Source organism: Equus caballus, chromosome 22 (assembly GCF_041296265.1).
Source record: "Equus caballus isolate H_3958 breed thoroughbred chromosome 22, TB-T2T, whole genome shotgun sequence".
Classification (NCBI taxonomy): domain Eukaryota; kingdom Metazoa; phylum Chordata; class Mammalia; order Perissodactyla; family Equidae; genus Equus; species Equus caballus.
This window is the reverse complement of record NC_091705.1, coordinates 3,410,257-3,482,345: the sequence shown is the minus strand read 5'-3', so window position 1 is coordinate 3,482,345 and position 72,089 is coordinate 3,410,257. Positions and strand designations below refer to the sequence as shown.

General features: G+C 45.1%; 3 long non-coding RNA genes across 3 annotated transcripts; 2 read left to right on the top strand and 1 right to left on the bottom strand.

The window, feature by feature from the left end:
• Window positions 1-18,184: 18,184 nt before the first annotated feature.
• On the bottom strand, window positions 18,185-23,111 carry LOC138919995 (uncharacterized). The gene is made up of 2 exons (XR_011430580.1): window positions 22,743-23,111; window positions 18,185-20,755 (listed from the first exon to the last, which is right to left on the bottom strand). It is a non-coding gene; the product is annotated as an uncharacterized lncRNA (long non-coding RNA).
• Window positions 23,112-27,280: 4,169 nt separating this feature from the next.
• Window positions 27,281-30,182, top strand: LOC111769891 (uncharacterized). The gene is made up of 3 exons (XR_002802723.2): window positions 27,281-27,707; window positions 28,449-28,623; window positions 29,926-30,182. It is a non-coding gene; the product is annotated as an uncharacterized lncRNA (long non-coding RNA).
• Window positions 30,183-32,966: 2,784 nt separating this feature from the next.
• Window positions 32,967-50,910, top strand: LOC138919994 (uncharacterized). The gene is made up of 3 exons (XR_011430579.1): window positions 32,967-33,028; window positions 34,057-35,419; window positions 48,016-50,910. It is a non-coding gene; the product is annotated as an uncharacterized lncRNA (long non-coding RNA).
• The last annotated feature ends 21,179 nt before the right edge of the window (window positions 50,911-72,089 follow it).

Genomic DNA, 72,089 nt, shown 5'->3' with positions numbered 1-72,089 from the left:
CCCTGGAATCCTTGCCTGGAAGCTTGGGGTCCTGCCTGCACGTGTGCCTTGGACGTCCTCCATACTTGGGATGGCTGGATCCGGTCAGACCCACCTTCCTCCTCACCCACATTGGTGCTGAGACAAGCGCTGTGAAAATACTAATGTGGGCAAGAGAAAAGATGACGGCGACATACACGCCCCCAGAAGGAGGAGAGGTCCACGGCAGCCTAGCAAGAAAGTGACTCACATTTTGAGCAAAGTTCATTGGGTTTTCCCCCAGATTTATTGACGTATAATTGACAAATAAAATTGTATATATTTAAAATGTACAACGTGGTGGTTTGAAATACATACACATTGTGAAGTGATTACCACAATCGGGTTAATTAACACATTCATCGTCTCACATACTTACCCTTTTTTTTTTGTAGTGGGGATGCTAAAGACCTACTCGCTTAGCAGCTTTCAACTATACAATACAGTGTTGTTAACTATAATCACTATGCTGTACACTAGACCTCAGAACTTATTCATCTCATAACTGAAAGGTGGTGCCCTTGGATCAAATCTCCCCATTTCCCCACCCCCGCCCCTAGCAACCATTGTTTACTGTCTGTTTCTATGAGATCAGCTTTTTAAAAAACTTGATTCCACGTATCAGTGAGATCACATGGTATTTGTCTTACTCTGTCTGGCTTATTTCACTCGGCATAATGCCTCCAGGGTCATCCATGTTGTTGCAAATGGCAGAATTTCCTTCTTTTTATGGCCAAATAATATTCCACTGTGTACACTGCATCTTCTTTACCCATTTATCTGTCAGTGGACACTTAAATTGTTTCTATATCTTGGCTATTGTGAGTAATGTCTTCATTGTTTCGTTTCTGAGGCTGCCTCGGCCATTGGCTCCGATCTCCAGTGCTCCTAATGACCTGTGGAGCCCTCAAGGGTCATAGGGCCCTGGTTCCTTGCAGACACCTCAACTAACCCAAGCAGTTTCCTTCTTTGTCCGGACTTTGTGTTTTTATCCATGCCATCACCACTTTCTGCAATTTGTCCAGCCTTCCTCTCTGCCTGGAAGGAGGGCCTGCCTGGTCCCCACCTCTAGACACTGTTACAGTAGCTGAGCTGCCATCTTGATGCTGTCCTCTTCTTCCCGGCCCTCCCCGGGCAGTGAGGACACGCTGTGCCCAGGCTGCCAGACGGGATGCCAGAAGCTTGATGGCTCAGGATCAAGTTGGTCCTGCCACTGGTCTTGGTGACCAAGAAGTAGCTTGTACCCCTGTGTCCTGTGGTTGGATGTCTTGTCCTACACCCCAACTTCCCCATAACCCTGTTCTTGCCTGGGTACCAACGTGCACTGGTTCCATTCTGCCCAGGTCACGTGTCTTCATGCCTTGATCCAGAATGTACTTCTCATTATTCAATGAACATTGTTTCATTTACAGAGCTAAAGTGGGTGCCAACTGTGAGGATGAGGGCAGCTTCTACTTCCTGGGGAACTCAAAGCTTTCCTCAGGCCACGGTCTACTTAACAGGGGTCAGATTTGGGGGTGGGTCACAGATCTAGAGAGAAGGATGCCCAGAGCCCTAAGGAGGAGGCTGGGAATTCTAGCCCAGTGACCCCCACCAGTCTAAGCTCAGAGGAGTGAGGCTCCATGCTGAATGCCTATCTGGCAGCAATGATCGTCTATCCTTTCTTTGCAAAATAATTCGGAATTCCTCTCTGGGCCACCCTATCTTCCATCATTCAAGCAAGTTGAGTTAAACTGTTCAGTTTAACTTTACATCTTTGATCCCCTCGTGCCACCATGTTTTCACAAGGCTTTTGGCCAAAAGCTATCCTGAGACGTTCCGTCGTAGGTTCTACGTCATCATAAAGTCCTCAGTGCAGCTTGAGGGTTGTCTCAGCTCAAGGTAAATCCAGGACTGCCTAATGCTCAGCCCCTCCTAAACAGTGTGAGGGTATCCGTGCTGGTTCAACAGTGCACCGGAAATATGCAGAAATTGACATGCTTAAAGACGTGAAGCCCAAGAAATGCTCCATTAAAAATGGCGCATTCTAAGACAGCTCAAACTCAAAACAAATGAAAAGTTCAGGCTGGGATAATCCACCAACATATTAAGAAGAGGGCTATTTCTGGATTGGCCACACCTGACTACCCGCTTCGTTTCTTGCTGCTGCCGGGACCAGAGAGGCAGAGTGAGGAAAGGGGGCAACCTGTTGGCGGCTAAGTCCAAGTCCTTTGCCCACATGGTTCCCAAAGCAAGTCCCCTCAATTGCTGCTGCCTTTCTGTCCCCCTCCAGGTCTCTGCCCCTTGTTTTAGGCCAGCGCGATTTGACAGACTTGCTGCCATTGTAGAAATATTGCATATCTGCATTGTGCGATGTGGGAGCCATCTGCCACACGTGGCTATTGAGCACTTGGAATGTAGCTACTGCAACTGAGAAAGTGCACAAAGTAATTACCATTTGCTTAATGGTCATTGATTTAAGTTTAGAAATCAAAATGGAAATAGCCATGCAGGGCTAATAATGTCATAATGGCTAGTGTTATTTCAGATGATTAACAATCCTTGTTCACTGTCATTCGCTCAGGTGTTACATCTGTTTTAATTCTTGATAGTTTCAATGTGCTCACACATGGTCCTTTCTGCAATCTGACCTTTCAGTTCTTTTTTCCCCAGATTTGTTGAGATATAATAGACATATAACATCATGTAAGTTAAGGTGTACAGCATGTTGATTTGATGTTCTTAAATATCGCAAAATGATTCCCACCATAGCATTGACTGACACTTCCCTCATGTCACATAGCTACCATTTCTTTTTCGTGGTGTGAACATTTAAGATCTACTCTCTTAGCAACTTTCAAGTATATAATACGATTTTATCAGCTATAATCACCCTCCTGTACATTAGGTCCCAGAACTTATTTATCTTGTAACTGGACATTTGTACATTTTGACCAACATCTCACCATTTCCTCTACCCACCAGCCCCTGGTAACCACCACTCTACTCTCTGTTTTATGAGTTTGGCTTTTTTAGATTCCACAGGTAAGTGATATCATACAGTGCTTGTCTTTCTCTGACATTTCACTTCACATAATGCCCTCAAGTTTCATCCAAGTTGTCACAAATGGCAGGATTTCCTTATTTCTCATGACTGAATAATATTCCACTGTGTGTGTGTGTGTGTGTGTGTGTGTGTGTGTGTGTGTGTATCTCACATCTTCTTTATCCATTCATCCATTGATGGATACTTGTTTTCATATCTTGGCTATTGTGTATAATGCTGCAATGAACATGGGAGTGTAGGTATTTCTACGAGGTCCTGATTTAATTTTCTCTGAATATATATACGAAGCAGTGGAATTGATGGATCACATGGCATTTCTACTTTGAATTCGTTGAGGAGTCTCCCTACTGTTTTCCACAGTAGCTGCCCCAGTTCACACTCCCACCCGCAGTGCTCAGGGCTCCCTTCTCCACACTCTTGCTGGCCTTTGTTACCTCCTGTCTTTTTTTGATAGCGTTGGCCTTTCATTTCATGAAGTCCTCTCCTCTCTGGTCTTGTCCGCTCTTCTGTCATAGTTTTACTCAAGACATTGTTGTCATTAGCAATAACTACAGCTCTGCTGCCATCTCATTTTCAAACACCCCACCTTCTGACTGCCACATGCTATATTGCTAGCCTACTCTGTCTAGAATTCCAAGCCAAACAATCCTTCAAGCCCACTGGGATATCCATTCCATTGATCCTATGACATTTTACCTTGTTGGTGCTGAATATTCTTGTATTATTTTACTATCCTTTTTTTTTTTTTGAGGAAGATTAGCCCAAATCGTTAAATTGTTAGCCACCAATCCTCCTCTTTTTTGCTGAGGAAGAGTGGACCTGAGGTAACATCCGTGCCCATCTTCCTCTATTTTATGTGGGACACCTGCCACAACATGGCTTGACAAGCAATGCATAGGTCTGTACCCGGGATCCAAGTCAGCGGACCCCGGGCGACGGAAGCAGAATGTGTGAACTTAACTGCTGCACCCCCAGGCCAACCCAGCCTTATTTTACTATTCTTGAGCTTTGTTCTGGGATAGAATTGAGGAGCCAGCCTGATCCTTTAGGGTCTTGCTTTCTTAGATGAGGCCGGAGCAGCCTATTTTGCCCCACTACTGAGGCAATTCTCTTCTGAGCCCTCGAGGGAGGCCCTCTGTATTGTGAGGTTCCCAGTCTGGCTGTGGGTCATAGCTCCTCTTGGCCGTGTGTGAGCACCCTGAGTTGTTCCCTCTCCTCCTTCTGATGGTTCTTCCTCAGGCTGGGGCACTTTCCTCATATTCAAGTACACTCAGCTGAACTCTTAAGGGACCCTCTGCAGCTCTCTGTAGCTCTCTAGAGTCTTGTCTCTGCTCAGCAATCCTCTCTGGAACTCTGCTGCTGTGGTCTCCCCAAACTCTCGGCTCTGTCTCCAGCTCAGGGAGGTAGCTGCATTCTGCCTGGGGCCTCCCTTCCTGCCCTGCAGCCTGCCAGTAAGCTAGGTGATCATTGACTTAATTGGTTTTTCATCTCTCAGAGATTCCTGCCAGTGCTCCCTGCTTTCCAATCTCTAAACACCATTGCTTGAGAATATATGTGTGTGTGTATATATATATGTGTGTGTGTGTGTAATTTCTTTTTGGTGGGGGGAGTCCAGTTTTTTAGTGGTCAAGATGGGAGGACAAATCTGGTCCCTTTACTCCACCTTGGTGAGAAGCAGAAAACCTCAGTTTTACTCTTCTTCACTCCCCTCCTTACTTAGCTCAAATCTCATGGTCAGTCACTACAAGCATTACCTTTGTCGGTGAAAATAATCCACAACCAGTCTATTAATGAAAATTTGGGTGAGTTTATTCAGAGCTGAAATCAGAGGACCATGACCCGGGGCCTTTCTTCCCGAAGGAAGAAAAGGCACCAAAGAAGTGGGGTGCACAGAGTGGTTATATACCCCCAGAGAGGATGTTTCACATAGGATTGAAATGTCCCTTTTACAATAGTCACGAGGCTGCTCTGTCGGCACAGCAATTGATGAAACAGCAGGTAGGTCTTCTGTCTCAGTGAATGCAGCAGGGTGGCAGTCTGTTGTCTCCAGCTGGGTGGTCACAGGTGAGCTGGGTGGTCAAAGGTGAGTGCAGCAATCAGTTCCTAGCCTAAGGAAAGATGCTTATCCCTAAGGAAATGCCAATGTGGGGGGAAGTCGCACCTTTATCTCAAGGGCCTTTGTTCTGGCCATAGGAAATGTCTAAGCAGATATACAATGCGTGCTCAATAGCCACAGTCAGGCCCTTTTGGAAAAACAAAGTCAGGCCGAATTAGGTTTATACCAAATGGCTTCCTCATACACTCCAATATATCCTATTGCTTGCCATTTTTATTTGTCACCTTCTTCTAGCTTGGCAATCCCGAACCCTGGCTAAATCCAGCTCTCTGCCTATCCCTTGCCTGCCTCTGTGCAGGTGAACATGCCTGCTGGGAAAGGTCTGTCTTTAAATTCATGGCCGTGAGCCCCTGTGGGCCATTCACGCTGCCTGGAAATCATATTATAGTTCTCTCGCCCCGTCTCTCTCACGCTCTTTTAAATGGCCATGTCTTGCCATCTTCTGTCTCTTCAAACCCCAATAGCTCCAGCCCCATCCTCTCTCTTAGCTTTCAATTTCACTGGAAAAGTTTAAGCAACCAGAGAAGTTCCCCAGTCAGTCCCTGCCATCTTTACTGATCCACCTGCCCTGCACTCTCGCCTCCACCGTGCTGCCTCCTGCAGAGGTGAACACCACGCTCCTGTCTAACGCCTTTCTGTTCATCTGCGCACGAGGTCTCAGGCTTCTCATTTAGAAGGACTTTGCCCTACTGATTCTACCTTCACTCCCCTACATAGTCAAATGTTTGGTTTTCATTGGATCATTCCCATCACTCAACAAGTGTGTTATTGTTTGTCTCATCTTAAAACAGCTCACGACGCTGCTTCCTCCTCCAGCTTCTGCACCATTTCGTTGCTCCCCATTTAAAGCAAGACTCTTTGAAAGACTTCACTCACTGTCACTGATTGGTCCCTTCCCACTTTCTCCTGATCCCACTCTAATCAGGCTTCAGCCCCCAATACCTACCTAAAACTGCTCTTGTCAGGGTCACTGTGGCCTCGATGTTGTTAAAGCCAAAGGTCAATCTCAGTTCTCATCCTACTTAACCCATCAGCAGCATTTCTCTTACTTGAGTACTCCCTTCTTGAAACATTTTCTGCACTTGTTTTCTGGGCCATCACATGGTACTTGGCTTTCCTTCTCAGTCATCTTGCTCCTGTTGGACATGAGGAGTGCCTCAGACTCAGTCCTTCATTCTCCTCTTTATCAACACCCTCTCCTTTGAGGATCCCATCCTGTCTCTGGCTTTAAACACCATCCATATGCTGTGACAGCCCCCCAGTCCATTTATATTTTTAACCCCAAAACTCCAGACTCATGAACTGAACTACCTACTCAACATTTCCTCTTGGGTGTCTAATGGACATCTCCAGTTCACCATGGTTGAAGCAGAACTCTTCTGGAGATGTTAGCTCAGGGACAATCTTCCTCACACACAGACACATACACACACACTCAAACACACACATACACAAAATTGTCATGCCAAAGAAGCTGAGTTTAAGACCATTGATGACAAGGTCCCATTTTCCCTGAACCAAGATGTCACTAATGTCACCTCCCATTAGGTTGGCAAGAGTTTGTGCTGCTCTTTCCATAAAGGTGATCAGTGTGCGCTGACTGTCCACCTCTCTCTCCTCCCTCTGGACAATAGACTGGGTTTGGTCAGTCTGTTCCCCAGTTATGACTCAGAGACAGTCACATCAATTGAACCCCAATTTTGATTTATTAGCTTGGTCTCCAACTTCTCTGCTCAGCTTCCACTTGATAGTTAATCGAAAGAAATTATGTTTATGGTCTGGCCACAGATTATGCTTTGAAGGTTTCCCATCTTTGTTCACTCAGTGCAGGTGGAGCATTAAATGTCTCAGCTCTGTGGCTTGCAGGTGAGACCTGTACAGCCAAAGGCCTCACCTCGTTTGCCTCACCCCAGTGCCCACTGATGCAGCTGTGTGCATGTGTACCTGCTCCATGAGGCTGTGAGCAACCTTGAAATAAGATTCTTTGAGGCAGGTTTGTAGCAGCTAGACCCAGCCCGTACCTGGTCCAGCACAAGTGAGAAACTATCACATAATGAAATGGGGGTGGCCAATTTAGCAGCTACAGTGCCATCGATGGTTTAATGTAAAGTATACGCGATATGAAAACAATGCCGTACAATTGTGCTAACATCTTCACACAACAACCTCTCTGTTCTCCTGGATGGATTTCTCTCTTTCCACCATATGAGTTAGGGGCTTCAGTCTCTTCTCCCCTTTCCAGAAGGAATTCAGAGCCCATACAAACTTAAATAGCCATTAATTACTCATGGACATGTTGTCTGCCAGAGGCTTGAAGGTCAATGGTATTTTAAACATTTTCTCTCTGTCATGAAGACTGGACCCCAAAGTGTCTGGACAGGACAGAGAGGGAGCAGCTGCAGGAAGATGCACCCCGTCACTGTGCAGGGTACAGTGGGAAAGTGAGACCCCTGGTCCACACAGGCACTTGTGATGAGCACATTAGTGCCTGTGTGTGCATGCATATTTGTACGTGCATGCATGTGTGTGAGCGCATGTGTGTGAGTGTGCATGCATGTGTGTGGGTTCAGCTGTTTGAAAAGAACAAAGGGGTAATTACACCTGAGGAGCTGGGCAGGGGCCCCTTGCTTCTCAGGAGAGACTGCCACTTGAGACTGAGTGTGGCGGAGTAGGGGTTGGGAGCCCTGGCACTAACAGCTGCTTTTGATAATACTGCTCACCTCTGCTGATTAATATACTTGTGAAAATAAAAGGGAAATGGACATGACCCCGCAGCTCAGTGAGTGGAACAGGATTGGCAAGCTGTCTAGCCCCACGTTAATTGCTGGTGCTCTCATCTCCCTCGGGCTCCAGACAGAATAGAGTGATCACAGAGGAGAAATGCATGCAGACCTGTCTGTCTTGCTGGGCCCAGAGCCAGGCACACTCTGCTGGTGTTCATTTCCCCAGGGGCTTGGAGCCTGGCTTCTTTCCCAGAGAACACCCTCCACAAGTAGTTTGCAGCTCTGCCAGCTCCATCAAGAAGGGCACCAGAGACCAAAGCAAATAGTTTCCCACCTTAAAACAAAGGTAACTGGAAACCTCAGAGAGAGTTGGGTTTGCTATACCTAGAAGAAAGGTAACTGAGTTGAAGACCCCAGACAAGAGCTTGCCAGCAGCCCAGAGGATGGACAGGGCCCCCAGGGCAGATTGAAATGGTTAGGATGCTGTGGTCTGCACAGATGAGTGTTGAATTGCACTAAATTGTACATAATATGGAGAATGGAAATAGTTACTCTCATTGCACCCGAGAACAACAGAACTGGGACTTATCCCAGGAAGTTCCAAAGGAACTCTTCTTTCAGTTCAAAAGACAGCTTTTGAGTTTTGGGGCAGATGCAAAGCCATGCAATGTTTTCACCAAAAATGCCTCATTTTCCCCCTAAGTATACAGAGAGATGATGATTCCACCTTCCCTGTGGTTGAGGGCACATGACCAATGGGATGTGGGTGCAAAGCAATGTAGCTTGGTCTTCAAACCTCCTGTGAGGCCTCCATGCTCTCTCTCCCATCACTGGTCAAACAGCTGCAGATGATCTTGTGAAGGCCCTAAGTAAGATGGAAGGAACCTGGGTCCCTAAATGACTGTGGAGCAGAGCTCCTCCCACCCCCAGCCACTCCACTGACCCAGACTGAGTGGCAAACAAGGCAGCGTCCTAGTGGGCCGAGCCTCCAGATTAGTTTCCTAGGGCAGCCATAGCAAAGTACCACAAACTAGCTGGCTTGAAACAACAGAAGTTTATTGTCTGACATTTCTGGAAGCTGCTCTGGGCCATGGTGTCCGTGAAGGCTCTAGGCGAAGATGCCTCTTTGCCTCTTCCTAGCTTCTGGTGGTTGCTGGCAGCCCTTGGAGTTCCTTGGCCTGGAGATGCCTCACTCTAATCTCTGCTCTGTTCCGTATGGTGGTCTCCTTATGTGTCTATGTATATGTCCAAATTTCCGTCTTTTTATAAAGACACCAGTCATGGATTATGGCTCACCTTAATCCAGTGTGACTTCATCTTAACTTGATTATGTCTGCAAAGACCCGATTCCAAAGTAAGGTTACATTCACAGGTACCAGGAGTTAGGACTTGGATATACATTTTGGGGAAACTCAACTCAACCCATTATAGTCTCCAAAATCTGGAGCTTGTTTGTTACAGCAGCTGTGTTACTTGCTCTGACTAACAAAGTCCGGCATGGGTCCCAGCAGAAGGATAACTTCATCCAGGAAGCCCTTCCTAACCTCCTACCCGCAAACCTGGAACGCATGCTACTTTGGTATCACACTGTCTGTATTGGCCTGAACTTCCCTTACTACAGCACTTATGCTGTGCCGTGATCTGTTTACTGAAATAAGTAATCCACTCGCCTCCTCCTCTGCTGTACTGTTGGTGTCCTAGAGGCAAGAATCCTACCTTTCCTGTTCTCAATGTATCTCTTGTGCCTGGTGCAGAACAAATTCCTTAATAAATACCCTTCAAATAAATGGATAGACGATGCAAGCAGGACTTGGATGCTCCTGCACAGGCAGCATCAGGCTACTCTCTGCCTTCAGGAATGTGGCAGTGGCTGATGGCGCCCTTGTTGCCAAATCCTCTGCTTCTTCTCCTTCTCACCTTCCTGTCTTCCCTGCTTCACGTGCTGCAGTTGATGTCCTCGAACATACCCATGTATTAATGCCATTTTAAGACTCTGGCTCCTCTGGGTTGTTGCTTCAAATCTCTAGCTCTTGGCTGAGCGTCAGTTCCATCGTGAAAACTGCCTGTTTCTCGTTTCTATCTGAACTCCTTCCTTATCATCTCAAACCCCACCCTCTAGCAGAAAGCATTTCACTCACTCCATGGATGGAAGTGGTTGGTTGAATTAAGTTGAATTCCTCCAAACTCCAGTTCCCAGCCCAGGACCTGCTTCATAGAGGCCACTCGTTGTAACTGTGTCTCTCCACCCAGGCTTGAAACTTGGTTGCCCCTCTCCCTTATTTCCCAGGATTGCCACACCTCAGACTGTTAGAAGGTGTTCCCATAGAGCCATCAGGAGCCTTTAGGGATGGCAGGGCCCTAAAGGTCACCTTGTCCCCTAAGAATTGCCAATTTTTGAAAAACAAAAAAGATAGACTTTATTTTTTAGAGCAGTTTCAGTTCACATCAAAATTGAGCTGAAATTACAGACATCTCCCATATACCCTCTGCCCCCACACACGTACAGCTTCCCCGACTGTTATAGACTGAATGCTGTGTCCCCCTGAATTCTTAGGTTGAAACCCTATTCCCCAATGTGATAGTATTAGAAGGTGGGGCCTTCGGAGGTAATTAGGATTCTATGAACCCTCAAGATTAGTGCCGTTATAAGAGTCCCTAGAGAGCTTGTTTCCTTTCTCTGCTCTCTGCCATGTGAGGATGTAACAAGAAGTCAGCAGCGTGCAACCTGGGAGAGGGCCCTCACCAAACTCAACCATCTTAGCACCCTGATCTCAGACTGCAGCCTCTAGAAATGTAAGAAATAAGTTTCTGTTGTTTATAAGACACCCAGCCTATGGTATTTTTGTTATAGCAGCCTGAACAGATTAAGGCATCCACTATCAATACCCCTACTAAGGGTGGTTCATTTCTTACAATCAATGAAACTACATCGACACACCATTATTCCCAAACTCCATAGTTTACATTAGAGTTCACTCTTGATGTACATTCTGTGGGTTGTGACTCATGCATAATGACATTTGTCCACCAACATAGTCTCATACAGAATAGCTTCACTGCCGTAAAAACCCTCTGTGCTCTGCTTATCCTTCCCTCTCTCCCCCTTAACCCCTGGCAACCACTGATCTTTTTCACTCTCTCCGTAGTATTGTCTTTTCCAGAATGTCACATAGTTGGAATCATAGGATGTAGCCTTTTCATATTGGCTTCTATCACCTAGTAATACGTATTCAAGTTTCTCCATGTCATTTCATGTCTTGGTACCTCATTTCTTTTTAGTGCTGAATAGTATTCCATCATCTGCAACATACCGGTTTATTTATCCATTCACTCACTGAAGGACACCTTGATTGCTTACAAGTATTTGCAAATATAAACAAAGCTTCTCTAAACATCCGAGTGCAGGTTTTCCTGTAGATATAAGTTTTCAACTCCTTTGGGTAGATACCAACAAGCGTGATTGCTGTATTTTATGGTAAGAGTATGTTTAATTTTTAGGAAACCATCTCACTGTCTTCCTAGGTGGCCGTACATTTTGCCTGCCCACCAGCGATGAATGACAGTTCCTGTTGCTCCACATCCTCACCAGCATTTGGGGCTGTCAGTGTTCCAGATTTCGGCATTCTAATAGTCACGTGGTGGTACCTCCTTGTTTTATTAATTTGCGTTCCTTGAAATGTATGCTGCAGAGCATCTTGACAGGTGCTCACTTGCCTTCTGAATATCTTCTTTGGTGAGGTGTTTATTTAGGTCTTGGCTCATATTTTAAACAGGTTATTTGTTTTCTTATTGTTGATTTTTATAACTTCTTTGTATATTTTTGATAACAGACCTTTATCAGATATGTCTTTTGCAAATATTTTCTCCCAGTCTGTGACTGGTGTTCTCATTTTCTGAACACTGTCTTTCACACAGCAGCAGTTTTTAATTTTAGTGAAGTTCTGCTTATCAATGAAATCTTTTGTGGATCATGCCTTTGATGTTATATCTAAAAAGTCGTCACCACATGAAAGGTCATCTAGATTTTTCCCCTTTGCTACCTTCTAGGAGTTTTATGGTTTTGTGTTTTATATTTAGGTCTATGATCCATTTTGAGGTAATTTTTGTGAAGGGTGTAGGTCTGTGTCTAGATTCATTGTTTTGCCTGTGCATGTCCCCTTGTTCCAGCACCGTTTGTTGAAGAGACTGTCTTTGCTGTGTTGTATTGCCTTTGCTCCTTTGTCAAAGGTTGGTGCACTATATTTATGTGTGTGTGTTTGGGCTCTCTATGCTGTTCTATCAATCTATTTGTCTATTCTTTCACTAATACCACACTGTTTTGATTACAGTAGCTTTATAGTAAGCCATGAAGTAAGGTAGTATCATTTTCCAACTTTGTTCTTCAATATTGAGTAGTCTGTTTTGGGTCTTTTGCCTCTCCATATAAACTTTAGAATCAGTTTGTTGATATCTATAACTTCCTAGGATTTTGATTGAGACTGTAGTAAATTTATAGATCAAGTTGGGAAGAACTAATATCTTGACAATATTGAGTTTCCCTATGCATAAAAAATAGAATATCTCTCCATTTATTTAGTTCTTTGATTTCTTTCATCAGAGTTTTGTAGTTTTATACACATAGATTTGTACATATTTTATTAGATTTGTATCTACATATTTCATTTTGGGGGATACTAACGTAAATGATAATATGTTTTCAATTTCAAACTCCACTTGTTTATTGCTGGTATATAGGAAAACAGTGGATTTTTATGTTAACTTTGTTTCTTTCACTTATTAGTTCTAAGAATTTTTTTGTTTATTCCTTCAGATTTTCTTAGACAATCATGTCATCTGTGAACAAAGACATTTTTATTTCTTCTTTCCTCATCTGTATACCTTTTCTTTTCTTGTCTTGTCTTATTTGATTAAAAGGACTTCCAGTAGATATTTTAAAGGAGTGATGAGAAGGGACATTTTTGTCTTGTTTCTTATCTTAGTAGGGAAAGCTACCAGTTTCTAATCATTAAGTGTGATGTAGCTGTAGGTTTATAGATGCTCTTTATCAAGTTGAGGAAGTTCCCTTCTACTCCTAGTTTTCTGAGAGTTTTATCATGAATGGGTGTTGGATTTTGTCAAATGCTTTTTCTTCATTTATTGGTGTGATCACGTGATTTTTCTCCTTTAGCCTGTTGATATGTTCGGCTACATTAATTGATTTCAAATGTTGAACCAGTCTTCCATACCTGGAAAAACTCCCACTTGTTTGTGGTGTATAATTCTTTTCATGCATTTTTGGATTTGATTTTCTAATATTTGGTTGGGGAATTTTTCATCTATGTTCATGATATATATTGGTCTGTAATTTTCTTTTCTTGTAATGGCTTTGTCTGGTTTTGGTATTAGAGTGATGCTGGCCACATAGAATGCATTGGAAATATTCTCTCTGCTTCCATCTTCTGAAAGGGAGTACAGAGAATTTGTAGAACTTCTTCCTTAAGTGTTGTTAGAACTCACTAATGAATCCATCTGAGCCTAGTGTTTTCTGTTTGGGAAGGTTATTCATTATTCATCCAATTTCTTTAATAGATATAGGCCTATTCAGATTGTCTATTTCTGTCTGTGTGAGTTTTGATAGATTGTGTTTTTCTAGGAATTGCTCCATTTCATCTAGGTTATCAAATGTGTGCATAGAATTGTTCATAGTATTCCTTTACTATCCTTTTAATATCTATGTATATATAGTTATGCATAACTATATGCTTTATGTATATACATAAGTAATAACATATAGTATGAATATATAAATATATAAATATATGTATGGTTATGTCTCCTCTTTTATTTCTGATATTAGTAATTTGTGTCTTCTCTCTTTTTTTCTTTATGAGCTTGACTAGAAGCTTATCAATTTTAGTGGCCTTTCAAAGAACCGCTTTTTTGGTTTCATTGATTTTCTCTGTTGATTTCCTGTTTTCAATTTCATTGATTTCTGCTCTAATTTTTATTATTTCTTTTCTCTATTTACTTTGGGTTTAATATGCTCTTCTCTATGTAGTTTCATAAGGTGGAAGCTTACATTATTGATTCCATATATTCTTTGTGTTTTAATATATGCATTTAATAACATCAATTCCCCTCTAAGTACTGCTTTTGCTGCTTCTCACAAATATTAAGTTGTATTTTTACTTAGTTCAAAATATTTTAAACTTTCTCTTGAGATTTCTTCTTTGATCCATATGTTATTTAGAAGTGTGCTCTTTAGTCTGCACATATTTTGGAATTTTCTGGTTATATTTTTGTTAATGGTTTCTTGCTTAAGTCCATTGTGGTCTGAGTGCAGACATTGTATGATTTCTATTCTTTTAAATTTGTTAAGGTGTGTTTTATGGCCCAGAATGCAGTCTACATTGGTGAATGTTAATGTTACATGAGAGCTTGAGAAAAATATATTCTCCTGTGGTTGAATTAAGTAGTCTTACATCAATGGATAGATCATGCTGACAGAAAGTCAACAAGGAAACAGCACCCTTAAATGAAACACTAGACCAGATTGGCTTACTAGATATATATATAGAATATTCCATCCAAAAACAGCAGAATATACATTCTTCTCAACTGCACATGGAACATTCTCAAAGATAGATGAAATGTTGGGAAACAAGGCAAGCCTCAGTAAATTTAAGAAGATTGAAATCATATCAAGCATCTTTTTTGACCATAGTACTGTGAAACTAGAAATAAACTCAAAGGAAAAAGCTGGGAAAGTCATATATATGGAGAGTAAACAACAAGCTAATGAATAACTATCAGATCAATGAAGAAATCAGAGGAGAAAACGAAAAATACTTGGAGTCAAATGAAAATGAAAATACAACATACTAAAACCTATGGGATGCAGCAAAAGTGATACTAAGAGGGAAATTTATAGCAATACAGGCCTACCTCAACAAAGAAGAAAAATCTCAAATAAACAAGCTTACACTATACCTAAAAGAACTAGAAAAAGAAGAACAAACAAAGCCAAAAGTTAGTAAAAGGAAGGAAATAATAAAAATCAGGACAGAAATAAAAGATATAGAGACTAAGAAAACAATAGAAAAGATCAATGAAACTAAGAGCTGTTTCTTTGAGAAGATATATGAAATTAACAAACACCTAGACAGACTCACTAAGAAAAAAGAGAGAAGATTCAAATAAATAAAATCAGAAATGAAAGGGGAGAAATTACAGTGGATACCACAGAAACATAAAGGATTATAAGAGAATATTATGAAAAGCTATACGCCAAGAAACTTGATAACCTAGAAGACATGGATAAATTCTTAGAATCATAGAACCTCCCAAAACTGAATCGAGAAAAAGTAGAGAATTTGAATAGATCAATCACAAGCAAAGAGATTGAAACAGTAATCACAAATCTCCCAAAAAACAACAGTCCAGGACAAGACGGCTTCTCTGCTGTATTCTATCAAATATTCAAACAAGGTTTGATTCCTATCCTTCTAAATTATTCTGAAAAATTGAAGAGGACAGGATGCTTCCTGAGTCATTTTATCAGGCCAACATTACCTTGATACCAAAATCAGACAAGAACAACACAAAAAAGGAAAATTATAAGTCAACATCAATGACACATATAGATGCAAAAATCCTCAACAAAATATCACCAAATTGAATACAACAGTACATTAAAAGGATCATACACCGTGACCAAGTGGGATTTATTCCAGAGGTACAGGGATGGTTCCACATCTACAAGTCAATCAATGTGATACACCACATTAACAAAATGAAGAATAAAAATCACATGATCGTCTCAATAGATACAGAGAAAACATTTGACAAAATCCAACATCCACATGTGATAAAAACTCTTGGTAAAATGGCTATAGAAGGAAAGCACCTCAATATAACAAAGGCCATATATGACAAACACACAGTCAACATCATACTTAACTGTGAAAAACTGAAAGCCATTCCTCTGAGAACGGAAACAAGACAAGGGTGCCCATTCTCATCACTCTTCTTCAACATAGTGCTGGAAGATTTAGCCAGCACAATTAGGCAAGAGAAAGAAATAAAAGGGATCCAAATTGGAAAGGAAGAAGTAAAACTCTCACTGTTTGTGGATGACATAGTTCTATATATAGAAAACCCTAAAGAGTCCACCAGGAAACTTATTAGAAACAATCAACAGCTATAGACAAGCTGCAGGGTTCAAAATAAACATACAAAAATAAGCTGCATTTCTCTACACTAATAACAAACCAGCAGAAAGAGAAGTCAAGAATACAATCCCATTCACAATTGCAACAAAAAGAATAAAATACCTAGGAATAAAATTAACCAAGGAGGTAGAAGACCTACACACTGAAAACTGTAAGATATTGTTAAAAGAAATTGAAAGATAAAGAAATGGAAAGATATTCCATGCTCACAGATTGGAAGAATAAACATAGTTAAAATGTCCGTAGTACCTAAAGCAATCTATAGATTCTATGCAATCCAAGTCAGACTCCCAATGAGATTCTTCATGGAAATAGAACAAAGAATCCTAAAATTTATACTGAATAACAAAAACCCCCAAGTAGCCAAAGTGAACCTGAGAAGAAAGGACAAAGCCAGAGGTATCATACGCTCTAACTTCAAAGTGTACTACAAAGCTGTAGTAATCAAAACAGCATGGTACTGGCACAAAAACTGACACATTGATCAATGGAACAGAATTGACAGCCCAGAGATGAAACCTAACATCTATGGACAGCTAATCTTCAACAAAGGAACCAAGAACATACAATGGAGAAAATAAAGTCTCTTCAATAAATGGTGTTGGGGAAACCAGACAGCCACATGCAAAAGAATGAAAGTAGACTACTACCTTACACCATACACAAAAACTAACTCAAAACGCATTAAAGACTTGCATGTAAGACACAAAACTGTAAAACTCCTAGAAGAAAGTATATGCAGTGTGCTCTTGACAGTGATCTTAGTGGTATCTTTTTGAATACTATGTCTACTCAGGCAAGAGAAACAAAGGAAAAATTTTAAAAATGGGACTACATCAGACTAAAAAGCTTCTGGAAAGCAAAGAAAACCATCAACAAAATGAAAAGACAAACTATCAACTGGGAGAAAGTATTTGCAAATCATATATCTGACAAGGGGTTAATTTCTAAAATATATAAAGAACTCCTACAACTCAACAACAAAAAAACAAATAAACCCAATCAAAAAATGGGCAAAGGATCTGAATAGACATGTTTTCCAAAGACTATATACCGATGGCCAACAAGCACATAAAAAGAAGTTCAACATCACTAATTGTTAGGGAAATGAAAATCAAAACTATACATTACCTCACATCTGTCAGAATGGCTATAATCAATAAGACAAGAAATAACAGTTTTGGAGAGGATGTGGAGAGAAGGGAATCCTCAAGCTCTGTTGGTGGGAATGCAAACTGGTGCAGCCACTATGGAAAACAGTATGCAGATTTCTCAAAAAATTAATACTACATGATCCAGGTATCCCGCTACTGGGTATTTATCCAAAGAACATGAAATCAACAATTAAGAGGATTTATGCATCCCTATGTTCATCACAGTATTATTCACAATAGCCAACACGTGGAAGTAATGCTTGTCCGTCAAAGGATGAATGGAGGAAGAAGATATGGTACATATATATGCAATGGAACACTACTCAGCCATAAAAAAGACAAAATTGTGCCATTTGCGACAATATGGTAGGACCTTGAGGGTATTATGCTAAGCAAAATGTCAGACAGAGAAAGACAAACACTGTGTGATTTCACTCATATGTGCAAGATAAACAAACACATGGATAAGGAGAACAGATTAATAGTTACCAGAGAGGAAGGGAGTGAGGGGGAGGATGAAAGGGATAAAGGGGCACATACGCATGGTGATGCATGAAAACCACACTATTGGTGAACACAATGCAGTCTGTGTAGAAATTGAAACATGATGATGTACACCTGAAATTCACACAACTTTATGAGCCGGTATGACCTCAACAACAAGAAAAAATAAAAACAAAACAAAACAAATTTTGTTTGTCTGAGAAAGTTTTTACTTCTCATTCATTTTTTAAGATAATTTCACAGGGTACAGAATTCTCAGCTGGTGGATTTTTGCTCAACAGGCTAAACATGTCACTCCATTCTCTTCTTGCTTGCTTGGTTTCTGAGAAGAAGTCAGACAATTCTTATTTTTGCTCCTCTATAGGTAAGGTGTTTTTTTCCTCTGGCTTCTTGCAGGATTTTTTCATCTTTGGTTTTCTGCAGTTTGAGTATGATATGTCTTCGCACAGTTTTGTGGGGCTTTTTGGGCATTTATCCTGCTTGATGTTTTCTCAGCTTCCCGGATCTGTGGTTTGGTGTCTGACACTAATTTGGGGAAAATTCTCCGTCATTATTGGTTCAAGTCTTTCTTCTGTTTCTTTCTTTCTTGTCTCTCTGCTATTCCCATTACACATAAGTGAGTCACACCTTTCTTGTCCCGCAGTTGGGATAGTCTGTTCTTTTTCTTTTTGTTTTTTAAGTCTTTCTTCTCTGATATTTAGTTTTGGAAGTTTCTATTGCTATATCCTCAATCTCAGCGCTTCCTTCCTCGCCAAGTCCAAACTACGAATGAGCCCATCAAAGGCGTTCTTCACTCCTCTTGCAGTGTTTTAGATCTCTAGCATTTATTTTTGATTCTTTCTTAGAATTTCTCTCTACTTATGTTACCCTTCTGTTCTTGCGTGTTGCCTACTTTGTCCATTGAAGGCCTTAGCATAGTATCATAGTTTTTAATATTCTAGATCTTATAATTCCCACATTCCTACCGGATCTGACTCTGGTTTAGATGCCTGTTCAATTTCTCCAACTGTGTTTCTGCCTTTTAGTATACTTTTAAATTTTTTATTGAAAGGTGAATATGTTCTAGTGCGGGAAAGGAATTGTGGTAAATAGACCACACTTAGCAGTGAGGAGGTGAGGTGGGGGAGGGGACGTGCTCTAGTCCTGTGATTAGTTTCAGTCCTTAGTGAGTTCTGTGCCTCTGAGCTGTGACCTTCACAAGTGCTTTTCCTCTTCTTAGGCGGAACAGGATGGCTAGAAAGGGCTGGAGTTGGGTGTTTCCTTTCTCCCAGGTTAGTTGGACTCGGTAAAACAGTTTCTCTTGAGGGCAGGCCCTGTTAAGAAGAACAGCATGCTCTGGTGTGTTTCACAACGGTTCCTTTTCCCCCTCCCTGGCTGGAAACGCACGGGGATCTTTCTGAGATATTCTCTGTGAGAACATGGGAGAGCTCTGGGAGGTAAAGCTCACAATATTTTGAGAGCCCCCTCTGGCTGGTCCCCTGGAGTTGTTAACTCTCGGACTTGTCCACACTGAGCCTCCAGCAGTCCATCAATCCCAGCTTAGGTTTTCCTGTCCTGGTCCTGCTGCCCGCGGGGACTCTGCTCCAGGAAGTCGTGATTCTCAGTGTCTGCTGCCTGGCTCTCCCACTTGGGGGGCAGCAGTTTTCCCTGTGACCTTGCTTTTCTGAAGGCTCTAAGAAAAGTTGATTTTTCAGTTTGTTCAGCTTTTGACTTTTCTTAAGATGGAGTCACAATTTCCACACCAGACCGGAAACCAGAAGCCAGCACTGCCTAATGTGAAGTTGAGAAAGCATGGCCCAGAGGGCTGGCTCGCCACGGCCCTGGGGGAGCAGCAGAGGAGCCTCTAGGAGGCAGGTCTTTGACTCAGGGCGCGCGGACTGCATGCTTTCTCTCAGCTGTTCCTCTGAGCTACCAGAGGGCAGAGTGCGGGAGTACATCTTTGGCAAGGGGGTTGTGATTCCATTTTGCACTGTGGTCGGTTGTTGGTGGGAAGCTAATTTGCTCTTTGGGTGCTTGCTTAGTGAGGCTGATGTGAGCACAAGAGGCAATGTTTACTGAGCGTCCACCACGTGCAGGAGACTGTGCTGGGAACTTTCAGGCACTCTTTCCTTCAACCTTCCCCAGGGGTCCATTTTAAAGATACGGAAGTAGGTTTAGAGGTTGAACAAGGTGCGTGTGGTCTTATAAAGGATGTTCTTTAAGTCTCTGACCCCCAAGGCCTCGTGCTTGGTGTTTGGGGTAAGGCTGGCAATGTAGCCTTGGTGGAAATGTACCAGGTAAGGAATGAAGCCCTCTGGCCCTGACCACAGCTTGTTTGAGGGATAGCGAGAAATATCTTCTGAATATGGCGGCTCTATTAGCGAATCTATTGTTGCATAACAAATTACTCCAAAGCTCAGTTGACTAAAAGAACAAACATCTATTATCTCTGTGGGTCAGGAATCCAGGTGTGGCTTTGCTGGGTGCCTCCGACTCAGGGTCTCTCATGAAGCTGCAGTCACACTTAGGCCAGGGCCGTGGACTCATCTGAAGGTGTGAAGATGCTGGTGTGGGCAAAGCTCACTCATTGGCTGTTGACGGGCTTGGCCCCTTGTTACACGGGCCCAGCAGCTGGCTTTCCCGGGGGAGCAATCTGTGAGAGAGGGAAAGAGAACACTCAAGATGGAAAGTGCAGTCTTTTTGCAACTTACTCTTGAAAGTCATACCCATCACTTTTGCCATATTCTGTTCATTAGAAGTCAGTCACTTGGTCCAGGCCACCTTCAAAAGGAGGCTCTTACACAGGGGTGAGAAGATCAAGAAGAGCCGTTTTGGAGGTTGCCAGCCACGAAGACCATATGTCTATTTGCTCAAGACAGTGACAGTCTACGTCTTTGCATATTTGTCCTGGTTAGGCTCCTCCTTTTCCTCTTTCACTTTATTTCCTTTCCCTCTAGTGTTTTCACAATTCAGTACAAAAGCCGTCAGTTGAGGTCCAGCTTAGTCTGGAAAAAATTTGATAGATACAAGATATTTATGAAGTCAAAATTACTCCTCTCATTATACATATTTATTACAAAGGAGGAAAAAAAAGTAACTTTACAGTGGAGAAGTCTGGCAGACAGTACCTCATTTAGGTGATTAAAGTTACACCAACAGGGATAGGAGAGGCTGAAATCACGTGTCACTGGATAGCATGTAATGAGAGGAACACAGCGTCACTTACGTGATATTCCCACCAAAGAGGTGTGCCTTGCATTTAATCATGACAGAACATTAGACTAATACAAATTGAGGAATATTCTATAGCCTGTTCTCTTCAAAACGTCAGAGTCGTGGCTGTTAAGGAGAGACCAAGGAATCTTCCAGATTGCAGGCAACTCAAAATACACGATAACTAAATGCAACATGTGATTCTGAACTGGATCCTGTTTCTGTAAAAGACACTGTTGGGAGAATTGGTGCAGCCTGACGGGAGGCTGAGGGCAGGATGGGGTATCAGCATTCATCTCCTGATTGTCATGGTCTCTTGTAGTTAGGTAGGAGAATGTCCCCACTTGTAGGAAAGACACATTACTGTATTCAGGAGTAATGAGCATCATATCAGCAACTTACTCTTAAACGGTTCTGGGGGAAAAAAGGAGTTCTTTGTACAGTATTTGTAACTTCTCATAAGTTTGAAATTGCTTCAAAATATAACGTTTAAGTGTCCCTGTTAGGATAGAAAATTATGATTACCCCCACTTATGGATATGAGTTCCTCTAAAAAGTCACTCTCCATACTTGTTACTGCCCCAAACACTAATTCATACTCATAGTCATGCCTTTTCCTCTGAGAAAAATCTTCTCCAAAGCAACACAGAGAACACAGCCCTAGGACAGAGCTTTGGAAAGTCAAATCTAATTAAACTCTCCTCAACAAAGAAATTGGAGGAGTAGAAATAAATCTCAGGTTTGGAACTTGAACGTATATCAAGGAAAAGATGAAAACAATTGCATTGCCCAGCAAATTCTTACGATATTGGTTCAGTCTAAAAGCAGAAGCCCTGATTCTTTGTGGGGCCTTTAACAAATTGAATTACCCTCATGTATTTCCTTATTTAGTCTAGAAAATGGAAACAAAAAAGCATTTGTTATGCTACCAAACCATCTGCCAACTATCACAGCAAAACCTTTTATCGACATAGGTTGTCAAGATTGTGGGACAAACGTAGATGGTGTACAGCCACCAAGGATTCATGGGGCCGTGCACAAAGGAAGAGGGCAAGCGATGGAAAGAATCGTGACTGCTGGATAAAGATTCTCTAGAGCAGCAGAAATACTGAAACCCAGGCACATGGAGACAGACCAAAGAACGGGAGGAATCGAGAAGAATAAATAAAAGTTTGTGCTTCTGTGAAACCGCTATAAAAACTATCCAACACTTGTATAAATGTGACGTGTTGGGAAAATAATTATAAAGACCATAAAAGATATAAACACCTTTTGTCATTTGGGGGCGGGAGGGGAAGTTATGACTGCTGGAGTCTCCTGGGTTGAAGGCATCTCAATGCTTCAGAGAGAGTGGCAGAGGCCACGCCTCCCCTCCCCCACATCCTGCAGGGCTTCTGGCTCCTCTTACCTCGTTGGACACACTCCCTTCCCACTGACCTTTGCATGTCAGAATAGACCATTTGTAATTTACGCAAATGAGAAACATGAAGGTCAGATGCAACATTCACCAATTTCATCTAATCAAAGGCATACCCTCCCCAAATCTAAAATATTTAACAGTCTGCAGCCTATGCTCTGTTGACTCTGGAAACTACACCAAACACAATTTTAAGACATGAGATATTTCTTTTCTATCTAGGATCATTCTTTGATCTCTTCATATTTTCCCCTGAAGCGGTTGGACTTAAGCTCTGTAATTTTGGCTGGGATAATTCTCATCTCAAGCAATTTTTTTTCCTTTTTTAATACGTTTCTTGATATATTTTTCAAGGAACTTACCCATATCCTCTAAGTTGTGAAATTCATTGGCATAACATTGACCATAATATTGCCTGATGATCCTTTTGATGACTGCAGGATCTATAGTGTGGCTCCCTCTTTCATTCCTGGTGTTGGAAACCAGAGCTGCCTCCTTTTTCCCCGATCAGTCCACTGAAGGATTTGCCCTGTACCTTTCAAATCAATGCTTAACTCAGACCGTCTCTGACCTTTTCGCTTGTCCTGAAACGCAAGTCAGCAGCTGGTCAGCAGCTGGTAAACTTACAGGATGGGTGAGGTCACGGTCAGATGAGGGGGTAAAGGTGCAGGTGAGGTCAGAGGCAGGGTCTGTGGAGGGTGGGGAGGCTGATAAGAAGGGAGTTTTGTGACTCAGAAGCTGGGTGGGTGCAGAATACAAGTGCAAAATAGCACAGCTACACACCCTTCCGCAGTTATTACAGGCAAACTTCCTGGTAATGTATTGTTGAAGGACCATTTCCCAGTACTTTCTGCAGAGGTCTGTCGTGCTCCACAGCTGTATGTTAAACTCACAGGAACCTCGGGGATGTTGAACTGCATATAGAGTGTCTGGTTCCCCCTGTAAAATGGGAAGGAAGAAACACAGGACTTAAGACTCCAGAGAGGGTCAAAGGGCTCCATTTTCAAATCTCTCTTTATGTGAACCAGTTACCTCTGAGAAGTTTGAATTATGGGAGAGTCTTCATTTCCAATTTCCCACAATGGTGTGAATTATTAATTATTTAATAATAAAAGTGCATATTTTATTACTATATATGCTGCAGTTGGGAAAACTCAAAAGTGCGCTAAACAGCAAAGAAAAAGTCTGATCAAACGAGTCATCAAGAATAAAAATTTAAGGCCAAGCTGAAGACCAGTAAAAAGCAAACTATGAAAGCCTCAAGTTCTTGTGGAAGGTGTCAAGCGCCTGCCTCGGCTTCAGGTCAGACCCAGCACAGAACCCTGTCTGTGCTCTCAAGCACCAGGGGCAGTTTGAAAACAGTCCTTCTGTTCAACAACCACCTGCTCACATGGGCTGTGCAGTGAACCTGGAGCCATTAGCCGACCCTCCACAGAGACACACAGTGGCACAGAGACAGTCAGATTAGCCTTCAGCAGAGTCCTGAGTAGATGAAAGAGCCAAGCGGAAAGTTTGCCTAATGTGAGTCTCAAGCTCCCTCAGGTTAGCAATGTGGGTATGGAGGATGGACCACCCCCTCTCCTCCTGTGTTCTTGATTTGACCACTTGCTTTTCAGGAATCATTTGCTCCTGGTTTTAAAACGGGAGCCTGGTCTGTCTCATAATCTGTAAGACAAGATCTTCAAAGTGACAAACAACCCTGAAAGAGACTTTTATTCAGATGAGATAATTAACACTCATCAAGGATACAGTAAACCATCACTTGGAAATCCCACTGAGTGCAGGAGTTCCTATTCCTTGCAAGGCCCTGGACCCCTTTGTGAACTAAGGGTGGCATGGACCCTTGCTCCATAAGCAGGCACATCCAGGCATACAAAATGTGATCTCAGCTGGCTCACCAATCCACCAAACCCAAGTGTGGGTCCTGCTCAGAACATCTGCTCTAAGGGGTTCACTTCTGGGCAGTGCTCCCCAATGGGGATTCTGAGGAGGATTGGATGGATGCTCCAAGGTTCTCCCTCACTACCCGCTCTGTGCTCACCTGTGTTCAGGGGTGAAGCCATTTGTCTTAATACGTTTTCTCTAGGTCTTCGCAGAGCCTGCCATATGTTAATATTCATGGAGAATCTTCTCTTGGTTATTTCCCAAACATCTTTCCTCCAGTCAAGGAAGTGTGGTCTATGGTCACACCTCCCATGAGGGCCTGCAGCTTCCTGACTCATAGCAGACGCCATGCAAATGTCTTCAGCTGGAAAAAGCATAGCGCAGAGATGGTGGGGGGAGTGGGAAGCTACAGGGCTAGCGAGCTAACAATATCCGCCACCTCCTGTTCAAGGACACGGGAAGCAGGGTGGAGACAGCGAAGAGCTGAGGGGAATGTGTAACCATCTCAGGGAGGTCCCTCCCAGGAGACTTCGCTCCGGGAGCCCCGGGAAGAGTTGCTTACCGCCAGCCTCGGGAGCACGCTGCCGTGGGAGGTGGCATCCTCTGCTTCCTCCTCATCCTGTGGGGTCAGGTGTGCTGGATGGGCAGGCAGGCTGGGGGCAGGGTGAGGTGCAAGGTTTCACATACTCACCTCACACCTCACAGCACGAGGAGGCAAAGTCAGACTTTGATAAAATTTAATAAAAATCTAATTTCATTTAAAGGTTTTTATTTTTTCCTTCTGGCCTTCCCCAAGGACATATTTTTCTTTAAATAACGCTTTTGTTTTTAAATGTAATACTTTATTTTTTAGGAAGATTGGCCCTGAGCTAACATCTGCCATCAGTCCTCCTCTTTTTGCTCAGGAAGACTGGCCTGAGCTAACATACGTGCCTATCTTCCTGTATTTTGTATGTGGGACGCCTGCCACAGCATGGCTTGATAAGCAGTGCGTAGGTCCACACTCGGGATCCAAACCGGCAAACCCTGGGCCGCTGAAGAAGAATGTGCAAACTTTACCGCTGTGCCACCGGGCTGGGCCCTAAAGAAGCTTTTTTATTGTGGAACTTTTCCTACAAACTCAAAAATGAAGAGAATAGTACGATGACCCCTGTACCCATGGTCAGCGTGGCCCGGACCTGAGCCCTATACCACCCACACCCCTCCTTCTAGACCCTCCTGGGTTATCCTGAAGCAAAGCCTAAATATCATACCGTTTCAGCCTTCAGCATGAATTCTAACAGACATCGGCGTAAAAAGTATGTCTTGTGATACTATTAGCATATGTGAAACATAATTTCTTAATTTCTTATATAGTATCAGCCAGTGTTGCCATTTCCTAATTATGTCACGAATGCCTCTTTTCAAATACTTTGTTCAAAACAGGATCCAAACAAGTTCTGTATATTTCATTCAACTGATATGTCTCCTCTCTCTCTCTCTCTCTCCCTCTTTTTTTTTTTAACTGAGGCTTAAAATACATGCAGTCAAGCACACTGGTTTTAATTGCGTGACTTAGTGAACTAATTGTGTGCACATCTAGACCCACAGTCCAGGTCAGGTTGTGGGGCATCGCGGCTCCCCACTGCCTCCTGCCTCTGCCGTCAGCCTAGGAGGAATCTCTCGTCTGGTTTCTCGCAACACAAGTTTGTCTGCCTGTTCTTGAACTTCATATAAACAGAATCATGCACACAGTATGTGCTCGTTTGTGTCTGGCATCTTTTACTCAGTCTCCTGTCTGTGAGATTCACCCACGTTGTTGTTCTTTTTGTTTTTTTTGGTTTGTGTGCGTGTGCTCTTCCATTGGTAAATGCTAAAACTTATTTTGCCATCTCTGTTTATTCGGGTCGTTTCTACACTTTGGTGTGATGCTGTGATGAATATCCCCGTGTGCATTTTTTGGTGAGAGGAGCACTCTTCCGTCCCCCACGTCTGGAGAGTAGGGTAGGTGTAGTTTAACCTCTGGAAATATTCCCAAAGAATTTTCCAAACTGTATAAATTCCGGCTGTCCCACATCCTTATAAACACTTGATATTTATTTATTTTTAACCCATTTTGATGTGTAGTCATATCTCACTATGACTTTAATTTATATTTTCCTGGTGACTAATGATATTAAGCATCATTATTGGCCTATTTTGATATCTTATATTGTGAAGTACCTATCCAGGTACTTTTGCCCACTTTTTAAAAGTTGGGTTGTTTGTTTTTGAAGTATTTTTATATGTACAACAGTTTTTTCTCCCAAAATATTATGAGAAGAACAATTTATCTACAGTGGACTAGAATGGAGTAGGTTGGGAGTAGACAGTTGGAGAGCGGGAGAACGGAGATTAAGCACAGTGAAAGTGCTAAAAATATGGGGCCTTTAGCAGATTCAGAAAGGATGGGATTAAGCAACGTGTCTCTTGCTTTTCAAAATCCATTCCTTGGGAAAAACGTGAACATAAAAATAAAACAAAATGACTCAGTGATTTACAAGTATGATGCAAAAACTGATGATTATTGAAAAGATCTTATACCAATGGATAATAATGAGTAGCAAATAAAAAGAGTAAAAATTTGGAGGAGAATGTCATGGCTTCTATGTAAAACTGTTTCTCGAAAAATACTACATATTATACTCTTTCTATGCCATACTAGGGCTCACACCAATACATGACATAAGATAGCCTTATTTTATCCATGGGCTTTAAAACATTTAGAGAAATCCTCACCATTCTCTTTAATGATGACCTTTTTTGTGAGTATAAATTGCAAGTGATCATTTCCTTATCATCTTATCAGCCTGACCCACCTACTTCCACACGTCCCCAAGTCCCCGATAATCTGTCCCTGCCTCCTTTGAAGCTGACAGCACGCTGAGGGCTGGTCCCATCGGGTGTGGAATTTCCTGCCCTGGGGGCCTTGCCTTTCCTGAAGAAAAAGTGAGACCATCCCAACGGGAAGGAAGAGGCGCTCAGAGCTAGCGGAGTTGCCCACTCCCAGGGACATCTGCAGGGGACCCAGCTCAGCAGGCCTCCCGGAGGACTTCTGATGGGCCAGTCCACCTTACGATCAGGCTGCAGCCATCCCAGGGCAGTGCCAGCCACAACCATCTCCCTCCCGGCAGCTGTGTTCAGGCCTAGCTGATTGGGAGGGCCCATTGGCAGCACAGGGCTGCCGGGGGGCGTGGCTGTAGAGCCTAAAAGGCCCCGCCCTGCAGGCCTGCTCCAGCTCTCTCTGTTGCCTGGGGCAGGCTCTCAGGAGCAGCTCCGAGAGTGTGGAGGGAAGAGAAACGAGTTAAGGAAGGAGACAGGGCTCAGGTCATGAAAGGGAAGTCTCCAGAACAGGGAGAGAGTCCACAGTGGTGTGTCACAAGCACCAATCCTTGGACCATTGGGGAAACGGCTTTGCCTGTGAGGTGAGAGCTGGGGTGCTGGGTACAGGGCTGTCTCGCCGAGATTTGCTGGAACAGAACACAGAGGTGCCGGGCAGAGCATTGACTCTGGGGTCCAGTGGACCCCTTCCTGGGCCACCCGACCCTGGGCAAGATGTCTAATCTCTCCGCAGCTCAGCTTCCGGGTGCCAACATGCTCGTAAGCTGAGTGGACGCAGGGTGATTGTCAGCAGCACATACATGAAGGGCTGACTCCGAGAAGGTGCTCAGGAAGAGGAGACTCTGCTGAGCTCTCAGTGGGTCAGGCAGCAGCTGGAGAAGGATCCCAGGAAGGATCCTGAGGAAGGGTGAACTCTCTTTTTCAGGGAAACCTCACTCCCCTCCCTGACTTCCCTCTGAAATACACAGGACGAGCTCCAGAGAGAGCGCTCGCCCATACCTCCTGGTGGTCACTTCCCAGATGCATCAGGGCACGAGGCCCAGGGTGCCCTGGGTTGATCTGGGCTGGGTGCCGGCCTGTTAAAATCACTGGGATGAAAGGAACACTGTCTGCGACTTCACGTCAACAAAGGCAAATGGATAGATAATTCTGGCTAAAACTGATGAGTTATTTTATCTTTTTTCAATTGTTTTTTAAAATATCCGGTCGCTTAATTCATTAGGCTGTCCAACTGGCATGGTTGATTTGGTAATCTTTCCAAAATGTTGTTCCTTTAGAGTTCTACTCATGGACTTAACTTCACCTTATTCTTCTCCTACTCCAAGGAATATGTAAGTGAGAAACAACGTTCAGAACCTTCCCTGCTCACCTGAATGCATTCAGTGACCGCTCGTTCAGTTCGTCACCCATCGTTCTTTCATCTCACAATCCTCATTGGGCAGTCCCCCGGCCAGGTGGTGTGCTTGTCACGGTGGACTCAGGACATGCAGGTCTCTGAAGGTAAGGAGCCTATGGTCTTGTGAGGGGAATATCGCCAAACAGGTCATCACACAGGATGACGGGTGCTTCAGGGGGTCCTTGTGACACTTAGAGTGAAACACTGGAAACACTCCAGGCTTAGCAGTAGAGAAGAGCTGAATCAGCTGTGGGGTCACCATGCCATGCACTACGAGGAAGCAGTTAAAATGAGAGGGGAGGATGTAAATACGGTGACAGAGAAGGACCCCCGAGACATGTGGCATAATATACCCTTCAGGAAGAACATATATATGCTTTCTCTGTGTATGTGGGCATCGTGTAAAAATATTTTACCTTGTATACTGTATATATTGTTCTGAAACAATTTTTATGTAGCCATAGATACAGGTAAGGCACAGGTACAGATAGAGGTGCAAGTCGAGGTAAAGGAAACACAGAAAAATCTAAATACTTACGCTAGGTTAGGGCCAGAAGGTTGAGATTCAGATTGTTTTCAAAGGGGAATTTAGCTTTGTCAAATGTTTAGGTGTTTACAGGGAGAATGTATGAATCTATTATTTGTATAACAAAATTGTAACTAGATATTTCCATTTTGCGAAAATAAAATGGAGAATTAAAGATATAGTCTAAGAAACTCATGTGACAAACGGAATAAGAGAACTGTACAAATTTTGAAGGAGATTTTGTGTGATTTCTTTGTTGGTGTGTAATTTCCCATTCAATCATTCAAGGTTATCAACCTTACTTCTGCAATTATTTGAAGTTGCTTACAAAATTCTCAGTATATAGGTCCTTATAATTCATCAAAATAAACTATATTAAAACTATGTGTATGTTGTACGTGTGTGAGTGTATTTGTGTCTGTGTATAATATATGGCAGATGTCATGCGGCACTGACTCAGTCCTGAGTTTGAGCTTCCTGGTAGTTAAAAGACAATCTTCTATACTGATATTACCACAAAGACACAAGCAATCTCCTCTGAAGAGTAACCTTTTTCTTGAAACTGAATGCAAAGAGGAGTTCATTTAAGGGACCCTGATATCAACCACATTGGGGTAGAAGCATGGGCATTATCTTCCTATGGTTTTTCAAGACTCATTAATATTACTCAAATGGATGCTTCATTTAGGCTGATGGCTCTCAACCCCATAAGATGCAATATTTTCTGTTTATAACAAATATTTTGTAACTCCTTTTGCACTATCAGGGAAAGAAATTAATGGATAATATAGCCTGCTGAACTTCATAACCGCTCCAATCGTAATATTAGGGAGAGGTAAAAAGACTGTAACGTGTAATAACAGATGAGTTCAATACATAGGTGCTGCAACATGAATCCAGGAGAAAACAAAAGAAACAGCCCGGGCCTAAGCATGTGGACTCATCCGACCGCAGAGATGCCAGCAGTTCTGTCAGCTTCCTGAACCCGTGGATGGTGTCGCTGTTTGTGTTCTGCTTTTTCCAAATCATTGGAAAACGCCTGGTCGAGTTCTGAAAGAAAACCATGTCAGCTCCTCTCCATTTGCACAAAACTGGATATCCTGGAAATTATAATGCATATTAAAACTGTGGCAGATACCTTGTTTTTCTTTGTAAGTCAGATTTAGATTCTTGGATAAAATAGTTATAAACAAGTTTCTCACCTACAGAAATACCCAGAGGGATATCTCCAAGTAGTGTGGGACCTGGCGCGGATTGTTACTGATATGGGATCTTCTTGCACATTGAAAACCATTAGACATCCATGGGATCTTCTCACTAAAGCCAGAACTATCCCCACTGTTACAACCAAAAACACTTCCAGAAATTTCCAAGGCCCCCTTGGAGAAGGTCCCGTTCCTACTGAAAACACTAAGCGGGGCACGCAATAGCCCTGACTCATGGTCTTAGATTGAAGTCCTCCAAAAGCCAATGGGGTAAGGAGGAGTGTGCAGGGGCTTGTGTGTGGGGCATGACTCCAGGGGCAGGAGGGGTGCGACTGTGAGCCACAGCCTTGATTCTGCTGGGACCTCCCAAGAGGAGTACAGAAAGTCACCAGAACCTTTGACTGGAAGGAGAGGAGGCAGGAGCATTTACCCACCAACTGCTGGCCCCACTGGTCAAGGTGTTGCCTCGAGATGCTACGGGCTTCACACTTCTGGGCCCACTGGTGCATAAGATGAGGGTGCTCAGGCCTGGGGCACTGAGACACCGTCAGCGGGAAGGAAGTCCCAGCCCACACGGGACTGTGCCCTCTTGCAGCGGGACGGTGAGGGAATGTGGGTCAGGGCGCAGAGGCCTCTAATATACTCAGTGATAGCTCTTCCTGGGGTGCACACTGATTGTCTAAGGGGACCTCAGGCATTCTGTCCACCCAGCATGCGGCCACGGAGAGGAGGCTTTGGACAGGCCATCTAGTGGGACAAATGTGAAAATGTGGAGTGTTTCAGACCTGCATCCACGCAAAGCCAAGACTGCAGCCACTGGGATAAATACTGGTCACATCTTTGAAGGCACAAGGGTTGGTCTGTTTGACAAATTAACTTTCCAATTCCACCTTCCTGGCAAGCAAGCCTTCTTTTCCTGTCCCTGTGTCCATCCTCCATTCCTGAAGAGACATGTGTTTCCCAAATGGCTCCCAGGGGAACATGAGCACTTGTACCAGAACCTCACTACTGACCTGCTAGTTAATGCGGATGCAGCTTGTCTATGGTTCAAAGTCAAGGTGTGGCATCTCTTCTCTCAACTAAGTGTAATGGACTCAAAGATGCAGAAAACGGGGCAACTGTCTGCATTTACAGTAGAGAGAGTTTATGTAACTACAGCACCAGCCTTGAGCCCCAGTCCTCAGAGCAAGTTCCTGACACTCCCACCTTGAAGATGCTGAGATACTTAACATGGCCATGGGTGCCTGCATGCATCACCCGGCGGAAGGTGAAATGCACTCCCTGTGGTTTTGCTCCCCTCCAGGCATGCTCTGGGAAGACAAGAAAGGACTGGCTACACTGGGGCAAGCTGGGCTTTCTGGGTGGCAATCTCCTGGTTTGACCAGAGAGTGTGCTCAGCCGACAAGGAGTTGATGGTTGTCTATAGAGTGACACCACGTGTGTCCCTACAGCAGTGCTGTGCCACTCGTTTACCCCCAGACACCTTTGGAACCTCTCAGTTAAACGCAGCAAACTTCTTTTGGGCACTGTCTAAGCTCAGGTCTCCCTAAAGCAGACCCTGATACTATTCTGGAAAGTGGTCCCAGGGCCCATGAGTCAGGGGAGGACTGGGAAGAGGAAAAGAGGCAAGGAGGGAATTCAGGTGTAGCTCGCTTGTTGCACTGTGGGAAGCTGGGCTCAGATCCACTAGGGACCTACCAAGAACCAGGTTAGACTTTCTACCAGAGACTCGAAGGAGGAAACTACGCATCCATGAGCTCCTGTCCTTACAGGTCAAGTGTTACCTTGAGGGGTGTTGGTTTCCCCACACAGTAGCCACCAACATAGCAGGTGGCCCCACAGTTACGCAATTAGTTCTAAGCAGAGCTATCGCATGCCAGAATTCTCTTGCATAACTATGGTGTCATATACTTGCCCTTTACTGAGTCCGTGATAAGTCCACGTGCTAGGCTTGCAGAACCTATGACTCTCACCATGTCATTTTTAGAAGAGGAGATGCATGCAGCCTGCCTTTTCAGGTCTGTCATCTGTAAAATGACAAGGAAGCTGACAGGGAGGCGACGGAGGGATGCTGAGGCTCCCTAGCATCTCCTGCTTCCAATGCCCCAGCAACCTTGCTCAGGAAATGTTGAAGGCTGGGATGTGTGGCCAAGCGAGACCTACTGTGGCGCAGTCACCATTCCTCTCAGGGACGCCCCTCACGTTAACTCCTCCTCCCTAGAAAGGCATTTGAGATTCTGGACAGACACAGGCATGTGATAAACATGGCTTGCTCTTTGCTTTTCCTTTATTTAAGGCAGGAATTCATTCTGTGGCTAGCTGCCATGGGTTACTCATTCTGTGCGTTACATTGAACTTCATGGAACACAAGTGCAGCTTTTCTGAAAGTGGTTATAGAACATCAATGCTAAAAGCTCCACTTATATCTCATAGGTGCCAAAGAGCCTGCAGTCACGCCAGTGGTGGAGCACTCACTGAAATCGTTTGATCGCGTTTCACTACACCATTGCATCTGTAATGGAAACTGTGAAAGGAAACCCTCCGCAGACAGCTGTAATCATCCTCGGTTACCTTGGATTTGTTTGTTATTGTTTTTTGTTCCTTCCATAAATTGTGCAATGCCTCTTATCAGGCAAGGATTAGCTAATGGGCGTATTGTTTTATCTCACTGAATAATAGTGGGAGTTAGAAAAAAGGGAAATGTTCCCCGACCTTCCCCCACTGTCTAGGCATCAGCCTTTCTGAATGTGAAGGAGCACAAGCCTGCACTCCTAAAAGGTACCTGACACATATTAACAGTTTTCTTTTTTTTTTCAGATAGGATGAATTTGGGAAAACTTTGGCAGCTTTTGGGTGATGAAGTTAAGGATTATTTCTATGTTTTATTTTTTTCTGAAATGCTCTGAACTTTGAGGAGTTTAGGAGTAATAATAATGGTAATATACCACATTGGCCTCATGCCCTTTGATTTTCAAGCTGAGTCCTTATATTATTTTTACTTTACCAATGAGGAAATCAAGGATGAGAACATGATTTGCACCTGGTCAACGCCATAGGAAGGGATGGGGTGGGACTCACGTTCAGATTCTCTGATTCCAGTTGGATGCGCTTTCTTCCAAGAATTTAACAGTTCAACCTGTATCTAATGGGCCAGAATAGACCCTTACATCCACTTAATCTCTTCATTAATAAATCTCACCAATTTGTGTGGGAATCCCACTCAAGGTCAAGGTTCCTGGTGACCCTTCTGCAACTCTTACCCCATCTTGCTGACTTCATTTCCTAATTAGAACCTTTTTCCTGTGATTTTGATTCCTTTTTATGATGAAAACACTCTGGGGAGAAGTCATACATGTAGCGTTATCAGTCATCCAAATTGTAGTGTAAAGTAATTCACTGGATTTCTTCCTGAGAGGAGGCTGAAGAAGGGTGGGAATGGAAGGACTCTGAGGCCTCCGTGTGTGTGTGTGTGTGTGTGCGCGTGTGTGTGCATGTGTCTGTGGAGAGGGTCACAGGTTGCTGGTACCAAGAAGAAGAAGATAAAATTTTGTCAAAAACCAATGTTCAGCCAGTCGCCTCCTCTGTCCCAAGAATGCAACCTGGAGATACTTGATTGAATTTAAAGTTTTTACTTTTATGGTTTAATCGTGCCAGGTGGGTTTATCTTGATATCTTGGTATAATCCAATTAGTTAATTTCAGATGCATCATATAAGGTGAAGAATAAAATACTAAGTAATGTCATTTCAGATGAGGATTTGATTTGTTTACTTTCCTCCTGATTCACTTTGGTTTATTCTCAATCAGCCCAGGCCGCTAAGCCTGCAAGCATTCAGACAAGATGTATAGGCGAAGAACAGACAGCAGATGTGGATAAAAGCAGCAGAAATATTGCCAAAGGCACTTTTCTCATTCCCATTGACCTCCCACACCATGTTGGAAAAGTAACTACTCTTTATTCATTACTTTTCTCCTGGGTAACTACCAGGCTTTTCCTACAATGTGGATGCCCCTTAGGCTAGATTCTTCTTTCTCAATGTAGATGCCTCAGGGAAGGGAAGACAAGCTCATTAGCAGTTGGAGACAAAATCAGAAGCTAATTGACAGTAACTGAGTATAGGAATGGGCTCTAGAATGGATTCCTGGTTAGAAATTGGACTAATGGAGGAGGGGGAGGAAGTGCGCACCGACGAGAGAGGTGAGAAATGGAACAAGAAACCAATGCACATCCCAACATGGTCTGCTGAGAAACTTAGGATAATGATCATTGTTTTCCTCGGGGTCTCAATGGCTGGCTTGTTACTCGGGAACTGACCCTCCTCCCTGCTTCTCAACCAGTCTGGATACGGGGACAGGCTTTCCAAATCAGATCATGAGATAAACACTTGCATGACAAGGAAAGCAGCGTGCTTCTCTGTGAAGGAAGGACTAGTTCCATAGCTGAGCTTCAGTTGCTCCTTCGGAAGCAGAACGGACTGCCATCTGCATCAACTGGAACCTTCTGGAAACCACGCAGTGCAAAGATTCCCAGGGAAACCTACCTGAGATTCAATTGTTAACAAAATGAAGGCCGGCTACACTCAGCTGGGACTTTTCAATAATCCCAATAAAAGGGAAGATTCGGGTCCTGCTCTGACTGTGGACTCCATCTTGGTGTTTTTAAAGTCTGTGTTGGTCAGCATTTCAAATCTAGCCGCATAGTTGTCAAAGAATTTGGCGTATGTGATGATTTTAAAATATGTCCACAGATTGTTCAGTACTCCTCCCTTCAAGAGGTGGGCCTTATTTCCACTCCTCTTGAGTGTGGCCTAGACTTGGTGACTCATTTCTAACAAATAATATAAGCGGAGCTGTTACTTCCAAGGTTAGGTCATAAAAGACGTTGTGCTCTCCACCTTGCTCTGCTTTGTCTCTTGGGTCACTCATGCTGGAGGAAGCCAGCTGCCACATCGTGAAGACACTTAAGCAGCCCTCTGGGGACGCTCACTTTGCACAGAAATGAGCTCTCTGTCCAACAGACAATGAAGAACTAAGGCTTCCAGCCAACAGCCATGTGAGTGCACCATCTTGGAATCAGATCCTCTAGCCCCAGTAAAGCCTTCAGTTGCTACAGCCCCAACCAGCATCTTTTCTGGATCCTCTTGAGAGACCTCGAGCCAGAATGACCCAGGTAATCTACTCTCAGATTTCTGACTCTCAGAAATTGTGTGAGATAATGAATGTTTGTTACTTTAAGATGCTAAGTATTAGAGTACTTTGTTACCCTGAACTAGGTAACGAACACAGAGTGCAATATATACACTCAGCAGGGTCTGTCCCTTGGCTTCTTCAGGACTAGGAGAGTGATGGATCTCCACTGTTATTAGACCTCTGGTGTTGTGGTCAGGATTTAGAAACTTGCTTTTTCTACCTTCTGTTCAAACATTTGCCAGCAGTACATGTGTTAGGCTCTCTTCCATAGCCATTTTGAGTGTGCCATTTTCCCTGCCGGGTCCTCATCTGAAGCAGCTGCCATGTAAAGTCTGCAAAAACTCCCCATGAGCGGCAGCAGCATTGCTTATGCTGTTGACACTCCAAGTGCAACTATGCCTGTCGTGTCTGATGATGCTATTCAGTCCTGCTAGTCTTGGTGTCTTTCAAAGCAAGGCCAAGAGCCAGGGTCTGGGGCCTTACCCATATCACAGGTTCTTTGTTCTTGTCACTGGTGGCTGTGCTGCTGAGGCCTCAGTCTCTCCATGTCACACTCAGTTTTGATACAGCCTCTCTCACCCAGGGCCTCAGAAATAAGTCACAGGGGACAGGCTGGAGAAGAAAGAGAGATGAACAGTTAGGATGACCCTGAAGCACATTCATTTTCCTGGAGGCTTCCTGGGACTTCTCATGAACGCCTCGATGGTGCCCCAGCGCGCTAGAGATGCACAGCAATTCCTGAGTCCAGTGTGAGCAGAGTTTGGGTCTATCTGAACCTTTGCTGCATAAACACAGAAATTAGCTGAAGTGAAAGATTTAACCTGACCATATATTGTGATCTGTGAGTCATTGTTCCCATAAAGATCTTAAGTCAGATATTCAGAGACTAAAATACAAAGAATCAGACATCAGCCTGGGTTCCCAAGCAGGATGCACATTTAAGACATGATATCGAGAAATGACAATCAGACACTAGACTCCAAAACCCCACCAGGAACTGTTATGCAGCCCATGGCACTGCCTAGAGCACCCCCTTCCCAAGACTGGGGGCCATTCTCTATCTCCCTGAGTTTATCTCCAACTGCACTTGTTTCTCTTTCCTCCAGACTCCTCCACCTCTAAAAGCATGTGGAAAACACTGCTCTATGTTTGGAAATACTTGCATGAATGTGTGAAAGGGTAAAGAATTTTGTCTCAATCCTAGCAAGGCTTCATTTTTTGGCTGCCTCTGAGGCTGATAAAAATAAAGCTTCAGAAACAGACGACCGTGTTTGTGGAGGCGGCTCTGAAGAGGAGGTGGGTCTGAGATAGTGTTGCTCAGGGCTTTTCAAGGAGCCCAGGAGTGTGTCCTCCTCTGTTTTTCTTGGTTTCATTTCTGAAAAATGAGGGCTTTCTTTAAACCCCCTAACAATGTCAGAGACGCTATGTCTAAAGTCTATAACCGCATTGTTTTCTTTACTGCAAGGCTGAGAGATTTTTCTGTCTCAAGATCTCGGCAGTGTCCTTATTAAACTAGCAAAACGTCTGGAATGGGGGCAGAGGCCGTGATTCCTTGAACGTCAGTAGCTGTGGCTTCAGTTGCAACCCATATTTCATGTTTTTAATTATTGACGGAAACCTTTAGTTTAAAGATACCAAATTTGTTCTTTGAATTGATTATGCTGATAAAGGTCACTGAGCATCTTCTAAGTGCTAGGCCCTGTGGGAATTTCTCTGTCTTATCTGCCTCCTTGACCTTTCTGAAGCCTCCGCCTGTGGACCAGCTGCTCCTCCAGATCTGAATTCCACAGCCTTGTGTCCTCTCTTTGGGGGTGAAGCGGTGGGGTCCTCACACAGCGTCCTTCTCCCTTCTGTTCACTAACCTCGCTCACCTGGAATGTCAGTGCTTCCGGCTCTGGGGACTCTGCTCTTCTCGTTGTATTATTTCTCTCTTCTTCGCCACACCATGGGCCATCACCCCACACCTGCGTTCTTAACCCCTCCAAATGCCAATGACCTACAGGAGCACAAATCCCATGCAGCTTGGGAACCCACACTCCAGGGCTGTGGGACAGCCCCCGGGATCTCCCAGGTCACTCAGAGCAGAGCTAATTGTCCCAGTTATCAAACTGTTTGCATTGGGTGAGTTTTGGAACTGGAGGGCCTCACCTGCCCCCTCCTCCCTAGTCCTCAACCACTTGCTCAGTGGAGACACCCACCACCACATCTGCTGTCTTGTTACCTCCTAAGCTGACGATTCTCTCAGCCTGCCCTGGACTGGGCTTTACACGGCCTCCATTGCACCCCCCAAGGAAAAACTGCAACTCCACTGTCGCCCAAACTCAGACCACTCAGACTCTGAGGCTCTGCTCCTACCACCATCTCTGGACGCTCACAGGCTCAGGACCCAGACTGCACCACAGGATACAAAAGTTGGCTTCCCAGAGGCACCTGGAAGAATCAGGTAACACAACTCAGAGGAGTAGGGGAGTCAATGCTCCATGGAGTAGAAGTTGACCTGTAAGAGAAAGGATGTAGACAGGATCCACAAAATAAATCCCTCCCCTTCCCTCCCTCAGAGGCCGTCCTGGGATCAGGCAGCTCCACCTAGTTAGACCAGAAGTTGCTGTTTGTGACTGAGCAACCAGGCGTTCCTGATCCGCTCCGCAATGCACCACCTCAACCTCTCCCCTTCTCTGCCTGCCTTCACTCTCTCTCACGCTGCTGCCCTGGAATTGCACCTCCCACGAAGCCTGGTGTGTAAGCTTAGCCCAGGTTTCCGAGTGAGTAGAGTCCCTGGTGTAGACACTGGTGTTCCTCAACTAAACGGAGTGCATCCCAATTCCATAGTGTCCCAAACAAGAAGACTGGGAGTTAGCCAATCTTCTCTTCATGCCAATCAGCCATGAAACAACTTTCTGTCTCAACTCTTAAACATCTTGGAAGTCCCTTTCTCCTTGTCGTTATCACATCCCTCCTTAGATTGGTCCCTTTCCGTTATTAACTTAGATTATCACCAGAAACTCTTGTTGGGCTGGCTGCCCTGTGGTAGCAGCCTCCAGGTGGTCCTCACACATTCGCAGAGGCCTCTTTCTACAAGGTAAACCCAGCCATCTTCTTTCCTGCTTAGAATCTTCTGTTGGTTTCCATCTTTGTCCTTGAGGATAAAATTCATGTTTCCTAGGATGAAGGCCTTTAGGACCCATCCCCTTCAGCCCTACCTCCTGACAGCCCCTTCCTCCAACCCCCTAATCTTCAGGTCCCAGCAGCAGGAGCTGCCCTCAGCTCCCACACCACGTCATGCTCTCTCACTGCTTAGTGTTGCAAGCTGGGTTCTCCACAGGAGTGACTGAGATGGAATTTGGAGTGAAAGATACTTATCAGGGATAAGACTGTCAGAAAATATAGGATATCCAGTTAAACTGAATTTCAGATAAACAAAGAATAACTTTTTAAATGTAATTGTCTCCCATGCAACATCTGGAATATGCTTATATCAGAAAGTGATTCACTGCTTATCTGAAATTCACGTTTAATTGAGCACTCTGTGTTTTTATTTGCTAATCTGAGAACACTAATTAAGAATCAACACCTGTGAGGGGAAGAAGGAGGAAGCAGGATCAGGCAGAGGAAGAACCTGCATGGAGTGCAGGACTGGCAAAGCCATGGCCAGCCCCACAGTGAGCGCGGGAGCCACTATTCCTTGTCATAGTGTCCAGGATCAGGTCAAAACAGCCAGGCCTTGATACCCCTGTCTCACTTAGTTACCAGTGCAAACCACTCCAGGAATGGCTTAACCTTGGCGAGATGGCTCTCTGCCCCTGAGGCAGACCACGAAGGAGCAGACAGCTGTGGTCGGCCTGACCACCACACTTCCTGCAGCCTGGCAGCACGTCCTTTCCTGAGGGGATATTGGGCAGCACACCCTTGTGTCCACCATACCTGACCTCTGCTCCGGTTTCTGTTTGAACTTCTTCCCTGTTTTCCCACCTGGTCCAGTCAGTCATTTAACACCCGGAGGTCTTTCCATCGGCACCTTACATACAATGAATCACTCCCCGTTCTGTGTTGCCTTTGGGTGTGTTTTCATTGCTCCCCTTATTTCTCTGAGTTGTCACCTATCTGCCCATGTCTGTCTTCCCTGCCAGATGGTTAAGCTCTTCCACAGGCTATACTGTGTCTTCTTCAATCAGATAATATTTATTGGCACTAATCATGAGCAGTATGTCAAGCATTGTGACACCATTGTGAACAAGAGCACCTCATTCACCCTGACTTCAGAATGAGGCGGCGGATGCACTCAATTTAGGTAGGCGACTATAGTAAGTATTAGGAGGGTGTCTTAGAGTTGCCCCAGAAGCAGACCTTGAGACAAGGATTTGGGTACAGTAAGTTTATTTGGAAGATGATCCCAGGAAACCTTGGTAAGTGACTAAGAGAGTGATACAAGGAAAGGAAGGGAAGGTGGCCAGCACAGAGTGTGTTATCAAGTCAGTCGCCACTGTGGACAGCCGGAGAACAATCCTGCTGGGAATCTCTGGGCGCCCCTGTAGACCACGCATCTTCAGAAGAATCCCACCTTAGATGCAAGGGAGTTGGGGTATTTGTCCACCAAGCCTGTCAGCCATCGGTGGAGAGCTGCTGTGGGTGAGCGTGGATGGGCGGTCATTCATTCTCTAGCACCTCCAGTTTGGGACGCGGTGGCTCTGGCTGCTCTGGCTTCAGATCGGTAGCGATCAGGCCATTGTGAACTGCACTGGGAAGGCCTGAAGAGCTATGGGTGGGCCACCAAACATGAATGATACGACTAGGAAGAGTAGAACAGTGAATGAGAGTCTCCAGGAAGACTCCCACCTCACCCAGATGTAGGGGGAGGAGTGACCTGTGCCCAGAAGGAAAGGGCTGAGTTACAGGAGAGGATACAACATGTGTGAAGCCCAAGGCAAGAAAGAGCCAGGTGTCTAAGGGAAGAGGAGGAATTCAACATTGATCTCAGGAAGCACTGGGAGTGGGCTGAGAGGAAGCAGGAAACACATCCTGGGAGGCGCTCAGAGCCGTGACACGTGTCTGAGGCCGGACTCTCCCAGCCATCCAGAGCGCTTGGGAAACATCGATGAAGAGAGGTCTGGGTACCGAAGGGTCTCAGACAGTTTTGTTGATGTCATAGGATGCATGGCACCACTAGTTCCAATATGAATATTCTGAATAGGGCTCAAAAAAAGAGTTCTGCCCTAATATGGGCAAGACCCACTGGAATTATCGCAGAAAAGTTCGCCAGCCCTGGATGCTGTCCTTAACTCAGAGGTGGAGGTCAGGCCTGGGAGCACCTCTCCATGCTCTCCTGGGCCTGTCGAAACCTGCCCTCTGAGGGACGGGCTTTCTCCCTCGTGTCTTGGCTCAGGAGATCAGCTGAGTCCCAACGCCGAGTGGATCCTTCACATCAAAGGAAAATATTTTAAAACAAAGGAAAGGACATACGGAATGAGAAAAAGTGTCTGCCACACTGCTGAATTCTGGAAGGCAAGGGGAGCTGTGCCAACGGTGACCCTGAAATGCTTCCCACCTAAGCTGGAATTCAAAGATCATTCGCAGGGAACAAGCAACCTCACCCTAAACCTTAAGGAATTTAGACTCTCGCTCAGGGTCAATGGTAGAAGATGCCTACAGTGCTGAGGAAAATGGTCTGCTCGTATATACTGGAGAAATACGTGGAAGTGAATGGGCATGAGAATGGCTGTTTCTTCACGAACACAGCAAGTTGCTCTCTTTCACACGTACCCTTGGAAGGAGGGCCTTGGGTTATTTTCTTGCTCCAGGTCCTGTCCGGAATCTGGACACAGATCATGTTCGCACTGTGTAAGCCCACGTCAGCTCCCTGCTTCGCAAACCTGCAAGCAGAGTGATGTAGGGAGAAATACCAGCCCTGGAACTAGAGTCAGAAGACCCAGCTTTGAGGTCTGCCTCGGTTTAGGAGGCCTCAGAAATTTATTTAGCCCTAGGCAAGTCACTTAGCCATTCCAAGGCCCTGTTTTCACATCTCTAAAATGGGTACGAAATAATGTTTCCTTTGCATCGCTGTTATATATTTGATCTTGCATATGTACACATCTGACATAATGCCCAAGACGAGGCAGGGTGGGACAGGGGACATGGCATGGACTGTGAGATCTGAGAGACTTACCTTCAATTTCTGCTCCACCACTTGACATCTGTCAGCGGTGGGCAAGGAGCTGTGATTCTCTCAGGTGTAGCTTGCTCGTCTACACTGGAAGGTTGTGAGGATCAAATAAGAAGATGCCTGTAAAGCACAGATCAAGTGCTCAGAAACAGTAGCCCCATGAACCTATTCTAGGTCAATGAAGATGCAGTTGCTCAGTAAGTGTCTATGCATTTCTTTGTCCAGACTCTCGTTGATGAGTCAGATTCTAAGTTGCAGACGACATTGCACCGTCTAGTGAGTTTGAGTGAGAGAGGCTTTAGTAAAGGGTACTGGGATGCTCACAGACCTCTGGGAGGCTGCTTATTTAGGTATGGAGGCTACGTAGCCACTCACAGAGCAACTGGAGGTGCAAAGAAGCCTCCCAGCAGTTCCTGCAGAAGTGCTGCTGCCTGCCACCCACCACTCATGACATTAGGGTTGGAGCCCGCAGCCCCAGCACAGCTACCCTGTCTCTGTGCACAGGCTCTCCACCTCACCTCAGGTCACATGCTGAGCCGGAGGGAGTTGAATAGGAGCCAAAGGGGCTAATTCGCAGTGTAAGCTCCTCCACCCTGGATGAATCCTATGGAAGAGGAATCATCTGGGTTTCAAAAGCTTATTCTGGAATATTCTATTCAGAATTGCCTGCAAAAGGATCCTTATTAGTTTTCTAAAATAATGATATTTCAGATCTGAATCTGAACACATAAGAATAATATTGCTTGAAATTGTTTTTATTCCTAGATATCTTTTATTTCCAAACTAAGAGGAAACGTGATTTATCTTGAGTGTCAGCCTAATTCTCCCTGGAAAAGCTGTGCGTCTTGAGGGAGGAAAGCACCTCCAGAATACTGCTATTTTGGGGAACCCCTAGAAATAGCCCTGACCAGAGGCTCAGGTCCGAGGGCCGGCGGCCGTTTTGAGAAAGGGAGTCCGCTTCCCCGTGTGCTCCTGGGCGCTACCTCCTGCCTGAGTGTGCCAGCTGTCTCGGCCAAGAAGCAGAGCCCCAGGTTTGTGGGGAAGCATTTGGTTGGGAAGAGCTCATGTCCAGCAGGACATGAGCGAGGGGGACCCGAGAGGGAAGCAGAGCGAGCCAGGGTGCGGTGTCCAGCACAGTCCCGGGAGGGGAGCACAGGCTCAACCCCACAGGGACTCTGAGGGCCATGCAGGCCACCCCCAGAGCTGTCCTCCCATAGGCAGCCACAGGCGCTGGCTGTTGGGAGTGAGACCACCAGAAGCAGAGGCTCATGAGAATGGCAAAGGCACCTGAGGGGCATCTGACAGCCTCGAAATAACCACACATCACATAGAGTAACCTGCGTATCCCATAGAATGTGTGTGTCTGCGTGCAGGGACAGTGGAAATGCTGTGACGGCCACCACTCTGCAGCACCCAGCACTGTGGAAAGAAACCAATACACATGTGTCCTTTAATCCTCCCATCAGCCCCGCGAAGGGGCCGGTTGTACACATGAGGTAACTGAGGGCACGAAGGGACAGAAATTCGCCCACAACTAGCAAGGAACTGGCTCCACCGCCCATAAGTGGTGAGTTTGGATTTGAACCAGCAACTGTCTGACTCCATCTGTATTCTCCTAACCACTAAAATATCCTCATAGATGATAGACAGATGATAGGTTGATAGACAAAATTTTTTCTAACTCGATCTCCACATGTAGACACAGATATACGTAGATTTGGGGCCTTGCACCTGTTTTGACACTGAAGAAGTGAAAAATCACAGGGAAATAAATACTGTCCCTTCTTGCCTCCATATTTCTTGAAAGTCCTTTCTCCTTCGTCACACACTAGCAAGAGTTGCAAGAGCTTTTGGTCACACAAAGGCAAATAAATTAAGCCCCAGGACCCTGCCCATGTTTCTTTATCAGAAAGCGAGCCCGTGCGCAGAGATCCAGGTGGAGGGGTATCCTGCAGAATATGCCCACAAGGTCCAGTTAGGGAAGGCTTAGCCTCCACAACCGTGACAGGGGGGCCGAGGCTGTCTGGGGACAGCAGCCTGGGCTGACGGCCTGCCTGAGCTCTCACCCTTCATGGCCCGCTTAGGGGAGTTGCAGCAGGGCACATAGAAGCTCTCAGCAGAGCCATGTGCCTCTGCGTTCCCTTGGGCAAGAGAGTTTTAGGAACTGTGGTGAGTTCCCTCTTGATCCTCCTACCTAGCACAGGGCAGAGGGGCAAAGTGGCACTGGATGGGCAGGAAAGTTGAGTAGTGCCCCTGGGTGCACCTGTGTGGGCACACACACAGGTGCACGCCTGTGGACTGACGTATAGCCAGCTGCAGAAGCTCAGGCATACCCTCAGGTTTAAATAGGATGCCCAATAAGGCATCGTGGCGGAGCCTGGTATTTCCTGGGTACCTGGTGCAGGTGAAGCACTGGCACTTACTCCATGTCTTCATTGACTGAGCTTACTAGGTAATCTTCTTCGGGTTATTGATGCTAGCGGTTCCCTTTGATCTCAAGGTGAGCGAACGTGAAATCTGAGCAGTTTACAGGAGTCACTGCAGAGTCCAGAGGCAGCAGCTCCCAGGCAGCTGGAGGGCAGGGAAATTCACACCAACTGTCGGGTCAGATGAAAAATGTGCCCCGTTTCCCCCAGTTCCATAAGCTTTTGTCAGATGGGGACACACGTTCAAGTGATGAGTCAAGGAGGGCTCTCAGAAGGACAGTGAGAGAGCTAAGAAAGTCTGAGCTGGAGTCTGGCTTCAGCCTGTTCCCATGGGGAGCTCTGGGACACAAACTGTACACAGGCTCACCTAGAGGTGAGGGGGCTGGCCTTTTGTACCCTGAGCCAGTCATTAACTAAGGTCCTTGGCGGTGGGTGGGCTGTAATCTCCTGGGAAAGGTTCTTCCTTCAGCCAATAACGATTTTCCAGAGAAGGGGAAGCTCTGAGCTGATACAGCTGACTTGCTTGGCAGATTAGGGATGGGCGCATCAGTCAGTAATGGGATTTGAGTGGGATTAGCATCAGAATGGCTTTGCAGTTAAGGACTAAGCCAAGAGTGATCATTGAGACTGGGAATGGTGGTTTTGGTACAACTTTATGGAATCCCCAAATAACCTGTTAATTTTTATTAATTGCAAAAGCTAAGAACTTCCTGGGGGACATTTTCTCCTATTATTTCATCCTCTCTCATCAACAGTGTAGGAGCTGTTCTAACAACATTCGTCTCTCAACCTCTAGTTTATTGACAGGAGAAGCATGATTAATTAAAACATCCAAATTCCCTCTTTAAAAAGAATGAGGATTCTCATTTTAAGAAGGCATGCAGGGGCAAGGGGTGAATTAAGACTCCTTGTAGAATTGGCATTCTAAATCCTCCTTTACAGTTTGTTAATAGCCCCAGGAAGTGCAAGTGACTTGTTCAAGGTTGTCGTATATGGTGAAATTAAATCCTTTCTTATTTTTCTAAAAAAGCTTTATTGAGATATAGTTCACATAGAATACAATTTTCCCATTTAAAGTGTTTAAAATAAAAATAAAGTGATTAAAACCAAATGCAAAACTTTTTCATCACCCCAAAAAGAAACCCCATGCCTTTATCAGTCACCCTCCTACTTTCCCCATTGACACCAGCCCTAGGAAACCACTAATCTACTTTACTGTCTCTATTTGCCTATTCTGTACATTTCATGTGAACAGAATCTTACAATATGTAGTCTTTTGTGAATGGATTCTTTCACTTAACATAGTGTTTTCAAGGTTCACCCATGTTGTATCAAGGATTAGTACTGCATTGTTTTAAATAATGTTCCATGGTATGGATGTGTCATATCATATTTATTCTTTTATCAGTTGATGAACTTTTGGATTGTTTCCACTTTTTTGTTATTATGATAATGCTGCTATGAACATTGGTGTACATATTTTTGCGTGGACATAAATTTTCATTTCTCTTAGGTATATATCTAGAATTAGAGTTTCTGGGTCATATTGTAATTCTATGTTTAAACTTTTGAGGAAATGCCATACTGTTGTCCACAGTGGCTGCTCCATTTTTCATTTCCACCAGCAGTGTCTGAAAGTCCCAATGTCTCCACATCCTCACTAGTATACGTTTCTGTCTGTGGCCATCCTAGCGGGTATGAAGAGATATCTTGTTGTAGTTTGGATTTGCACTTCCCTGATGGCTAATGATGTTGAGTATCTTTCATGTGCATATTGGTTATTTGTATATCTTCTCTGGAGAAATGTCTATTCAAACCCTTTGCCCATTTTTTAATTGGTGTATTTGTCTTTATTATTGAATTGTAAGAGTTCTTTAGATATAAACCCCTTGTCAGATATATGATTAGAAAATATTTTTCCCCTATTTCGTGGTTGCCTTTCCACTTTCTTGATGGTATCTTTTGAAGTACAAAGTTTCAGTTTGATGAAGTCCAAATTATACATATTTTTCTTTTGTTATTTGTGCTTTTGGTGTCATATCTAAGAAACCATTGCCTAATTCAAGGTCACGAAGATGTACTCCTATGCTTTCTTCTAAGAGTTTTAGCTCTTATATTTGGCTCTTTGATCTATTTTGAGTTAATTGTTGAATATGGTGTGAGGTAAGGGTCCATCTTCATTCTTTTGCATGTCAATTTCCAGTTGTCCCAGTGCCATTTATTGAAAAGGTTGTCCTTTTCCCATTGAATGGTATGGCATCCTTGTCAAAAATCAGTTGTCTGCAAATGTGAAGGTTTATTTCTGGATTTTCAGTTCTTTCCCTTGATCTATATGTCTATCTTTATGCCAGTACCGCACTGCCTTGATTGCTGTAGCTTTGTCATAAGTTTTGAAACAGAAAGTGTGAGCTATTTGACTGTATTCTTTTTCAAGGTTGTTTTGGCTATTCTGAATCCCTTGCATTTTCATATGGGCTTTAGGATCAGCTTGTTAATTTCTACAAAGAAATCAATTGGGATTGCTGTGACTCCATAGATCAATTTGGGGACTTTTGCGTTTTGAACAATATTGAATCTTTGAATCTACGAATATGGGATGTTTTTCCATTTTTTTAGGTCGTCTTTAATTTCTTTTAACAATGTTTTGTAATTTTCAGTGTGTAAGTTTTACATATCTTTTGTGAAATTTATTCCTAGATATTTTATTCTTTTTGATTCTAGTGTAAATGATTTTCTTAATTTTATTTTTGTATTACTCATTGCAAATTCATAGAAATGCAATTGAATTTTGTATATTGATCTTGCATCCTGCAGTCTTGCTGAGTGGAATAAAGTCTTCAAGCTAGTCCGAGTTATCCTAGATCTCTCTCCTCTCTGCCACATTGAGAGATATAGGGAAAAAGGTGTTGGGAGGTAGTGAGCCACTACAGAGCAGGGGGAGAGCATAACTGGGGTTGCTTAACAGCATTCTCCAAAAGCTCCTAGAGAATACATATGCAGCCAGACATCAAACTGGAGGCTACTTTTCTCATTGAAAGTCAATCAGCATTAACTACCCAACAAAGCATGAGGTCAATGTGAGGCAGAACTCAGAGGCTACTGGCCAGAGGAAGCAAAGCTTTTGAACAAATGAAGCTAGATTATACAAGCCAAAGTGGTGGAAAATGGGGGATATATCAGTGTCAGGAGGTGGGTATAGAAGTGGTTTCTGAGCTTATAGGAGGAAAGCAAACCTGCTTAGAAATCACCTGTTGAAGACCCTGTTATTTGAGCAACTAAGATATGTAAAAGTCACAGATAATGAGTAAAAAGGGCCCAGAACTGGGGAGGTGAATATTCAGTTCACATCCTTCTAGACCACAGAAAACTATCAGCACAGCCTCGAAGAGAAGAAATTGGAGGCAATTGCGTACCTGATGTGGATGATGTCCTTCCTCTCTCATTCCTCAGTGAGGGAAGATTGGGCATTGCAAGAAGCACCCCCATAGGTACCTTTGGCATTTTGCTGTTATTCTGGTGAAAACAAACTGGGCTATGCTGTGAGGACAACCTCAAGATCTATAGGATTCAAATATCAAAGACATTTCTTTCTTACACTGTGTGTCCACCATGGGTGGGTGTGAGGCAGGGGTTTCTGTTCATCATAGGCACCGAAGGACCTAGGATTACAGAGGTTTCGTCTCCTGGATGACACAGGCTGCATCTCAACAGGTGCTTCCATCACACCGAGGCAGGGAAAGGGGTCTAGTGAGTCACGCAGCAGCCTTTAAAGATGCTGACTGGAAGTGACCTGTGATGTTCTGCTTGAATTCCATTGGCCAAAGCAAGTCACACGGCCTTGTCTGATGCCAAAGAAGGCACTCAACTTCTACCCTAACATGTGCCCCAAAGAAAGTCAAGAATATCTGTGACTAGCTCCAATGACCGCTAAAATCTACTCTCCAGCCGCTGAATATTTGATTCTCATTTCTTCCTACATTTTTCTCTCAACAGAAACAACTTGAAAATGCCACAGATATAATCAAGGTGATGCTAGAGAAGTGAGGATTCCAGAGGAGAGAGGTGGCCCGGGGCAGGGCCTGGTTGCTCTCTGCCTGGGTTTTTACCTTGATATGGTGCATGGGGATGAGCCGGATTCTCAGGTACCATCTTCAGCCAGAGGAAGAGCCAGAACCTGCAGCTACTACAGCTCACTCACTCACCATGAAAGCCTTAGCATAGGTCTTGGTCTCTAGAAAATTCTCTAGGAAAAAATATAAATTGCATTCCTATTGTCAGTTTGAAAAATTCCACAGAAAAATTTTCCAAGGTTTCTTGAAGTTACCAAAAAATGCAAAAACAAAACAAAACAAATCCCAGTTCAGTTGTGGGTGCAAAGAGAACCAGGAAGCCCTGGAAGAGCAAGAAATCCCAGCCTCCCAGAAATCTCAGGAGAAACCTGGTGATTGAGGTCAGGAGCTGGACCAACCCAGGCACCAGAGCCGGGACGGTGCTGGCTGTGACTTGAGCTCCAGTCGAGGTGGCTGGCTGCTCTTGTGTCCTTCCTCCCTCCACCTCTCTGCTCCTCTGTCAGGTCAGACCCAGATGGCTATGCCAGGGATTTCGAGGTCCGTCCGCCTGTTTCCCATGCGGCTGGGTGGGGCTGAGCTCACTGCTCACACATCAGTCTATACCCACCTCCTGTGCAGCTCTGATGACCCTAATGCTGTTTCCTAACTTTCCCACCTCAACTTTCTGCTAAAGGACTCCAACAACCTCCCTCCTCTGAGTGGAACAGTTTCGGTTAGTCCTCATTGTTGCTGGGTGGCTTTGACTGATACAACCAGATTCATGATTCGGATGGCCCTGGGCTCTGCCCCACATGACTAGGCTATGACACATAGCAGAGAAACAAAGATTCATTTAATTTCCTCAAATCCCTTGGGTGTGGACGTAATCATCGCATGGACAATCAGGGGAACCAGAACCCACCACTCTCCATGTGGCTGTGACAGGGGATTTCAGAGGATGCGGAGGAGCTTTTCATTTTCCAGGATCAGTTTGATCCGTTGATTTAAGCACTCGACAACAGGAGCCTGAAATGTTAGAAAACTCAAGCCCAGTTGAAGGATGAGGGTGGTTTCTCATAAATCGGTGACTTGTCCTGGCTCCTTGAGTTGGCCAAGAACAAGGAGGGGTGTTCAGCCAATTTTCTTTTAGCAGCTCATAAAAACTTGACCATGCATTAATAACAGCTGACATTTACATAGCACACTTGAGTTTCCAAAGTGCTCATAGGTTTATTATTTCAACTGTGGTTCCTAACAACTGTTTTGCAAATGAGGAAACTCAAGTTTATTGAGGGTGCATGACTTTCCTAAGGTCACACGGCTCGTAAGAGTCAGACCGCAGCCTTGGATCCAGAGCCTTGAGCATCTTCGCATCATGTAAGGGAGCTGGATTCCCCTGGCATTCTGCTTCCCATGGCCGGCAGCTGAGTGGAGGCCTGTGAGTCCAGATGTGGGAACAGCTGACCAGCATCCCTCATGCTGTCAGGAAAGGTGGTAAACCATCCATGTGGGACTAGTTAGGAGCAACCTCAAACCATTTCTGCAATTGACAGCCACGTTCAGCCACTGTATACAAAAAAATAACAAGGGGTGGTGATGGGACAGGCGAACACAGCCCCAGCAATTCAGCTGTACCACATAGTTCTGGTGTAAGGATTAAATGAGATGATCCTATGTAAAAGTTCAATAAATATTGGTGCCTTCCACATACCCCTTGACGTCAAAGGTGAGAAATGGACACTAAGCAACTGTCAGGACTGTTTGCTCCATTCATAGAATAGAGTTTTGACTTAGCCACTCTCCTGAAACTTCTACCAACGGCGTTCCCATGTATCCCAGACCCTGCTCGTCCTGAAGCTCTGTAGCAACCTCCTGCTGCCAGAATGAAGTCCCCAATGGGTTTCTCTCCTGGACAGCCCTTTTCTCAGGGCCCAGAGTCTTATCCTTGGCCCTTTCTCATGAGAACAGGGAGAGGGAAAGACCTGACTAGAAGAGAAACAAGAGATAGTGGCAAGTTCTTGCCCTCGATACTTCTCCACACTTCCCCACCCCTGCCCAATCAAGGTGCCTTTTCCCTGAGAAACCCTGAGCACTTGGGAAGCTAGAGAGTCAAGAAGCCTCAGATCGTGGCTGCTCCCGTGACTGAAACTGGCTGTGCTGAGCTCCCAGGAGCGGTAGTGACCAGCTGCTGAGGGTGAGTCTGATGTAGGCCAGAGCCAGTGTCAGTGACCACTGTGACAGCCACTGCCAAAGGTCAGCCCTACTTCCTTCATAGTTTCTGCCCACAAGAGAGGAACCAACAGAAGGGAGTTGATGCTTAAGAACCTTCCAGAAGACTGAGGTCAGATTTGCTATGTCCAGCCATCCTGAATTGGGAAGTGCTTGTGGGCAAAAAGCATCCACTTGGGATGCACATACTCAATACCTGCCTTTAGGATCTCAGCATCTTCTGGAGAAAAGGCAGCTTTGGACTCTTGTGCAGTGTCTGTGAAAATGAACAGGGCTATCCAACAGCTTGTGGGCCCTCCAGGGCCCCCTGCGCCAGACTCATGCTGGAATCTTAGCCTCCCTCTCTTTTCCAGCTGACTTGCCACTTAAAGATGCTGCTTCTTACCTAGACAGGAAAGAAGAAAGATGACAGAGGACATTCGAGTTTAAAATTATTTCCCTAGGGCAGTGCTGCCCAGTAGAAATATAACCCAGACACATGTATAATTTTAATTTTTCTAATGCCACATTAAAAAAAGGTGTAATTAATTTCAATAATAGGTTGCATTTAACCCATTATAACAAAATCTTATTTCAACTTTTAATCAATATAAAACAATTATGAATGAGATAGTTTACCTTCTTTTTTTTTTTAAAACTACGTCTCTGAAACCTGGTGTGTATTTCACATGCACAGCACATCACAGTTTGGACAGCCACATCTCACGTGCTCAGTAGCCATGCGCAGAGAGCGTCCATGGTGTCTTATGGCCCTAGGTCTGGACAGTGCTGTCCTAGAGCACTATTTTCTTTCACTGGTGGTTGTTGATCCTGAGTAATAATCGTGACTTAAGCTTATGTTTATAGGAGGTTTACCATTCCTCAAAGAATCTTCACATTCTTCAAGCCATCGGATCTCATTTGAGCCACTTTTGACAGTAGAAAGTGAAGCCAAAAAAATCCGTCCGTGTTACCTGGGCAGTCAGTAGCAGACTCAGGTCTCCCGGTTCCTGGAGCGGTGGACTTCCCACCAGAACCACGAGGCAGGATGCTGCGGCAGGCCATGAGGTTACCGGGGATGCGGAGAAAGAGACAAGAAGTCAAGGTAGCCACAAAGGCTGTCAGCGAAGGGTCAGACCTATCTGTGACCTAAAACCTACTGAACTGTACACGCCAAGTGGGTGAAATGTATGGTATGGAAATTGTATCTCAATACAGTTGTTAAAGGAGAGAGAATGAGAGAGAGAGAGAAGCCAGCCAGTGTGCTGCTTTCTTTTCAGGAGCCCAAGAGTCAGAGAGGAGTGCCTCTGCCAATGACAGCACCATCTTTCATCTGTAAGTTTTTGTATTGTCAAATTATGTTAATCAAGGGAAGTAAACATTTTTTGACAGCAAAGTGAGGTGCCCCCAAGATCCTGAAATAAATCATCCCCAGAATTTGCATTATCCCTGATAAAAGCAGTACTCAACTAACGAGCGTGTGTCTAAATATACCTTGAAGGTACAGACAGGCCCCGGGCCTGCAGGACATTCCGTAGGCTGGTTGGAGAGGTGGCCTGGCTAAGGAAGTCTATGCCAAGCAGAAAAGCCAGAGCCTGGGCAGATGTCTCCTGCTCATTGCCGTCTCCCGGGTGTTTAGCCCAGGCCCGGGCCCATATGGCACACTCAGAGATTATCTGTTGAGTGAATATTAAGAGGAGAGGGTGCCATGGGACAAGAATTCAACCCCCTTGGGGCAGAAGCAAGAATGTCTCTAAGTCGGGCCTGGATTCATCTTACCTGAGTCTAATGTCAACAATGTCAGGGCCCCTCCCCCCGCCCTGACTCCCCCATAATTCTTGGACTTTTCCTGCACCTGTTAAAGGAAGGAAGTGGATGGATGGCATGCTGACATCCCCTTTGCCGTGCTGTTTCTTCGTGTAGGTTAAGGACTCACTGGCACACAGATTGGAACTTCTGTCTATTTTGCGTCTGCCTGTCTGCCTCTTTGCTTTTTGTTCTGGTGGTTGTTTTGTTGTAGGTGAGCCAAAATCCCCAGGTGTGAACAGCTGGAACCCTGAAAGAATGAGATGCCTAGCCCGGCAAGATGAGGCTGCCAAAGAGAGGCCATTTGGGTCTCCGAATTCTCAGGGAGAAGCCTGGAGCTATCTCCCTACCGTTCGTTATTCCAATGCCAGCGGTTTAACTGGAAAAGCCTTAGTTTAAGAGAAATTCTGAATCATATCCTACAGGTATGAAAGTGCAACATAAGAAAAAAATTCACAAATGGAGAGGGTGGTACTGAAGCTGTGACCTCGGACTCCGTCGTGCAGACGCCCAAGCCCAGGCCCAGCCCCGGCCCCACACCACCCAGCCCGCCTGTGAGGGGGCCCCAAAAGACATGTCCATTCCGTTCCACCCGGGAGTCCAGGAAGGGAGGGGTGCCGCTCTGCTGGACACACTCAGCACCAAAGCGCCCGCCTGATGCGGAGGGTGGGCCGAGGGGGAGCTGGAAGAGCCAGGGGCCAGGCAGCGCCTGGGTAGCGAGCTGGAGAGGGTGCCCCGTGCCGGGCGGTTCCAGGAAATTCCAGACCGGCCAACCTAACTGGCCTTTCAGAGCAGCGCTGCTGCTATTTTGAGGGCTGTGTTGAGGGGAAACAGCCCAACAAAAGCAAGACAATTGTTTGAGAGAAGGAAGGGCAGGCGGGCTCCAGCAGAGCGGCCCCTGTGCACGGTCTGGGCTGCAGCCAGGAGGAGGGCTAGGCGGTGACTTTGACACCCTCCAACAACTGTCCAACAGCTGACGGTCCCCTGGGGCCTGCACCGAGCCATCGGCTCCCTGAAATAACAACCAAACAGACAGAGGAGGCTCTATGCTCCTTGGGGTCATTTGAAGACGCTGGTCCCCCCTTTTGCTGGTTGCTGCACCTGCCCCCCAACTCTATACCTAGGCTCTGTGGAGCAGAAGTTCCCCAGTGAGGTGGCCCCACGGAGGCTCGCTTTCCTGTCAGTCCAGGCGTATGCCTTTGACCTCAGAGGCATGGTTACCCTGCCCTGTTTGCAGACCCAGATGGTGTGAGGCTTGGGTCCTTCTCTGGTGTCAGTCTGTACCACTCATCCTTCCTGGTGGCTCTTTCCTCAACTGTAAAATGAGGTTGGGGAAGACCAGTGTTCCATTCCCTCCAGCCTGGGATCCCGTGTGTGCTCACAGGTGCTTTGCATCATGACAGGCAGTGGGCAGGAGGAGTGAGCAGCCGCAGGAGCACACGTTCAGGGCTTATTTCCCTCTTGATCTTTGCAGAAGTTCCACACTTCCCACAGGACCAGAGGACACAGACTCCTTTATGACGCTATAGCCCTGAGTGTTGTAGCGGCTGCAGGAGCCGCTCAGGGCTTGGTTTGGGGGCTGGATCCGGCACCTTGTGGATGTTAGATGGAGAGAAATGCTTGGCCTCGGCTCTGGAAAAGCACAGGCTCACTGTGCTCCTCCCACCACAAGGACGGTTAGGAAGAGAGGCCGAGACCATCTTGTGGGAGTTCTGGGGATTCTCTGAGCTGGGGCTGGTGCCACACGGCCTTCTCAAGGATGCCCTGGCATCAAGACAGTGGGATGCGAGACACAGGTGCAGCTCTGCCTGTGTCCACTCACAGTCACTGACCTTGGAGAAGCCACTTAGCCTCCTGGAAATTTGCTGTCCTCGTCTTTGAAATGGACGTACTTAGATATACCTCTGGGCGTTGCTGAAAGCAGGTGGCCATGGGTGGGCTGCCTTCCTCTTTGATGGGGACTCTGTTCAGACCAGGAGTGATCCTGTGGGGCTGCCCTCTGGAGCTCCGTTGCCCAGGCCTGGCACTGGCCTGAGGAGGAGCAGAGGGAGGATGCTCCTGTTTCAGGCCTGCTCCCAGCCCGGGTCCCAGGCTCCCATGACGTGGTGAGAGGCGGGGATGTTCCAGCAGAGGGTTAGGGAAGGTTGGAGTCAGGGGGAGAGCACTGAGAAGCTCAGTTCAATGAGGAGGATAGCGATGAATTTAAACAAGAAAAGAAAAAAGAGAAAAGGAAAGGAGAGAAAAGAAAAGAAAAAAACAAGGCTAATATCCTGAAAGGATTTGACTTGATGAAAGAAAGGATTTAGGCTGTAGGACAGTTGACAGATGTTCTGCCCGTGGGGCCATATGAGGAAAAAGAAACAAGTGAGACGAAAGAAGCGATGCCTCAGTAACGTCTGAAGGTGCAGCCCATTTTTAAAGAGGAAAATGGGTCTCGCATGTGCCTGGAGGCAGAATACAGACAGAAGGAGTTATGGTGTTTTGGAAACGGTGACAGGAGGGTCTCATGGTTTCCAGGGCTCTCCTGGGCCCCAGTCCCCATGGAGTGCAGGATATTACTGTCCAGAAAAGGAGAGTGACCCAGGCCACCTAAACTCAACGTCTGTTCTGGTCTCAGAGGACTCGCTGTCCTTACAGAGTGGTTTGACTGGGAAGGAGAGCCTTCAGGGGGACATGCATGTGGCCTGGTGTGTGGGAACAAGGCTGACTGGAAGCCTGGGGGCGAGCTTGTTTCAGGCCTGGTGAAGTGGCTGAATGGAGCCCTGTGTCTCCAGTTGGAGAGCAAGCTGGGGCTAAGAGAATATTTCACTGAAACTGGGAGCACCCATGGTGGGTGATTCAGGAATACACCCAGGTAACCTGGGGACTTGGATTCTTAACACAGGAACGTCATGGTCACTCTTTAAAAGAAGCAGGAATCACTGCTGTGCTAGGGATACGCGGACCCCAGTGTTGGTGAGGTGGCCTGCTCTTCGGCAGCAGCTGAGAAAGCCAGCTGTGGCTCCGAATGGTGGGAGACAAACTGAGACGAACACCCAGACTCCTCGACTGCCAAGGGACCAGAGCCCACGCCAAAGCCCATGAAGATAGCAAACCCCTAGCAAGGAGTGCTCTGCTGGCACTGGCCAAAGTTGGGGAGCTGCTTAGGAAGCCACCAGAAAAGACTGAGGGAGGGGTCACTGGAGCTTCCCAAGGGAAGCAGGCAGAGTCTCAAACTAAACATCTTGAAATTAGAGGAGTGGGCACATTCAAGAGAATAAAAGAATAAAAGAGAAGGAGAGCGGGTTGGGGGGTGGGCACGGAGGAGAGCTCAGAGAGCAGGAGAGTGCACGGGGATGCCTTCCTTCTAGTGTGCAAATCACCAGGGGCAGTGTCAAGGAACAGTAGATTAGGTAAGGCCCCTTGTGGTCATCCAGTCCCCATGGGTCTGCTCAGTGACAGCTCCCTGACTTGTCAGTACGACATTTGTGGACTTAAGACTATGTGCCAGGATCTGGTATGTAGGAAGCTTTATTCCATACATTTTTTTCTTTACTCCCAGTTAATCCTCACAACAGACTGCAAGAAGGGCATTATCTCCATTTTACAGATGAAGAAACTGGAGCTCAGAGAAGTTAAATAACTTGTTCTGGGTCACAGTCAGTTAGTGGAAGAGCTAAGTCTCAAGCTCACATCTTTGTGATCCAAGCCTTCGCGTTCCATCACGCCGAGCCACTTCCTCCCGGGGGGCAGAGCCCCTCCCTCCACACTGTCTGAGCTGCCTCCTCCAGTACCTTGCAAGGTCAACTCAGATGGCCTAGCAGCTTGAAGTCAGTCCTCGGGCTCCGTGGCAGATTAAAGATGACAAAAGTTCTTAGGCATGCCTCCACTGAGAGGTGGGATCTGTGTCCCCTCCCTTTGAATCTGGTGGCCTTTGTTGAATCACTTGTGGAGTAAGGGGTACTATGTGGCCTCCAAGGCGAGGCAAGAAGAAATATTGCGACTTTGGTCTCGGTCTCATGGCGCACTCACTTCTGGACATTCCTCTGGTGGTATCTCTGTGTGGAGCCAGCCCCCATGCTGTGAAAAGCCTGGCCCGTGGAGGGACCCATGGGGGTGCCCTGGTTGGCAGCCTCAGCTGAGCTCCCAGCTGAAAGTCAACATCACCTGCCAGCCAAGTAAGTCACCTTGGAAAACTAGTCTGCATGGGCATAGAATCCCTAGCAGATATCTGATAATAACCACTTAACCAATTCCCTGTGAGGGCTTCCCTATCGAGCCCACTCGAATCCCTGACCCTTAGACTGTGAGCAAAACAAATGGCTGTTTTAAGTGGCTGACTTTGAGAGTAATTAACTGCATAGCAATGGACAACCACCAGGGTGCCTCTGTGAATATCTGGGTCCAGATGAGCCACATGTAGGTTGTGGGGGTGTCACATGATGCAGAGCATCAGAGGGGGGCAGGCTTGCCTGCTCTGCTCAGATAGACTAAGCGATTTCTCTTGACAATGCCACCTGGAGTGCAATCTCAAACTCATAACCAGTAAACTTCCAAGGAGAGAGTCTGGGAGCAGACTTTTAATTAGTGAGTGGTGAACTCATCTCAGAAAGAACGAAGAAGGGCAGCAGGACCGGGAGCAGAGATGAGTTCAGAAGCTGCCCAGATGGATTTCTGAGATGTACAAGGACCCAGGGACGGCAGGTGGAGAAAACAGAGGCAGAAAATCAAACACCGTGCGTACTGGCATGAATGGCACGGTGACATTTTACCCTTATTGTCAACTCTGCTTCTCATTTTGCCAGGGAGCTTGTTTCAGGATTTGAGCTCCCCTGGGACAGGGTTCATGTTAGTCATTGTCCCCGAGCTGAAGAAATGGGTCTTTCTCTTCTGAAAACCATCTCACAATTTACTGAGCTGCCTGGAAGTTGGCGTTTCTGTGCCCGGCCACTGTAAGCATCCATAGATTGGGGGATGCACTTCAATATGTCATGTTTTGTCCCCAAACATGGTTTTGCATAAATATGATTTAAAACTCAGCACAACTTGTGTTTTGAAAATCACACATGTGGATTCCCAAAACCTTGTAATTCCCCAAACTTCATCTTAATGTCTTGAAATACAACTTGCCTGTCTTCCAAATGCTGAAAACAGTTGGTGGTGTCCTGCTGTGCAGGTGTAAGCTGAGTAGAATTTCGTCTTTTGGTTCCGAGTCTTGTAAGAGTCCAAACTTTGAAAATAAAGTCAGGCCTCCAGGCCTCAACTAGAGGAGAGAGAACGACAAGGCATGGACCAGTGTGCGCGGGCATGCTGTCCTCTCTGGTGGGCAGGGACAGCTCCTGCCCTGCGAGGAGTGTGAGGAAGGAAGATGGATTGGAGACAGGGGCTTGTGCTTTCAGACTCTGAGAGGCCAGCAGGCCACCTCGCAGCCTGGGAGGGAGCTCAGAAACGCTGGGGAGACAGCCCACTGGTCTCTGCTTCTTAGCCAGTTGAATGATTTGGTTGTTTGTACAGAGAAGAGAATGACTTGAAAAAACTCAAAGGTAAAGAATTGTGACATTTGCAGATAAACAACCAAAAAAGAAAAGGAGAAAAACGATGGTTCTGTATGCTGAGGGAAAGCCAGAAAATGATTATTTTTGAAATAATATTTTGAGAGGATAAAATCCATCTGTATGTAAAGAAGCACAAAAAATAGAAGCATGAGCTTAGATTTGGCCAGAACTGAGGTCATGTTAGGACGCTGGTGGGACCCGGATGGAGCTTTCTCTTCAGAAACCGGAGGTTAATATTCAGATTCTAAAGATGGTTCTATTCAGGGGAAAATTCTGATGGAGAGGGGCTATGTTATGGAGGGAATTAAAACAGACTGAACATATAGCTCATAACCTAGACTACCGTCAGCAAATCTACGGGCCAGATCAGACCACGCCCACTGTCTGTGGCGTACTTATATACGTTATGCAAAAGGCAGAGTCAAGAGGTTACAACAGGGACCCTGTGGCCCATGAAACCTAATAATATTACTATCTAGTCCTTTATAGAAAACGTTTGCCACCCCTTGGAGTAAACAGCCAGAAACACTCACTTTGGCACCACTTACCCTGTCATCATCCCAAAATTTTGTTAGATTGGGTTCTGTATGATTGCTAGTATAGTGAAAAATGTAAATACATCCATGCATACAGACAGACACATATATACATGCATATAGACAGACACATCCATACATATAGACACATACATGCATACACACATACGTAGATATGACGAAATAAAGAAGAAGAAAGAAAAGAAAAAGACTACATCATGGGAACACAGAGAGCAGGAGGGGATCAGCCTTCCTAGAGCCGGAGCTGTTGGCACTCACTGTGCTCTTCAGGGCTCATCGCCCCTGTATACACCGCAGGCAACTTTACTGCATGGAAGTGAAATTCCCTGCTTGAGAGTGTCTCTGGGTGTAGGCACGCTCTTGGTCCTTGTGCAGAGCAGCTAAAGATACTCTCACAATCTGCCCTGAATCAAGAAGAAATGGGTCTTAGCACATACATAGCCCAACTTCCTCACCCTGTGGGTGGGACAGCTCTGAGCTTGTATGTGTGCTGCCCTGTCACCCAGAAGTCCCCAGAGGGACCACAGTGGCAACCTGTCCATTAATGCATCTTTTATTGCCTTCCCTCCCTTCTGTCTCCCTTCCCCTGCTCCTACCAGTGCATCCTGGGATCACCTCCAAATGAGCTGCCTCCACTCACGTCCTTGTCTTGAGGTCCATTTCTGGGGGACCCAATGCATGACAATTCTGGCATACTTTGCTGCTGGCAGTAAGATACTTTACTCTGCTCCCTGTTTTCCTTTGCTTAATCCTATATTTTTAAATATAGGACTAATAACAAGAATAATTTAATAGAGTTGATGAGAGTATTTTGTTTTCTTACTCATTACCTAAAACCAAGGAATGCACACTTTGTATTTTGTATACACAAAAAACAAACCCAGATAAACAAACAATAAAGAATGAAGAGAGAGGCTAATCCCCTCTTCTCTACAGAAAGGTTTTAAGTCTAGTTAAGCTTTGATTGGGCACCAGAGGAGCTATTTATATAGACAGGAAAAGGAAGAGGAAGAGCCATTCTCTGTTTTCATCCTTCCAACTGGAAGTACTCAGTAAATGTCCGATAGCTAGATAGTTAATTGCTCTACCAGTTGCAAAATTTACAAGCGCATATGCGAAGCATCCTTTTTTTTCACGAGTGTGCACAGATCTAGACACAGAGCATGCAAACACATTTGTCTCGGAAACTAAGAGGGAACATGAGAGGCTCTGAGGGAGGAGGTCTCTGGGAGGAAGTTGCTATAGACACTGCCGAACAGCTCATTTGCCCACAGCCCTTAGGCTACCAAAAAGAAAGGCAGCATTTGCAAAATGCCAGATAAGTGATGAATAAAAGTGATAACAATCTTCAGAAGAGAAAGGGCTTAGGGCGCTGCTCCTGAGGAAGCAGCTGTTTTGAATAGCGTAGGAGAAAACTTAAAGAATCCCATGTCTGTGAGATGGGGGAGTGCTGTCACATGGAGGAGAAAGGGAAGGTGATGGGTGGAAGAAAAGAAAGAAGTCTTGAAGACCGAGTAAGAACTTTCTCCACTGGACATTTCCCAATGCCCTTTTGGGGACAGAATACTGGATTGAACAGACTGGTTATCTGCCAATTTGCATATTTGGAATAAGATTCATTTTTACAGAAAATTGAGTCTATTGTGCAAAGCTAGTCATACTCTCCTTGTTATGAGTTTTGGAGCAGCTGGTGGGCTCTGTGCTCACCTGTAAGTCTCACATTTCACTAAAGAGTAGAGTCTAGTGTGATGGGGATTCATGACAACAGTGACTAGAATTTGTAGAATGCCTACTGTGTGCCAGGACCCTCTGTGTAGCTTCTTGAATGCACACTAAAACCTTTCAGTGTAGTCTATTGCCTCCATTTTACTGTGCCTCTAAGAAATTATGCAGTTTGCTGCAGACCAAGCCACCAGCATATGCCAATGCTGGAATTTGAACCCTAATACGACCAGACCTTGTGCCATGTTCTATCCGCCACACCAGTGGTTCCCCAATGCCAGTCTTTGTACAATCCCATACCATATGCCAGAGATTCCGGTTCAGCTGGAGTCGTTTGCTTGGGCTCCCTCAGAAGTAGATCCTAAGATGATAAGGATCTGAGTGCAAATGGCTTATTGGGAGGTAATCCCAGGAAGTGCCATGAGAGGACTGGGAAATGGGACAGGAAAGGAAAGCAAACCAGCAAAGGAAGCATCACTGAGCAGGTTACTGCTCCCAGTAACTGGGCCTCAATCCTGCTGGAGAATCCTGGGACATGGTGGGAAATACGCCTCAGAGTTGTCCTTTTCTGAGGGCAGGAGGCTGGGGAGTCCCCCACCAGCTCCCACCCATCACTGGCTGAGTGATGATTCTGGGGTGTTAACTCCTAGGTACTTCCGGTTTCCTCCAATGTGAGCCCAGCATGCTCCCAAGGCAGGAGAAGCCCTCAGGCAGATGGTTACAGGTGTTTGGAGTAACAGAAGCCATCTGTGGCACCAGAGGTGAAGATGAGGAGATACGGGCTGGGTGCTGAATACCAACCACAGCATTAAGCTGGGGCTGAGGAATCTGTAATTTTTTTTTTTTTTGAGGAAGATTAGCCCTGAGCTAACTACTACCAATCCTCCTCTTTTTGCTGAGGAAGACTGGCCCTGAGCTAATATCCATGCTCATCTTCCTCCACTTTATATGTGAGATGCCTACCATAGCAGTTTTGCCAAGCGGTGCCATGTCCACACCCGGGATCCGAACTGGTGGACCCCAGGAGGCCGAGAAGTGAAAGGTGCGAACTTAACTGCTGCGCCACCAGGGCAGCCCCTGTAATTTTTTAAAAACTCTGACTTTTCAATAAATGGTGTTGAGAAAACTGGATGTCTACATGCAAAAGAATGAAATTGGATCTTTACTTTATACCAGATACAAAAATTAACTCAAAGTGGATGAGAGACCTATACATAAGAGCTAAAACTATAAAACTCCTGGAAAAAAACATAGCAGAAAATCTTCACGACATTGGATTTGGCAAAATGATTTCTTGTATATGACAACGAAAGCACAGACAACAAAATAAAAAATAGATAAATTGGACTACATCAAAGTTAAAAATTTCTGTGTGTCAGAGGACACAATTCAACAGAGTAAAAGGCAACCCACAGAATGGGAGAAAATATTTGCAAATCATGTACCTGATAAGGAATTAATATCCAGAATATATAAAGAATTTCTAAAGTCAACAACAAAAGACAAATAACTCAATTATAAAATGGGCAAAAGATTTGAATAGACATTTCTCCAGAGAAGATACACACATGGCCAATAAGCACATGAAAAGATGTTCCACATCACTAATCTTTAGGGAAATGCAGATCAAAACCACAAGGAGATACTATCCCACACACATACGATTGGCTACTATCAAAAAAACAAAAAGTAACAAGTGTTGGTAAGGATGTGGAGAAATTGGAACACTTGTGCACTGTTAAGGGAATGTAAAATGGCATGGCCACCATTGAAAACAGTACAGTGCTTCCCCTCCAAAAATAAAAAAAATAGAATAACCATAGGACCTAGCAAGTCAACTTCTGGGTATATGCCAAAAAGAATTGAAAGCATGGTCTCCGGGAAACATTTGTCCACCCATATTCATAGCAGCATTATTCACCGTAGTCAAAAGGTACAAGCAACCCAACTGTCCATAGACAGATAAATAAACAAACAAAACATAGTGTGTACATACAGTGAAATATTATTCAACCTTAAAAAGAAGGAAATTCTGAAGACACACGCTAAGTGAAATAAGCTGTTACAAAAGGGCGAATACTGTATGATTCCGCTTATGCGAGGCACCGAGAATGATCAAAGTCACAGAGTCAGAAAGTAGGGCGGTGGCTGCAGGAGATGGAGAGTCATCGTTTAAAGACTACAAGTTTCAGTTTTGCAACTGAACAGAATTCTGGAGATCGATTGCACAAGTGTGAATGTACTTATTGCTACTGAACTATACCCTTAAAATGGTTAAGGTGGTAGAGTTTATGTTATTTGTGTTTTACCACAGTTTTTTTTAAAGGACGGTTCTGAGCAGCTAGACCTGGGGCCGCTGGACTACAGCCTACTGCGTTCAGGTGATCGCAGCAGTCCGGTTCCTTCATATACTGCACATGGTGCTCTTCAGAGAAGACGAGAGACTATGAGGGGTTTTTCTCAATCCACTGTACCAAAAATAAAGAATGAGGGTTAAAGGGCAAAGAGATAGTGAAAGGAAATGCGATAATTTCTTTTTCTTTTAAAATAAGTGAAATTTCTTTACGGAAGTTAAAGGAAGCTCTGATCAGTTTCTCCCTTCACAAAGCACGAAGGTGGCTCACCCGAAGACTCGTTTTTTCTCAGGGTGGAGCCGGTGCCCTGGAGTGTGTGACCTGAAACGGGGAGTTTCAGAGACGGAAGTCTCAGTGTTAGTGGTGTCTTGTTCCTAAACCAAGGAGGGCCATCTGAAGGAGCATGACGTGAAGCCCAAGTCGGGCCAAGCCCTGGGGTAGAGGAGCTGGATCATAGGATCAGGATCCCTAGTCAGCTGCCTGGGGATGGCGGAGGAGGTGCAAGTGCCACTCGGGAGCCAGAGATTTAGGAAGACTGGCAAGGAAGCAGCTGGCCCGGCAGAGCCAACAACCACATTGGTGGGGGGGAGGAGTTAGAAGACACCACCTGTGCTGGGACATGGCGTCTGGTCAGTTTACTTCCAGGTGTCCAGGCTCCAGCTGCTCTCCAAGTTAACACCTTGACAAGCTGTGACTGTGGGGGCTGACGTGATTGTGTGGCTGGAGTAGAGAAGGACAAGGTGACTGATATCAAACCTCAAGTGAGTTTGCTGACCTGTTGTGCAGCAAGCCAATCTCTGACACAGGGTTTAGTGGAAGAAAGTAGGAATTTTATTATTGCACAGCACTGAGCAAGGAGAAAGGGCAGCTGACACTGAAATCCCAAACTCCCCGACAAGCTAAAAGGAAGGGTTTTTATTTGGGGTTTTAGGTAGGGGAGGGGGAGCCTATGGCCTTGCTGGTCGCGGCTTTCCCACCAGCCTGTATTTCCTTGCGGGCAGGAGATAGTGAATCCAGGTGTTTGTCCTTGGTGGTGTCTATGTCCATGGAAGATAGTGGAGTCTGGAGCCAGGAAGCGAGAGAATAAGAGGGGATTGAGTGTTTTGGTTTTAACCCCACATATGCTGGGTTTAATGTGGGGAAACTGATATTAGGGCCGGTATCAGAACCCTGACCAAAGATAAAGACTTCAAACAATGAAATCTCCTCCCAAGAAGTGAGTCCAAGGAGAAAACCTGAATCCCTGGTGTTGATCCGAGGCCTCGCTTGCTCTCATCCCTGAAAGGGTAGGAAGTCTTCAGACCGCAGCAAGGGCGAGGGGAGGCCTTCAGCACCAGGAGATGTTGGGAGAACCTCGTCTTGAATCTGAAGAAGAAGCAAGAACAAGAACAAACACCGAATTGGAGGTGGAGGAGAAATCAAACAAAACCAAATGAGAAAACAATTGGGAAGGGCCAGCGACTCCGGACCACTTCAGAGGAATTTCCTGAGGACGGGAAAAGCACTGCTGTCTCCTGCAGCCACTGTCTCGGGGCTCCCAGGAGCAAGGAGACTATATTCAACACCAGGCAGTGGAACACTCAGCAACAGAGGGAAGCTAAAAAGAGCTGACAGCCCTGAGAAGTCTCAGTTTTTCCGCTAGAAATGGCCTCATAGAATCTACTCCTTTCAGACCGTCTATGGGGACAAAGCATATAGTTTTTTGCCACAATCAGAAAGAATATACAATTCACTGATATTTACTAAACACTTACATGAAAAGCACAGAAACCACTTCTTTTTTGGTAGGTGGGCTTCCACGTGTGGTATCCGGTCACAACGCCTCTCAGCTGGGTGCCCGCCCTGTGCTCTGCTTTCCCATGCACTGTTTTATTTCATCCGCTGTAAATCTATGCTGTGGGTTGTGTTAGGCTGCATCTTACTGATCAGGAAACTGAGGCTTAGAGGGTATATGAATTCTTAAAAGATAAACCGAGGCACATTAAAATTTTCAAGAGTTTATTTGAGCACACGTGGGTTTGAATTGGGCAGTGCCAAACCAGAAAACCAGAAGTGGTTAGGAGTGCTCTGCTAACAAGAGCTTGGGGAGAGGTTTTTATGAAGAAGACGGGGAAGCAAAGCAAGGACTTATTTGGTTGGCTACAGCTTAAGCAGTTACCTCTATGCGGGAAAGCCTGGTTGGCTGTTTGCTATTGGCTGTCCTTAGGTTTCATTTTCTGGGATGCGAGTACATTGACTCTGGCTTTAGTGTTGGTTAATCACATAGGCTACTCAGGCATTAGAGCCCCTCCGTCTAAGGGCCTCCTTGTTTAATTGCTTTGACAGGACTATGCTTAAGGGCACATAATTACCAGGTCACAGAGCTCAGATAAGGCTCACTTTTGTGATTACGAACCTCTTCCTTTCTTGGTCATGCCATACAACCTTCCAGAAGCCAGGCGAGCCACATCCGATTGAAGACCAGAGGGAAAGCTGCAAGATATTTTCTAGCGCAAAATATTAAATTCTACTTTAGTAATATTTAGTTTGAGATAGGCTTACACAATTAATAAGGAGGAGGAAAAAAGTGTTTCCTTATAACTCCCTTGAGACTAGAACTTTCCCCTAAGAAGAGAGATACAAATGTATGTCCCAAGAAAGGATGGGATCTCTTCTTGAAGAGGAGGCAAAATCAGCGTTTGATCAATATTTGCAGGGTTTCTCTAATGTCAATGTCTCCTTCCGAGGACTGGCACAACCCAGGCCTGGCGCAGAGGAAACAGTCTGATCTCCTCTCCCAAAGGCAGATTGCAGGAAGACTTGGAGAAGTGAAGAATAAACTCAACTACACTTCTCTGAGGCCGGGAGGCCGCCACACTCACAGCAGGATTTCCTGACAACTGTTCCAGCAGTGTTTTACTGAAAAAGGAGAAATCTGAAGGATAAGAGCAAAGAGGGAAAATGAAATAATATAGGATGCTTCCACAGCAACAATAAAAGACTCTCACAGGAAATAAAGAAACCTGAGCCCTTTTGGGAGGGTGGAAACAATGTGCTATGGTCCCACAGAAGCCATCACGGAAGAGAGCTCGTCTAGAGAACTGTGTGAATCTAGTTTACTCTTTGTTTGAAAAGACCCTTTTGGCTGCTGTATATGGAATGATGGAGAGGGGAGTGGGTATGGGGAGGCCAATTGGGAAACAGCTTCAGTAGCAAGACGTGGCCTTGGGTTGTCCTGGGGTGGAAGCAGTAGGGTGAAGAGGCATGGGCAGATGTGAGCTCTGTGTTGAAGGAAGGGTCCCACGGCTTGCTGTCGGATTGGATGTGGAGACAGGGGGAGAAGGGGAACTGCCAGCCGAGGTTTTGGCTGGAGCAGCTGGGTGCACAGGAAACACTGGGAAACGGGATTGGGTCCGAGGGTTAGTAATAGCAAGCTTTGGACAAGTTGAATTTGAAGTGTCTAGAAGACAAGCAGGGCAGCTGGCCACCTTCTGATGCTTAACTCTGGCGCCCTGAAACTGTTTTCTTTTTCTCACACAAAAAATGAAAGTATTTATACTTCCCTCACAGGGCCCTTTTGGATTTGAGGAGCTAACCTGCATCAACTTTTCAGAAGGGTAAATCGGTATGAAAGTGTAAGATACAGTATCTATTGGAAAAGGAATGTATAATTGTCAGTCAGCAGGTAGAAATGTCGGTTCCCAAAGGCAGTGAGGTATATTGTGGAAACTGGCAGCCAGATATAAACAATCAAGACAGCATTGGAAAACTCCCTCCCCTGCAACAAACAAATTCCACATACAGTTCCGGGGGGGGGGGGGCGTTGCGCATTATTGTGAGTGTGCACGTGTGTGCATTCATGTGTGCCTGTGCATTTGTGTGTGTGTGTTCAATTTAACACAAGAATAATGAGGAAATGAGAAAGGAATGGAATGGAAGTTTCTAAATGAAAGCTAAAAAGATAATCCCAAGGTTTGGCGTGTGGGAGCATGTTTAAAATTCTTTTCCCCTCTGATCTGAGTGAGCAGCGGGAGTGTGCAGGAGCAAGTAACAGGTAATACTTCAGAGAAGAAGAGTTTCCTTGTGGACTTCCAAGAAAGATCGGCTATGAAGACTGTGGGAAGAAAGGGAAATGAAAAATGGATTAGAAGTCCTTGAAGGCAAGCAGTGATGTGAGCTTTTTCAACAAGAACGGCTAATGACGCAAGTCTCTGATAAAACAGCTTGTGCACATTCCGTCCTGATACAGAACACAAGGGCAATGCAAGAATTCCAAAGCAGCAGTTCACTGGTGACTCAGTGGAGACTTTAACACGGAGCCCTTGTGAGGGGTGTTTGCTTTTTCTGTCATGCTCCTCTCAAACGCGCTGCTTTATCTTTTCTGGAAAGCTTCACCCCATGAACTCAGGGATAGGAACATTACTAGGTGAGTCAGACACAGTATCCTATAGCCCTGGCCCTAGAGAACAGACCATGGTGAACTTGAGACCTGAGCAAGAGCAACTCAAGGCCTTCCCCAGGATTTTTCTACGTGGAGATTGCAGAGAAGAGCCACTAATCCCAGAGCTACAAGGATGACAACTGGACCTGTGGTCACCATGGGTTCCAACTTACAGTCAGCCCACCTGTGAGAAACAAAGCCACGTGGTTAGTTAGCTACAGCCGTGAAACAAGTCGCTCTCATATTGGGTGGCTTGAAAGAATTGCACTGTCTTCTTTCAGTTCTATTGCGGTTGGGTGGATCTTCTGCTGGACTTCTTTTGGCTCCTTCATGAGGCTGCATTCAACCAGTAGTTGGGCTGGGCCGGCTGATGGTGACAGCATCCCCAACACTCAAGTCTATTGAGCCTCTGCTTGCATCATGTTTGATGATGTACAACTAGCCAAAGCAAGTCAATAGCCAAGCCTGGAGTCAGAGTGGGAGTAGACACCATGAGGCATGATGGATGGGGGACCATGATTGTAATGATGTACCACACCAAGGTTCAGACGCTCCTGGTAGCATTAGAGTCCATGGCTCTTGGGGTCTTTTATTTGCATTCTCATCATTAGAAAGATCCCTGACTAATGAAGATAATCAGATGCTAGAGATTATTCTTATCCAATTGTGCAGGGAAATTTCTCTACTGGGAATATACGGGAAATCGTAGTGTATTGTTCATCCAATCTGCAGTTAAGCTTTTATTGAGAAGCTACCAAAAGCCTGTGTAGAATAAAAACGATTCCAGGCTTCAAGTAGCTCGCAATCTCCTGGGAAAACAAACCATTCACATACAGAAAGTTAAAACACAATCTAACAACGTGAGGCACCATGGGGTCCCTATCATTTATTGAACACCTAGTAGGTGTTTCACAACCTTTCATAGTAGCTGTTATGTCACCCCAGGTTCAGAAACAAAGCCATAAACTCAAAGAATTGCCCAAAGCAGAATTGATGAAATAAAAAATATTAAGTTGAGAACTGGGCATGGTTACTGAAGGCAAGAGTAGTCAGAGAAGTCATCAGAGAGGAGGCCGTGTTATCTGTACTTTTAATTTCTGTAAATTGGTGCTTTAACATTGGCCACCAGCTGTTCCCAAGTGTCTTGGTCTGGGCTGCTGTAACAAAAAATACCATGGACTGGGTGGCTTATAAACAACAGAAATTTATTTCTCACCATTCCGGAGGATGAGAAGGCCAAGATCAAGGTGCTGGCAGAATTGGTGTCTGGTGAGAACCTGCTTCCTGGGCTGGTTTTTGACTGTCCTCACATGGTGGAAGGCGTGAGGGATCTCTCTGGTGTCTCTTTTACAAGGGCACTAATTTCCATTCATGAGGGCTCTGCCCTCACCACCTAATCACTTCCTAAGTGTCCCACCTCCAAGCATCATGACATTGGAGATTAGGTTTCAATGCATGAATTTTGGAGGGGACACCAACATTCAGTCTCTGGCACCAAGTAAACTCTGGCTCATCCAGAAACATCTGGAGACTTTAGATAGCCCCAAACCATATGCTCTACCAGTCACACTGAGCATGAATTTCATAGGGACACCACTTTCAAACACAGCTAGCCCATCTTAAGCCTGCTTCCCCTGCCGTGCCCCTTCCTTCCCATGGAAAGACAACAAAGACACTTGCCCTCAATTTCCCCCTCTCCTCTCTCTCTGCCTCATGACGTGACCCACCCTGGTGCTTCCCTGAGTGGCCCTGAGTGGTGAACTGTGTTTCTTTCGAGGGAAATGCAAATACAATAAAACCTTTAGATGTTCTCGGCCTTTCTCTCTGGATCTGTGTCTTGTCTTACCATACCTCAACCAAGGTAATATGCTTAAAACAGAGGCAGAACTTCCTATCTGGGAAAGTCCGCGAGAGCAGGTAGACACCACCTCACCCCATCCAGCACCTGGTGAGGCTCTGGTAATGGATGGGGCAGTGGTGAAGTTGTAGGAGAGCAACGTTGCGATGCGGTGAGCTACAGTGTGGTGGGAGAGTGGACCTGCTGGGTCCTGAAGCTGTGTGTGAGGAGTGGAGTATCATATTGACCCTGGCAGCTCCCCACTGCAAACCACACAATCAGACTTTCTTTTTTTTTAAAGATTGGCACCTGGGCTAACAACTGTTGCCAATCTTTTTTTTTTTTTCTGCTTTATCTCCCCAAACCTCCCCTGTACATAGTTGTATGTCTTATTTGCAGGTCTTTCTAGTTGTGCAATCAGACTTTCCATTCTGCCCTCAGTGCAGCTTCTCATAATTATATAGCAGTGTTGATACATAATAAAACTATAGCGAGCCACTTGTTGGAAAATGTGGCCAGTAAAAAGAACCCTCCATGGAAAGCTGTCAAAAGCAGCTAGTATCAATGGTATATCTTCAACAGCTTACACACAGGAATGGTTCATTTTCCAAGCTGAACCTGCATGTCTGACAGACGACTATAGCTCATCTGACCCATTTGACCGTTTGATGGCCGACCTCCTCTAATGCCTATGAGATGGAAGCTGGCCTGAGTTTGGTTGTGGTCCAAACACACATGTCAGATCAGAGATAACGATGGTTTTTAACAGAGACCATGGGGAGATGCTCTGTCACAAGACATACATGCCAGAGAGATTTTATGAGGTCACTGGGACCAATCCCTATAGAGGATCGGTGAAGGTCTTGAATACCCATGGCAGGTGTTTGCTTCCCTGTGATTCTGATTCTAGAGGTGGATCTACACTGCTGAAATGAACTGAATAACCCCAGAAAACTCTTCACACACTTCACCCTCCCAACAGTCTTTGGGATCATATGATCAGAGCAGGTTTTTAATTCACTTTGGCCACGTAGAGATTCCCTTTGAGGGAAAGGACAGTCAATGTTCACCATGGTTCATGGGAAATTTGAAAGCTAAAGACCTTTGGATGGGACAGTAGCAAAAACTGATCAAATCTAGCAAGTTGGTTTGTGTTTCAGAAATCCTTGGCTTCCAGGGCTGAAAATGATGTGAACGGTTAGGAATTAAGAACAGTCTAGGATCCTATCACTGCCCCCCTGAGGCAGAGGCTTCTCTTAAAATGTCATGCAAAACAAATGCACCATAGAAGACCAGACTGTCATGGGAGTATTAACATGGTTGAAAGCATGTGCACTTAAATTTTGATACTACTGCCAAACCATCCTGCTGAGGTCCACGCCGATTTACTCTCGGAGAGCGTCTCTTTCTTCGTTGTCCTTGGGTGTTCTTAGACTTCTGCCAAGCTGAGCAACAGAAAATGGTATTTCATTGCAGTTATTTGCATTCCTTTAACCATGAGTGAGATTAATATTTTGATAAGCCATATGTATTTATTTTCTTGTATATCGCTTTTATATCCATTATCCATTTTTCTTTAGGGGTTTTGAGATTTTTCTTATTGAGTTGTACTAGCTTTCCATAAATTGAGAATAAAATCTTAGCGATATAGTTACTTTTCTCAATTTGTCACTTGTCTTCTGAATTGGTTAATGATTTTATTTTTAAATAGTCATATCCACCAAGGGTTTCCTCAATGGCTTTGGAAATTTCTGTTCTTCTTAGAAAGATAATAAATTCGCCCATACTTTTACGTGGTGTTTTTATTATGGCAAAATCTTTGATTTCTCTGGAATTTGTATTGGAGGAAGGAGCGTGGTAGGGAACTAGGGATGTGGTCACATCTCCTTCCCTCACTTCCCCGTTGTCTTCCTTGCTCTATTTCTATGGTGCTGTGTATCAGCGGCGTTCTGACGCTGGTTGACCTCTTACAACAGTTGTCCAGAGCGCAGCATTCCCTTAATTTGCTGGGGATGTAAATTTCCTGTTCTTCAAGTTGTGATTTCTGCATTCACGGCCGTAACTGGGCTTGGTCTCTGGTTTCTTTTTCTGTGCTGTAATATTTGCTTTCTGCTCCATAGATTTTTATTTCATAGAATATACTTAAAATTTTCTTTCTCGTTGTTTCAACGTTAGACATCATCAGCTGACTCCACTTTGTCAAAGAAACAAAGCATCACACTGGTTTCCACAGCCTAGAACCTCCTCCTGGGTTTTGTCACTTGCCTATTTGTATAGGCCTTTATAACTTAAGCAATTTACCTAAATTGCTTAAAATGATTTAGTGGCTCTGTTATCTTTTGCCTTATATCAAACTGCCCTAAAACTAAGGGCTTAAAACACAAGTAAACATTTACTATTTCTGATAGTTTCTGCATGTCAGGAATTCAGACAGCTTGTCTCTGCTCCATGCTATTTGGAGCCTCAGCTGGAGAACTTGGAAGCTGGAGCCCAGAATCATACAAGGGTTCGTTCACTCTCATGTCTGGCGGTTGATGCTGATGATGGCTGAGGGCCCGAAAGAGGCTGTTAGCTGGAACACCTGCATGTGGTCTCTCCCTGTATCCTAGGATTCATTGCATCGTGGTGTCCAGTTTCCAAGGGTGAGCAAAAGAGAGAGAGAGAGAACCAGGCAGAAGTTGTATCCTTTATGACTTAGCCCGGGAAGTCACATGGCATCTCTTTTGCCACTTGTATGAATTAAGGATGAGTCACAAAGTCCAGTTCACATTCAAGGGGAGGGGACCTACACTCCACCTTGATATGCGGAGTGTCAAAGAATTTGCAAACATCTTTTAAAACTGCCACAGTGATTCTTAGGATGATGGCCTTAGGATAATAATCAAGATCTGTGCTATGTCTTGTGGGCGTTGCATGCATGGCCCTGGCCACCTAAACAACCTCATCCTTGACCAAACTCTCCCACTTTCCCTCCAGCAGGTCCCACTGGCTTTGCAGTTCTTGGTAAGTAAGAAGTGCCACTGCCCTTCACGTGTCATGCTCCTCTGCTTTACTGAGCAATTCCTGGTGACCCTTCAGTTATCAGTTCAGCTGTCACTTTCTCAGATAAGGGTTTCCTGACCTGCCTGACAGGGCTGCCCTCCCTCTGCTGTCCACTCTCTCCGTGCTGTGTATCTGTCCTTCATAGCTCTCCCCTCAGGTGACATTTTCATTGCGCTGTGTGACCCTCTGTGTCTCTGGCTAGACAGTAAGCTCCATGGGGCAGAGGCTGCTGCTTTTCACCAGCATCTCTGCATCCAGCCATACCCAGAACTTAGTAGATACTTGCTAAATATTTGTTGAATTAACCTGTTTCTTAATTAATTAAAAATAGGCAATATCTACTTTATCCACTGAGAAAAATATGGAGATTAACACACTTGTACTTCCTCTCACACCTCATCTTCTACCCCTAATTATTTGTTGGTAAAATCTGTCAATTTTCCATTGCCACGTTCATCATATTTTCTGACTATTGTCATACTTTCCTTTATTATTTAGTTTTACTTAAAATGCAAATGGGCTTGAGTTCACCACTGGT